Source organism: Oncorhynchus mykiss, chromosome 9, assembly GCF_013265735.2.
Source record: "Oncorhynchus mykiss isolate Arlee chromosome 9, USDA_OmykA_1.1, whole genome shotgun sequence".
Taxonomy (NCBI): domain Eukaryota; kingdom Metazoa; phylum Chordata; class Actinopteri; order Salmoniformes; family Salmonidae; genus Oncorhynchus; species Oncorhynchus mykiss.
The window spans coordinates 7,143,708-7,215,796 of NC_048573.1; the positions used below are offsets into that span (position 1 = coordinate 7,143,708).

The 72,089-nt window shown below is 42.4% G+C and overlaps 1 protein-coding gene across 3 annotated transcripts; it reads left to right on the forward strand.

Annotated features, from left to right (window-relative positions):
* Positions 1 to 6,100: 6,100 nt before the first annotated feature.
* On the forward strand, positions 6,101 to 44,925 carry LOC110532899 (E3 ubiquitin-protein ligase TRIM39). 3 transcript variants are annotated; one of them, XM_036987209.1, is made up of 15 exons: positions 6,101 to 6,295; positions 11,239 to 11,363; positions 11,539 to 11,638; positions 11,845 to 11,963; positions 15,601 to 15,777; positions 16,137 to 16,225; positions 16,876 to 16,971; positions 23,647 to 23,880; positions 33,034 to 33,181; positions 39,765 to 39,806; positions 40,097 to 40,123; positions 41,431 to 41,495; positions 41,631 to 41,741; positions 43,638 to 43,853; positions 44,564 to 44,925. In XM_036987209.1, exons 2-15 carry the CDS (start codon positions 11,306 to 11,308, stop codon positions 44,756 to 44,758), a joined length of 1,677 nt encoding a protein of 558 aa, XP_036843104.1. In that variant the 5' UTR covers positions 6,101 to 6,295; positions 11,239 to 11,305; the 3' UTR covers positions 44,759 to 44,925. The 3 variants fall into 3 exon arrangements, with proteins under 3 accessions (XP_036843104.1, XP_036843103.1, XP_036843105.1); XM_036987208.1 differs by having other exon boundaries at positions 11,491 to 11,638; positions 44,564 to 44,924; XM_036987210.1 differs by lacking the exon at positions 44,564 to 44,925 and adding an exon at positions 44,171 to 44,553 and having other exon boundaries at positions 11,491 to 11,638.
* The last annotated feature ends 27,164 nt before the right edge of the window (positions 44,926 to 72,089 follow it).

The following is a 72,089-nucleotide window of genomic DNA, read 5'->3' on the forward strand; positions in this document are numbered from 1 at the left end:
GTGGGGTATTGTGGGTGACATTTTTGATGTATTTAATCCCTTTTAAATTCAGCCTGTAACCCAACACAATGTGGAATAAGCCGAGAGGTATGAACACTTTCTGAAAGTACAACGACACAAAATAAAAAAATAAATAAATGCATCTGATGAATTTATGAGAATTACACACACACACACGCACGCACGCACGCACGCACACACACACACACACACACTACACATAACAAACAAAGTAAAACATTTAGTGTTGACTTTAGGGTTGACCTGTACTGTACGTAACAGATGAGCCTTGATGCACACACATAAACCCTCTCTATCCCTCCCTCCCTCCCTCCCTCCCTCCCTCCCTCCCTCCCTCCCTCCCTCCCTCCCTCCCTCCCTCCCTCCCTCTCTGTCTCTCTCTCTCTCTCTCTTGCTCCCTCCCTCCCTCCCTCCCTCTCTCTATCTATCTCTCTCTGTCTCTCTCTCTCTCTTCCTCCCTCTCTCTCTCTCTCTCTCTCTCTCTCTCTTCCTCCTTCCCTCCCTCCCTCTCTGTCTCTCTCTCTCTCTCTCTCTCTCTCTCTCTCTCTCTCTTCCTCTCTCTCTCTCTCTCTCTGTAAATAAAGCTGTGTGTCATTCTCATAGCAGTGAAACTGAATGTTAAGATTACGGATGATGTCACCTAGGGGAAGTATGTTCTGGGAAAAAAGGATGGGGCCAAGAATTGACCCCTGAGGGACCCCATAGTGAATAGGTGCTGGAGATGATACTGAAACATCCGTGCTCACAGAGAAACATCTGCCGCATAAATATGACCTTAACCATTCAAACGGGCGACGCCAGAGATTCCCATCCACCTCTCAAGCCGGTTGACAAGAATGTCATGATCTATCGTATCAAACGCGGTTGAACTGCTGTCACAGCTTGACTGTTCAGAAATAGTACTACTCTGGGTAGAACTGCTGTCACAGCTTGATTAATAGCTCTGTCTGTACAGAAATAGTACTACTCTGGGTAGAACTGCTTCAGCGACTACGTGACAGACGAGTCCTGATGTTGTTCCCTTCTCTCTCTCTCTCTCTCTCTCTCTCTCTCTCTTACCCTCTCTCTCTCTCTCTCTCCAGGGGCGGGAGGTAGGGATGACTGCAGCCTTGGTGTCATTTGCCATGGCGTCTCGGAGAGGACGGCCAGCAGAGAAAGGGTTGGAATGTGGATCTGGAGATGAGTGGGAGCAAAGTTGCTGAATCAGGGGTAAAAATAAATGAACAAATAATGAACAGATAATACTACATAAAGAAAATACACAATGCCTGAGGCTGATGCCACACACACACACACACACACACACACACACACACACACACACACACACACACACACACACACACACACACACACACACACACACACACACACACACACACACAAACTTGCTATTTTAATTATTTAGTTTTTTCTTTGTTCTCGTCTTTTTTTCTCTCTGTTCTTTCTTATTGGTCGTTGGTGGGTAAGTGTTTGGTTGGGTTGGACAGGGATGGTGGCTCGGAGGGGTGGAGATTTGGGGAGGGGGAGGACTGTGGCGGGGGTCATCAGATCTGAGCATTCCATGCAACAGCATGTGGGACAGTGGTGTCATCAGTCCATTGTTACAGCGGTGAGCTTAGATCTGTTATTTAGAGATACAAAATATGGAGTTCATTCAGTCTATTGTCATGGCTTAGATCTGTTATTTAGAGATACGAAATATGGAGTTCCAAAACGGAAGGCAATGCCCATATATGGAAGCTCCTGCTGTGGGTTAGATGTGTCATATGAATTTGTGAGAAGTAGGACACCATCAATCATGTGGCAAAATGCCAACATCTTCTTTGAACAAATCATGTGAAAAAAAATCTAGGGTTGACCTGCTTTGGTAAACACATCTTTGAACTCTATGTACGTGACAGAAGAGCCCTGATGCACACACAAACACACTCTCGCTCTCTCTTTATCTCTCTCTCTCTCTCTCTCTCTTTATCGTGTCAAATCAATTCAATTCAAGGGGCTTTATTGACATGGGAAACATATGTTAACATTGCCAAAGCAAGTGAAGTAGATAATAAACAAAAGTGAAATAAACAATAAAAATGAACAGTAAACATTACACTCACAGAAGTTCCAAAAGAATAAAGACATTACGAATGTCATATTACGTACATATAAAGTGTTGTAACGATGTGTAAATATTTAATGTGCAAAAGGGAAAATAAATAAACATAAATATGGGTTGTATTTACAATGGTGTTTGTTCAGGAGGTTAAGAACTGCAGCTCAGTTTCCACCTCATTTTGTGGGCAGTGACCACATAGCATGTCGTCTCTTGAGAGCCATGTCTGCCTACGGCTATGCTCACTGAGTCTGTACGTAGCCAAAGATTTCCTCAATTTTGGGTCAGTCACAGTGGTCAGGTATTCTGCCACTGTGTACTCTCTGTTTTTTTGTTAATTCTTTCCAATGTGTCAAGTAATTATCTTTTTTTTCTCGTGATTTGGTTGGGTGTAATTGTTTTGCTGTCCTGGAGCTCTGTGGGGTGTGTTTGTGTTTGTGAACAGAGCCCCAGGACCAGCTTGCTTAGGGGGCTCTTCTCCAGGTTCATCTCTCTGTAGGTGATGGCTTTGTTATGGAAGGTTTGGGAATCGCTTCCTTTTAGGTGGTTATAGAATTTAACGTCTCTTTTCTGGATTTTGACAATTAGTGGGTATCTGCCTAATTCTGCTCTGCATGCATTATTTGGTGTTCTACGTTGTACACTGAGGATATTTTTGCAGAAATCTGCATGCAGAGTCTCAATTCTGTTTGTCCCTTTTTGTGAATTCTTGGTTGGTGAGCGGACCCCAGACCTCCCAACCAAAAAGGGCAATGGGCTCGATAACTGATTCAAATATTTTTAGCCAGATCCTAATTGGTATGGCAAATTTTATGTTCCTTTTGATGGCATAGAAGGCCCTTCTTGCCTTGTCTCTCAGATCATTCACAGCTTTGTGGAAGTTACCTGTGGCGCTAATGTTTAGGCATGTATAGTTCCTCTCAAAATTTTTAGAAGGCTGTTGCGCAGCAACTCACTGCCTTCCTGAAGACAAACAATGTATACGAAATGCTTCAGTCTGGTTTTAGACCCCATCATAGCACTGAGACTGCACTTGTGAAGGTGGTAAATGACCTTTTAATGGCGTCAGACCGAGGCTCTGCATCTGTCCTCATCCTCCTAGACCTTAGTGCTGCTTTTGATACCATCGATCACCATGTTCTTTTGGAGAGATTGGAAACCCAAATTGGTCTACACGGACAAGTTCTGGCCTGGTTTAGATCTTATCTGTCGGAAAGATATCCGTTTGTCTCTGTGAATGGTTTGTCCTCTGACAAATCAACTGTACATTTTGGTGTTCCTCAAAGTTCCGTTTTAGGACCACTATTGTTTTCACTATATATTTTACCTCTTGGGGATGTCATTCGAAAACATAATGTTAACTTTCATTGCTATGCGAATGACACACAGCTGTACATTTCAATGAAACATGGTGAAGCCCCAAAATTGCCCTCGCTAGAAGCATGTGTTTCAGACACAAGTCTGAAATGTAAAATGAAATGGAAGTGGATGGTTGCAAAATTTCTACTTTTAAACTCGGACAAAACAGAGATGCTTGTTCTAGGTCCCAAGAAATAAAGAGATCTTCTGTTGAATGTGACAATTAATCTTAATGGTACAGTCGTCTCAAATAAAATTGTGAAGGACCTCTGCGTTACTCTGGACCCTGACCTCTCTGTTGAAGAACATATCAAGACCATTTCAAGGACAGCTTTTTTCCATCTACGTAATGTACATTTGCTCAGTACATTGTTTTCATTGAGGAAATGTACGAGTCTGCTGTTATTGATAATGCAGAGGATTTTCCCCAAGGTTACTGTTGACGCATATTCCACGGTAGTTACTGGGGTCAAATTTGTCTCCGTTTTTGTGGATTGGGGTGATCAGTCTTTGGTTCCAAATATTGGGGAAGATGCCAGAGCTAAGGATGATGTTAAAGACTTTTAGTATAGCCAATTGGAATTTGTTGTCTGTATGTTTGATCATTTCATTGAGGATACCATCAACCCCACAGGCCTTTTTGGGTTGGAGGGTTTTTATTTTGTCCTGTAACTCATTCAATGTAATTGGAGAATCCAGTGGGTTTTGGTAATCTTTAATAGTTGATTATAAGATTTGTATTTGATCATGTATATGTTTTTGCTCTTTGTTCTCTGTTATAGAGCCAAAAAGATTGGAGAAGTGGTTTACCCATACATCTCCATTTTGGATAGATAATTCTTCATGTTGTTGTTTGTTGAGTGTTTTCCAATTTTCCCAGAAGTGGTTAGAGTCTATGGATTCTTCAATTACATTGAGCTGATTTCTGAAGTGCTGTTCCTTCTTTTTCCGTAGTGTATTTCTGTATTGTTTTAGTGATTCACCATAGTGAAGGTGTAGACTCAGGTTTTCCGGGTCTCTACGTTTTTGGTTGAACAGGTTTCTCAATTTCTTTCTTAGATTTTTGCATTCTTCATCAAACCAAAAGTCATTGTTGTGCATTTTCTTCAGTTTTCTATTTGAGATTTTTTTAGATTTGATAGGGGAGCTGAGAGGTCAAATATACTGTTAAGTTTTTCTAGTGCCAAGTTTACACCTTCACTGTAACAGTGGAACGTTTTGTCCAGGAAGTTGTCTAGAAGGGATTGAATTTGTTGTTGCCTAATAGTTTTTTGGTAGGTCTCCTAACTACATTCATTCCATCTATAGAATTTCTTGGCTTTGATGCCTCATGATTGAGTATTGTTCTGTTCAGGTAGACTATGGTTTTGCTGTGGTCTGATAGGGGTGTCAGTGGGTATGTACATAGTCAAGCATACCATTGACTATGTACACACCCAGCATGCGACAGAGCTGCAGGAATTGTGACCCATTTTGTTGGTTATGTTGTCATAGTTGTGCCTAAGGGGGCATATGGGGGAGGGAATGCTGTCACCTCCAGGCAGGTGTTTGTCCCCCTGTGTGCTGAGGGTGTCAGGTTCTTGTCCGGTTCTGGCATTTAGGTTGCCACAGACTAGTACGTGTCCCTGGGCCTGGAAATTATTGGTTTCCCCTCCAGGATGGAAAAGTTGCCATCATTAAAGTATGGGGATTCTAGTGGGGGGATATAGGTAGCACACAGGAGGACATTTTTCTCTGTTGAGATCATTTCCTTATTAATTTCTAGCCAAATGTAAAATGTTCCTGTTTTGATTAATTTAATGGAGTGAGTTAGGCCTGCTCTATACCAAATTAGCGTACCCCCTAGTCTCTTCCCTGTTTCACACATGGTAGTTTGGTGGATGGCACTACCAGCTCTCTGCAACCTAGAGGGCAACCAGTGGGTCCATCTCTCTCTCTCTCTCTCTCTCTCTCTCTCTCTCTCTCTCTCTCTCTCTCTCTCTCTCTCTCTCTCTCTCTGTCTCTGTCTCTCTCTGTCTCTCTCTGTCTGTCTCTCTCTCTCTCTCTCTGTCTCTGTCTCTGTCTCTCTCTGTGTCTCTCTGTCTCTCTCTGTCTGTGTGTGTGTTAACTTCTGACATACCTCCCTACTAATGATCCAGCAGCTCAGAGAGAGAGATAAGTTTACCATCTGTTACGTAAAGGTAGACCCAGATAGAGAGCAGCTTCTCTGGGAACCAAGTCATTGACCCACCACTTGTTGATATGGGATTTATACTTGTCATATAATAAAAAATATTTAGTTTATTTCTTGTCTATAAGATATTCATATTAGCCATAATTGTTATATGGTTCCTTCAATTTAATTCCATTAATTTCCTTTAGGTCAAAGGTAAACCCCAGAGGACACACGCACACACACACGCACACACACACACGCACACACACACACGCACACAAACACACACACACATACACACATACACACGTGAACTTCAGCCCATGTCAAACAGGTTAGACCACATTTAAGGGGGCGGGGCTGGTAAGGGGGCGGGGCTGGCAAGGGAAGGGGCTGGTAAGTGGGTGGGGAGGTAAAGAAGAACAGTATGCAGCACACACACTCAGACGTCCATAAACCTGAACAGAGAGGTGAGAGAAAGACAGAGAAGAAGAGAAAGACAGAGAGAGGGAGACCAACTTACCAACAGCTGAAAAACCAACAGCTGAACAACCAACTTACCAACAACAGAACAACCAACTTACCAACAACAGAACAACCAACTTACCAACAACAGAACAACCAACTTACCAACAACAGAACAACTTAACTTGCAGGTAATCTAATTCCACAATTTGAGTTACAGAATTTTAAAAATTATCAATCAAAATTATTTTTTAAAGACCTTTTTACATCAGCCAATGTTACAAAGCGCTGTACAGAAACCCAGCCTAAAACCACAAACCGCAAGCAATGCAGATGTAGAAGCACGGTGGCTAGGAAAAACTCCCTGGAAAGGCAGGAACCAATAATAATCACAGTAGTTGTCGAGGGTGCAGCAAGTCAGCACCTCAGGAGTAAATGTCAGTTGGCTTTTCATAGCCAAGTATTCAGAGTTAGAGACAGCAGGTGCGGTAGAGAGAGAGAGACACAAAACAGCCGGTCCGGACAGGTAGCAATCATTAAAAGTATCTCTACCGCTCCTGCTGTCTCTAGAGAGTTGAAAACAGCAGGTCTGGGACAGGTAGCACGTCCAGTGAACAGGTCAGTGTTCCATAGCCGGAGGCAGAACAGTTGAAACTGGAGCAGCAGCACGACCAGGTGGACTGGGGACAGCAAGGAGTCATCATGCCAGGTGATCCTGAGGCATGGTCCCACAGCTCAAGTCCTCCGGGAGGGGGAGGGAGAGGGAGAGAGAATTAGAGAGAGCATACTTAAATTCACACAGGACACCGGATAAGACTGGAGAAACACTCCAGATATAACAGACTGACCCTAGCCCCCCGACACATGAACTACTGCAGCATAAATATATCATAATGTAGGTTCTTATACAGATGGGTAATGGTATAAGTTAGATAACACAGTTACAATGTGTACAATGTTCTACCTCTCCAAAGACGAGACTGTTTTCTATCCTGGGGGTGATTGGACTGGAGTTTTCAGAACTTACATTACCTGCACCAAATGAGTAGAGAGAGAGAGAGAGAGAGAGAGAGACAGATCTATCTATTTCACTTGCTTTGGCAATGTAAACATATATTTCCCATACCAATAAAACCCTTAAATTGAATTGAGAGAGAGCGAGAGAGACAGAAAGACATATAGAGAGAGAGAGAGAGAGAGAGGTAGACAGCGCAAGAGAGAGTTGCAAGGAGAGAGCGGTGGAGAGAGAGCAAGAGAGAGGTGAGGAAAGAGGTGAGGAAAGAGAGAGAGAGGTGAGGAAAGAGGTGAGGAAAGAGAGAGAGAGCGAGGGGGAGAGAGAGAGCATACCACTTTGAATGCTCTGAGAGACTCTGGGTTGAGGTAAGTGACACCCCTATCAGAGAAAATTGGGAAACACTAAACAAACAACAACACGAAGAATTATCTATCCAAAATGGAGATGTATGGATAACCCACTTCTCTAATCTTTTTGGCTCTATAACAAAGAACAAACAGCAAAAACATATACACGATCAAATACAAATCAAATGTTCAACTGCAGGACAAAATACAAACCCTCCAACCCCAAAAAAGCCTGTGGCGTTGATGGTATCCTCAATGAAATGATAAAATATGTAAACAATGCACTGAGCAAATGTAAAATTGGCTTTTTTCCAAATTACCGTACGACAGACCACGTATTCACCCTGCACACCCTAATTAACAAACAAACAAACCAAAACAAAGGCAAAGTCTTCCCATGCTCTGTTGACTAAATGTGGAATGAGGGTCTGCTATACAAATTGATGGAAAGTGGTGTTGGGGGCAAAAACATACAACATTATAAAATCCATGTACACAAACAACAAGTGTGCAGTTAAAATAGGCAAAATACACATTTCTTTCCACAGGGCCGTGGGGTGAGACAGGGATGCAGCTTAAGCCCCACACTCTTCAACATATATATCAACGAATTGGTGAAGACACTAGAACAGTCTGCAGCCTGCGGCCTCACCCTACTAGAATCTGAAGTCAAATGTCTACTGTTTGCTGATGATCTGGTGGTTCTGTCACCAACCAAAGAGGGCCTACAGCAGCACCTAGATCTTCTGCGCAGATTCTGCCAGACCTGGGCCCTGACAGTAAATCTCAGCAAGACAAAAATAATGGTGTTCCAGAAAAGGTCCAGTCGCCAGGACCACAAATACAAATTCCATCTAGACACTGTTTCCCTAGAGCACACAAAAAACTATACATACCTTGGCCTAAACATCAGCGCCACAGGTAACTTCCACAAAGCTGGAACGATCTGAGAGACAAGGCAAGAAGGGCCTTATATGCCATCAAAAGGAACATAACATTTGACACACCAATTAGGATCTGGCTAAAAATACTTGAATCAGTCACAGAACCCATTGCCCTTTATGGTTGTGAGGTCTGGGGTCTGCTCACCAACCAAGACTTCACAAAATGGGACAAACACCAAATTGAGACTGCATGCATAATTCTACAAAAATATCCTCCGTGTACAACGTAGAACACCAAATAATGCATGCAGAGCAGAATTAGGCCGATACCCACTAATTATCAAAATCCAGAAAAGAGACATTAAATTCTACAACCACAAAAAGGAAGCGATTCCCAAACCTTCAACAATATAACAAAGGCATCACCTACAGAGAGATGAACCTGGAGAAGAGTCCCCTAAGCAAGCTGGTCCAGGGGCTCTGTTCACAAACACAAACAGACCCCACAGAGCTCCAGGACAGCAACCCAATTTGACCCAACCAAATCATGAGAAAACAAGAAGATCATTACTTGACAGATTGGAAAGAAGTGACAAAAAAGCAGAGCAAACTGGAATGCTATTTGGCCCTAAACAGAGAGTACACAGTGGCAGAATATCTGACCACTGTGACTGACCCAAACTTAAGGAAAGCTTTGACTATGTACAGACTCAGTGAGCATTGCCTTGCTATTGAGAAAGGCTGCCGTAGGCAGACCTGGCTCTCAAGAGAAGACAGGCTATGTGTTCACTGCCCACAAAATGAGATGGAAACTGAGCTGCACTTCCTAACCTCCTGCCAAATGTATGACCATATTAGAGACACATATTTCCCTCAGATTAAACAGACACACAAAGAATTCAAAAACAAATCCAATTTTGATAAACTCCCATATCTATTGGGTGAAATATCACAGTGTGCCATCACAGCAGCTAGATTTGTGACCTGTTGCCACAAGAAAAGGTCGACCAGTGAAGAACAAACACCATTGTAAATACAACCCATATTTATATTTATTTATTTTCCATTTTGTACTTTAACTATCTGCACATCGTTACAACACTGTATATAGACATAATATGACATTTAAAATGTCTTTATTCTTTTGGAACTTCTGTGAGTGTAATGTTTACTGTTTATTTATATTGTTTATATCACTTTTGTTTATTATCTACTTCACTTGCTTTGGCAATGTTAACATATGTTTCCATGTCAATAAAGCCCCTTGAATTGAAATGAAATGGAATTTGAGAAAGAGAGAGAGAGAGAGAGAGAGAGAGAGAGAGAGAGAGAGAGAGAGAGAGAGAGAGAGAGAGAGAGACAGAGAGATGTTATTTCCTATTACATAAGATAAAAACATGATTGGTTGTGATTAAGTGTGGCACAGGTAAAGCTATTTTTCAAAATATTGATTATGGTCAAATATGATCATTGATTTTTAACGCTAATGCTTGTCAGTTAGTAATGCTAGTCAGCTATTAATGCTAGTTAGTTAGTAATGCTACTCACTTCGTAATGCTACTCACTTAGTAATGCTACTCACTTAGTAATGCTAGTTATTAATGTGAGTCAGTTAGTAATACTAGTCAGTTAGTAATGCTAGTCAGGTAGTAATTCTAGTTAGTTAGTAATGCTAGTTAGTTAGTAATGCTAGTCACTTAGTAATGCTAGTTAGTAATGCTAGTCAGTTAGTAATACTAGTCAGTTAGTAATGCTACTTAGTTAGTAATGCTAGTTAGTTAGTAATGCTACTTAGTAATGCTAGTTAGTTAGTAATGCTACTTAGTTAGTAATGCTAGTCTGTTAGTAATACTAGTCAGTTAGTAATGCTAGTCAGTTAGTAATGCTAGTTAGTTAGTAATGCTAGTCAGTTAGTAATTCTACTTAGTTAGTAATGCTAGTCAGCTAGTAATGCTAGTTAGTAATGCTAGTTAGTTAGTAATTCTACTTAGTATTGCTAGTTATTTAGTAATGCTAGTTAGTTAGTAATCCTACTTAGTAATGCTAGTTAGTTAGTAATTCTACTTAGTTAGTAATGCTAGTTCGTTAGTAATTCTACTTAGTATTGCTAGTTAGTTAGTAATGCTAGTTAGTTAGTAATCCTACTTAGTAATGCTAGTTAGTTAGTAATGCTACTTAGTTAGTAATGCTAGGTTAGTTAGTAATGCTACTTAGTCAGTAATGCTAGTTCATTAGTAATGCTAGTTCATTAGTAATGATAGTCAGTTAGTAATGCTTGTCAGTTAGTAATGCTAGATAGTTAGTAATGCTTGTCAGTTAGTAATGCTAGTCAGTTAGTAATGCTAGTCAGTTAGTAATGCTAGTCAGTTAGTAATGCTAGTTAGTATTGTCTCACGAAAGTACCTCTAACTTCCTTCATACTGCACGCAGAGGCATGAAAAAGTTATCAACGAATTCCTCTTGACTATATAGAAGTAAAATAAGAATCTGTCAGTCAGGTTAACAAGTTCATCTGACTATAGGGAAGTAGTGTGAGAATCTGTCAGCCAGGTTAACAAGTTCATCTGACTATAGGGTAGTAGAGTGAGAATCTGTCAGTCAGGTTAACATGTTCATCTGACTATACGGAAGTAGGGTGAGAATCTGTCAGTCAGGTTAACAAGTTCATCTGACTATAGGGAAGGTGAAAAATAGAGAGATGGTAGAGAAGATAAGTAAGCAGGAGGTTATTATGTGTGAGAAAGGTGTGTGTGTGTGTGTGTGTGTGTGTGTGTGTGTGTGTGTGTGTGTGTGTGCATTCTCTGTGCATGCTGTAAAACGCCACGTAGGTGTGATCTCTTTGATTTTACAGAGTGGTATTATATTGGGGTATGTATCTATTTATCTAGGAGGAGGAGGAGGAGCGTTTGACAAACAGGACGACCTGTAAGCCTACCTGGCGACCTCTTCACTGAGATGCGAAGACGGTTCTCGAAGTCGGGGGTAAAGACCCCAAAAACCTCTGAACCCCAGGGTTAGATATTATTATTTTTTTTTACCAAATATGTGTTTTAATTCATGTTTTAAGAGTTATCCTCTGAGATCCAATGCAGGCAATCTTGTTGTATAATTGTTTTTTACACAAATACATTTAATTCAAGGAGTGCCTATCCCGATGTCTGCTGAACGACCCCTAACTTCCTCTGTAGCCTCCTCGCTTCCCACCCCAAGCCTGGCTGCAGCGCTAGCCCGGCGAAGGTTCACCCTGAGTGGGGCAGCTGACAGCCAGAACCTGCCGGTCTACTGCAGGTGTGTTAAACTGGGTTTTGCCTGATCCATCAACACGTCACATGCAGAGTGGAGCCTTTTACACACAAACACTAACACACTTCACTCACACACACTCTCTCTTCTCTCCCCCTTCCTCTCTCTCTTCACCCTCCTCCATCCTCCCTTCTTTCCCTCCCTCTCCCTCTCTCTCTCTTCCTAACACTACCCCCCCCCCCCAATCCCAGAATGCCATTCTCTCGTAGCTTCCTGTCTGAAGACCAGTTCCAGTGTTCCATCTGTCTGGATATCTTCATAAACCCCGCCTCCACTCCATGTGGACACTCCTTCTGCATGGCCTGCATTGGTAGGTAGTTGTACTTCAAATCAAATGTTATTCGTCACATGCACCAAATACAACTTACAGTGAAATGCTGACTTACAAGCCTTTATTAAACAACAATGCAGTTTTAAGAAGAAAAAGTGTTAAGAAAGTGTTTACTAAATAAACAATAAATAAAAAATAAATAATTAAAGAGCAACAATTAAATAACAGTAGCTGAGATATATAACGAGGGTATCTGAGGAAACAGAGTAAATGTTTGGGGGCACCGGTGAGTCAAGGTAATTGAGGTAATACGTACATGTAGGGAGAGGTAACGTGACTATGCACAGATAAGAAACAGATAGAAGGTTAGTCGAGGTAATTGAGGTAATATGTGCATGTAGGTAGAGGTAACGTGACTATGCACAGATAATAAACAGATAGAAGGTGAGTCAAGGTAATTGAGGTAATATGTACATGTAGGGAGAGGTAACGTGACTATGCACAGATAAGAAACAGATAGAAGGTTAGTCGAGGTAATTGAGGTAATATGTGCATGTAGGTAGAGGTAACGTGACTATGCACAGATAATAAACAGATAGAAGCAGTGTCAAAATGAGGGAAGGGGTCAATGCAAATAGCCTGGGCAGCCATTTTGTTTAGCTGTTCAGGAGTCTTATTGCTTGGGGGTAGAAGCTGTTAAGAATCCTTTTGGACCTAGACTTGGCGCTCCGGTACCGCTTGCTGTGCGGTAGCAGAGAGAACAGTCTATGACTAGGGTGGCTGGAGTATTTGACCCTTTTTAGAGCCTTCCTCTGACACCGCCTGGTATAGAGGTCCTGGATGGCAGGTAGCTTGGCCCCGGTGATGTACTGGGCCGTACGCACTACCCTCTGTAGTGCCTTGTGGTCGGAGGCCGAGCAGTTGCCATACCAGGCAGTGATGCAACCCGTCAGGAGGCTCTCGATGGTGCAGCTGTAGAACCTTTTGAGAATCTCAGGACCCATGCCAAATATTTTAAGTCTCCTGCGGAGGATTAGGTTTTGTCGTACCCTCTTCACGAGGGTTGGTGACGTGGACACCAAGGAACTAGAAGCTCTCAACCTGCTCCACTACAGCCCTTCGATGAGAATGGGGACATGCTCAGTCCTCCTTTTCCTTGAGTCCACAATCATCTCCTTTGTCTTGATCACATTGAGAGAGAGGTTGTTATCCTGTCTCCACACGGCCAGGTCTCTGACCTCCTCCCTATAGGCTGTCTCATCGTTGTCGGTGATCAGGCCTACCACTGTTGTGTCATCAGCAAACTTAATGATGGGGTTGGAGTCGTGACTGGCCATGCAGTCATGAGTGAACAGGAAGTACAGGAGGGGACTGAGCACGCACTCCTGAGGATCCCCCGTGTTGAGGATCCGTGTGGCAGATGTGTTGTTACCTACCCTTACCACCTGGGGGCGGCCCGTCAGGAAGTCCAGGATCCAGTTCCAGTTGTAATCCATGGCTTCTGGTTGGGGTATGTACGTACGGTCACTGCGGGGAAGACGTCATCGATGCACTTACTGATGAAGCCAGTGACTGATGTGGTGTACTCCTCAATGCCATCGGAAGAATCCGTAAAACGTATTCCAGTCTGTGTTAGCAAAACAATCCTGTAGCTTAGCATCTGCATCATCTGACCACTTCCGTATTGAGCCAGTCACTGGTACTTCCTTCTTTAGTTTTTGCTTGTTAGTAGGAATCAGGAGGATAGAGTTATGGTCAGATTAGCCAAATGAAGGGTGAGGGAGAGCTTTGTACGTGTCGCTGTGTGTGGACTAAAGGTGGTCTAGAGTTTTATTTTCCTCTGGTTGCACATTTAACATGCTCGTAGAAATGAGGTAAAAACGGATTTAAGTTTCCCTGCGTTAAAGTTCCCGGCCACTAGGAGCGCCACCTATGGATGAGCGTTTTCCTGTTTGCGTATGGCCTTATACAGCTCCTTGAGTGGGGTCTTAGTGCCAGCATCGGTTTGTGGTGATAAATAGACAGCTATTAAAAATATAGACGAGAACTCTCTTGGTAAATAGTGTTGTCTACAGCTTATCATGAGATATTCTTCCTCAGGCGAGCAAAACCTTGAGACTTCCTCAATATTAGATTTCATGCACCAGCTGTTATTGACAAATAGACACAGACCACTACCCCTTGTCTTACCGGAGGCAGCTGTTCTGTCTTGACGATGCAGAGTAAACCCGCCAGCTGTATGTTATTCATGCCGTCTTTCAGCCACGACTCCGTGAAACATAAGAGATTACAGTTTCTAATGTCCCGTTGGTAGGACAGTCTTGGTCAGAGCTCATCCAGTTCATTATACAGTGATTGCACGTTGGCTAATAGTACAGACGGTAGAGGTGGGATTCTTACAAGGCATCCCGACCTACATCCGACCTATATCTCTGTCTCTTCTTCATGTGATTGGCTAATAGTACAGAAGGTAGAGGTGGGATTCTTACAAGTCATCCCGACCTACGTCCCCTATATCTCTGTCTCTTCTTCATGTGATTGGCTAATAGTACAGAAGGTAGAGGTGGGATTCTTACAAGGCATCCCGACCTACGCCCCCTATATCTCTGTCTCTTCTTCATGTGATTGGCTAATAGTACAGAAGGTAGAGGTGGGTTACCCACAAACCCAGCCAGCTGTATCTCTGTCTCTTCTTCATGTGATTGGTTAATAGTACAGAAGGTAGAGGTGGGTTACCCACAAACCCAGCCAGCTGTATCTCTGTCTCTTCTTCATGTGATTGGCTAATAGTACAGAAGGTAGAGGTGGGTTACCCACAAACCCAGCCGGCTGTATCTCCGTATCTTCTTCATGTGAATGGCTAATAGTACAGAAGGTAGAGGTGGGTTACCCACAAACCCAGCCGGCTGTATCACTGTATCTTCTTCATGTGATTGGCTAATAGTACAGAAGGTAGAGGTGGGTTACCCACAAACCCAGCCAGCTGTATCTCTGTCTCTTCTTCATGTGATTGGTTAATAGTACAGAAGGTAGAGGTGGGTTACCCACAAACCCAGCCGGCTGTATCTCTGTCTCTTCTTCATGTGATTGGCTACTAGTACAGAAGGTAGAGGTGGGTTACCCACAAACCCAGCCGGCTGTATCTCCGTATCTTCTTCATGTGAATGACAGGGATTTGGGCCTTGTCCGGTGTCTGAAGTAAATCCTTCGCATCCGACTCGTTAAAGAAATCTTTGTTCAGTACGAGGGGAGTAATCGCTTCTCTGATAACTAGAAGCTCTTTTTTGGTCATAAGAGACGGTGGCAGAAACATTGTGTACAAAATAAGTTACAAATAACGCAACAACAAAAAAAAAACACACACAATAGGTTAGGAGCCCGTAAATAGGCAACCATCTCCTTCGGCGACATTATCATTAGGGGAGCAATTAGGGACAGATTTTTCACGTAGTCGGCTCGGGGATTCGAACCAGCAGCCGCTAGGCTTCCTGCCGCACACACATCAGTGTGCCTTAGAGCAAGCAGGGACGTTACTGACCTGCCCAGGTACCTATGATCCTTACATGCCCCCTACGTTGAACCCAGTGGGCTCAACATGTGGTATGTTGTCATGGTGGTGATATTTACGTTCAGACGGGTGAATAAACGATCTGTTCTATTCTGTCCTCTGATCCAGGTCGGCACTGGGACGGTGCTCAGCTCTGCCAGTGTCCTCTCTGCAAAGAGACCTTTAAGAAGCGTCCAGACCTCCAGATTAACCGGACCCTCAGGGAGATCACAGAGCAGTTCAAGTCCATGTCCGGGGTGTCTCGGTTGGGCAGCGGGACGTGGAGAGGTGTCCTGGGGGCTGGAGGTGAGGTATCTTAAAAATATATAGATATTTTAGGGAATGTTCTAGTTTTAAAGACAGATTATTTTACGGTAGATACTGTAGACAGACAGACAGACAGACAGACAGACAGATAGATAGATAGATAGATAGATAGATAGATAGATAGATAGATAGATAGATAGATAGATAGATAGATAGATAGATAGATAGATAGATATTACATAGAAAGTGAGTGGGAGAATAGGGTATGGAACAGCTGCCTCTAGAGACATATGGACTACAGGCACTACCATTAGACCAGCCCCCGGCATGGAGGTGTGCTGTTCTTGTTAATACTGTACGTTATTGTATTTATGTACTGTATGTTTCTATTAATCTAGGAGGAGGAGGAGGAGGAGGAAGGGGAGGAGGAGAGGACAGAGACCATCAGGATCCCAGCACCATAGAGAGGGAGTGGATGGACACTAAGGTGGGTTGTAGGGAGGGAGGGAGGGAGGGAGGGAGGGAGGGAGGGAAGGAAGGAAGGAAGGATATAGAGGTGGAGAGGGAGAGAGATATATATAGAGGTAGAGAGGGAGAGAGATAGATATAGAGGTAGATCGGGAGAGAGAGATAGATATAGAGGTACATAGGGAGAGAGACAGATATAGAGGTAGATAGGGAGAGAGAGATAGATATAGAGGTAGATAGGGGGAGAGAGAGATAGATATAGAGGTACATAGGGAGAGAGAGAGAGATATAGAGGTAGATAGGGAGAGAGAGATGTTTCAAAGAGGTGAGGTTTTACCTGATCCATGTTCTGGTGTCTGTCTAATCAGAGGTAAGGTGTTATAGATGGTACCAGGTATCCAGGTGTCTGTCTAATCAGAGGTAAGGTGTTATAGATGGTACCTGGTCATGTAGAAGGTGTCTGCCTCAAAGACCCAGTACAGCATCAAGTGGTGAGGGGACTGCAGGATACGTTTTGGCAAGTATTGGATTCTTTTGTGTTTGTAGATGTATTCAAGCATTGTTTCTCCTCCTCTCGCCTCTATGCGTGTGTGTGTGTGTGTGTGTGTGTGTGTGTGTGTGTGTGTGTGTGTGTGTGTGTGTGTGTGTGTGTGTGTGTGTGTGTACCAGACCCAGCTACATATGTCTGAGGCAGAGATCCATCAGCTGATTCTACAGAGACAGAGGAAGATGGAGGAGATAAGGTCATCACTGGCTCAACTACAGGTGACCTTTAACCCCTGACCCTTAACCCTGGGGATGGACGTTGACCTTTAGCCCCTAACCCTTAACCCTGGGGATGGACGTTGACCTTTAGCCCCTGACCCTTAACCCTGGAGATGGGTTACTACAGCACATACCTTAAACGATGTAACTTAACCCTGAACGTTTACCCTCAACTCTCTCTAAGGGCTCTCTTTTCGGCGTTGAGGTGGCACTCTCTGTCAAACGACACTTTAGTTTTCCATTTTGTCACGTAAAAACAAACATTTTCCAGCCCAACGCACCATTCTAACATCAGCCCTGCGCTCAGATGGGAGGGCTGGAAATATTTGATACGCGTCCTTAAAATGTTTATCCAAAGTGCTAATTTCAGTCTGTTAGGGATATTTAAGATCAACCAAAGTGCTAATTTCAGTCTGTTAGGGATATTTAAGATCAACCAAAGTGCTAATTTCAGTCTGGTAGGGATATTTAAGATCAACCAAAGTGCTAATTTCAGTCTGTTAGGGATATTTAAGATCAACCAAAGTGCTAATTTCAGTCTGTTAGGGATATTTAAGATCAACCAGAAGCTGGTTTTAGCGGTAGCGGCCATGGTTTGACACCGCCCAAATGGAACAACAGTAATGTGCTTTTGTCGCATGTATACTTGAGAAACATTCATTTTATTTGACCTCAACAACAAGCCTCTTAAAGCTGTTTTTCAATGTAATCAAGTCGTCAAGACCGTTGATCAAGTGTTTGACTCGTGAGACCCGCTTGGAAAGCAATCTTATTCACCAAAGCTTCATTAAAATAGAGAGTTTGAGAGGGGCAAAACAGTGATCTATTTAATCTATTTATTGTAGACAGACCTACATTTTTGTAACCATGCTTTGGACGTGAATAAAACCCCTCCTCCATGATGTATAGTGCATTCGGGAAAGTATTCAGACCCCTTGACTTTTTACACATTTTGTTACATTACAGCCTTATTCTAAACTGGGTTAAATAGTTTTTTCCCTTCATCAATCTACACACAATGCCTCCATAATGACATCACAATGCCTCCATAATGACATCACAATACCCCATAATGACATCACAATACCCCATAATTTTTTATGTTATTTAACTAGGCAAGTCAGTTAAGAAAAAAAATCATATTTTCAATGACGGCCTAAGAACAGTGGGTTAACTGCCTTGTTCAGGGGCAGAACGACAGATTTGTACCTTGTCAGCTCAGGATTTGATCTAGCAACCTTTTGGTTACTAGTCATACGCTTTAACCACTAGGCTACATCACAATACCCCATAATGACAAAGCAAAAACTGTTTTTTAAACTGAAATATCACATTTACATTAGTATTCAGACCCTTTACTCAGTACTTTGTTGAAGCACCTTTGGCAGTGATTACAGCCTCGAGTCTTCTTGGGTATGACGCTACAAGCTTGGCACACCTGTATTTGGGGAGTTTCTCCCATTATTCTCTGCAGATCCACTCAAGCTCTGTCAGGTTGAATAGGGAGCGTCACTGCACAGCAATTTTTCAGGTCTCTCCAGAGATGTTCAATTGGGTTCAAGTCCGGGCTCTGGCTGGGCATCTCAAGGGCATTCAGAAACCTGTGTTGTCCTGGATGTGTGCTTAGGGTCGTTGTCCTGTTGGAAGGTGAACCTTCACCCCAGTGCTCTGGAGCAGGTTTACATCAAGGATCTCTCTGTTCATCTTTCCCTCGATCCTGACTAGTCTCCCAGTCCCTGCCGCAGAAAACCTCCCCACAGCATGATGCTGCCACCCCCATGCTTCACCGTAGGGATGGTGCCAGGTTTCCTCCAGACCTTGACGCTTGGCATTCAGGCCAAAGAGTTCAATCGTAGTTTCATCAGAACAGAGGACCTTGTTTCTCATGGTCTGAGAGTCCTTTCTGGCAAACTCTAAGCGGGCTGTCATGTGCCTTTTACTGAGGAGTGGCTTCCATCTGGCCACTCTACCATAAAGACCTGATTGGTGGAGTGCTGCAGAGTTGGTTGTCCTTCTGGAAGGTTCTCCCATCTCCACAGAGGAACTCGGGAGCTCTGTCAGAGTGACCATCGGGTTCTTCGTCGCCTCCCTGACCAAGGCCCTTCTTCCCTGATTGCTCAGTTTGGCCAGGCGGCCAGCTCTAGGAAGAGTGTTGGTGGTTCCAAACTTCTTCCATTTATTGTTCTTAACTGACTTGCCTAGTTAAATAAAGGTTAAATAAAAAATAAAAAAAGAATGATGGAGGCCACTTTGTTCTTTAGGATCTTCAATGCTGCAGAAATGTTTTGGTACCCTTTCCCAGATCTGTGCCTCGACACAGTCCTGTCTCTGAGCTCTACAGACGGTTCCTTCAACCTCATTGCTTCGTTTTTGCTTTGACATGCACTGTCAACAGTGGGACCTTATATAGACAGGTGTGTGCCTTTCCAAATCATATCCAATCAATTGAATTTACCACAGGTGAACTCCAGTCAAGTTGTAGAAACATCTCAAGGATGATCAATGGAAACAGGATGCACCTGAGCTCAATTTCGAGTCTCATAGCAAAGGGTCTGAATACTTTAAGTAAATAAGGTATTTGTGTTTAAAAATGTAACACATCTGTTTTCGCTTTGTCATTATTGGGTATTGTGATGTCATTATGGGGTATTGTGATGTCATTATGGGGTATTGTGATGTCATTATGGGGTATTGTGTGTAGATTGACAAGGAACAAAAATATAATTTAATAAATTTTTAGAATAAGGCTGTAACGTAACAAAATGTGGAAAAAGGGAAGGGGTCTGAATACTTCCCGAAGAATCTGTAGGCTGCAAGTGTCCATCAAAAAACAAGAGATGAGAACCTCGGTGAATACTGGTGAACCTCGTATTTAGAAGTAATTTTCCTGTAAAAAATAAAATAAAAAAAAGTTTTCTGTTTCATAAATAAATAAAAAAAAACACAACCTAGACTACCCTTACCCCAGGCTACCCTTACCCCAGGCTACCCTTACCCTAGACTACCCTTACCCCAGACTACCCTTACCCTAGGCTACCCTTACCCTAGGCTACCCTTACCCCAGGCTACCCTTACCCTAGACTACCCTTACCCTAGACTACCCTTACCCCAGGCTACCCTTACCCCAGGCTACCCTTACCCCAGACTACCCTTACCCCAGACTACCCTTACCCCAGGCTACCCTTACCCCAGACTACCCTTACCCCAGGCTACCCTTACCCCAGACTACCCTTACCCCAGGCTACCCTTACCCTAGGCTACCCTTACCCTAGGCTACCCTTACCCCAGGCTACCCTTACCCCAGGCTACCCTTACCCTAGACTACCCTTACCCTAGACTACCCTTACCCCAGGCTACCCTTACCCCAGGCTACCCTTACCCCAGGCTACCCTTACCCCAGACTACCCTTACCCCAGACTACCCTTACCCCAGACTACCCTTAACCCAGACTACCCTTACTCCAGACTACCCTTACCCTAGGCCACCCTTACCCCAGACTACCCTTACCCCAGACTACCCTTACCCCAGACTACCCTTACCCCAGACTACCCTTACCCCAGACTACCCTTACCCTAGGCCACCCTTACCGTGCGTCGTGTCTTTTTTTATCATGGAGATTTTATGATATCATTACATTTCCCATTTTACAGATCTACCCTTACCCTAGGCTACCCTTACCCTAGGCTACCCTTACCCTAGGCTACCCTTACCCGTGAAAAAAAAACCAAAACAGTCCTATCTGGTGCCACAAAGACAGGAACAATCACCCACAAAACCCAACACCAAACTGGCTACCTAAATATGGTTCCCAATCAGAGACAATGACTAACACCTTCCTCTGATTGAGAACCATATCAGGCCAAAACATAGAAATAGACAAACCAGACACACAACATAGAATGCCCACCCGGCTCACGTCCTGACCAACACTAAAACAAGGAAAACACACAAGAACGATGGTCAGAACGTGACAGGAGCAGCATAACAGTGAGTTGACGGTCTCTTCCTATCGGATCATTCTCCAGCTACTGGAAAAAGTGTGAATGTACGCTAAAAAAAAAAACTCTGTAGTCTACGTTGTTTTGATATTATATGCCCACGGGAAGAAAGCCTGTCATTTATTTATTATTTATTTATTAGTACGTATTTAGATATAACCATTTGCTTTGTTTTGTTTACAATATTATCCGGATTATTCCCTCTCTTCTCAGTGAATGTAATCTTGCTTATTGACAGCGTTTGGCGTGTCCACGATCAGCCATAATGCAGTTTACAGTAGTCCTAGACACCCTATATCAGTGAGACAGCTATAATGCAGTTTACAGTAGTCCTAGACACCCTATATCAGTGAGACAGCTATAATGCAGTTTACAGTAGTCCTAGCCCCTATATTAGTGAGACAGCTATAATGCAGTTTGCAGTAGTCCTAGCCCCTATATCAGTGAGACAGCTATAATGCAGTTTACAGTAGTCCTAGACCCTATATTAGTGAGACAGCCATGATGCAGTTTACAGTAGTCCTAGCCCCTATATCAGTGAGACAGCCATGATGCAGTTTACAGTAGTCCTAGCCCCTATATCAGTGATACAGCTATAATGCAGTTTACAGTAGTCCTAGCCCCTATATCAGTGAGACAGCCATGATGCAGTTTACAGTAGTCCTAGCCCCTATATCAGTGAGACAGCTATAATGCAGTTTACAGTAGTCCTAGACACCCTATATCAGTGAGACAGCTATAATGCAGTTTACAGTAGTCCTAGACCCTATATTAGTGAGACAGCCATGATGCAGTTTACAGTAGTCCTAGCCCCTATATCAGTGAGACAGCCATGATGCAGTTTACAGTAGTCCTAGCCCCTATATCAGTGATACAGCTATAATGCAGTTTACAGTAGTCCTAGCCCCTATATCAGTGAGACAGCCATGATGCAGTTTACAGTAGTCCTAGCCCCTATATCAGTGAGACAGCTATAATGCAGTTTACAGTAGTCCTAGACACCCTATATCAGTGAGACAGCCATAATGCAGTTTACAGTAGTCCTAGACACCCTATATCAGTGAGATAGCCATAATGCAGTTTACAGTAGTCCTAGACCCTATATCAGTGAGATAGCCATAATGCAGTTTACAGTAGTCCTAGACACCCTATATCAGTGAGATAGCCATAATGCAGTTTACAGTAGTCCTAGCCCCTATATCAGTGAGACAGCCATAATGCTTTCTACAGTAGTCCTAGACCCTATATCAGTGAGACAGCCATAATGCAGTTTACAGTAGTCCTAGACACCCTGTATCAGTGAGACAGCTATAATTCAGTTTACAGTAGTCCTAGACACCCTATATCAGTGAGACAGCTATAATGCAGTTTACAGTAGTCCTAGACCCTATATCAGTGAGATAGCCATAATGCAGTTTACAGTAGTCCTAGCCCCTATATCAGTGAGACAGCTATAATGCAGTTTACAGTAGTCCTAGACCCTATATCAGTGAGATAGCCATAATGCAGTTTACAGTAGTCCTAGCCCCTATATCAGTGAGATATCCATGATGCAGTTTACAGTAGTCCTAGCCCCTATATCAGTGAGACAGCCATGATGCAGTTTACAGTAGTCCTAGCCCCTATATCAGTGATACAGCTATAATGCAGTTTACAGTAGTCCTAGCCCCTATATCAGTGAGACAGCCATGATGCAGTTTACAGTAGTCCTAGCCCCTATATCAGTGAGACAGCTATAATGCAGTTTACAGTAGTCCTAGACACCCTATATCAGTGAGACAGCCATAATGCAGTTTACAGTAGTCCTAGACACCCTATATCAGTGAGATAGCCATAATGCAGTTTACAGTAGTCCTAGACCCTATATCAGTGAGATAGCCATAATGCAGTTTACAGTAGTCCTAGACACCCTATATCAGTGAGATAGCCATAATGCAGTTTACAGTAGTCCTAGCCCCTATATCAGTGAGACAGCCATAATGCTTTCTACAGTAGTCCTAGACCCTATATCAGTGAGACAGCCATAATGCAGTTTACAGTAGTCCTAGACACCCTGTATCAGTGAGACAGCTATAATTCAGTTTACAGTAGTCCTAGACACCCTATATCAGTGAGACAGCTATAATGCAGTTTACAGTAGTCCTAGACCCTATATCAGTGAGATAGCCATAATGCAGTTTACAGTAGTCCTAGCCCCTATATCAGTGAGACAGCTATAATGCAGTTTACAGTAGTCCTAGACCCTATATCAGTGAGATAGCCATAATGCAGTTTACAGTAGTCCTAGCCCCTATATCAGTGAGATATCCATAATGCAGTTTACAGTAGTCCTAGCCCCTATATCAGTGAGATAGCCATAATGCAGTTTACAGTAGTCCTAGCCCCTATATCAGTGAGACAGCTATAATGCAGTTTACAGTAGTCCTAGACCCTATATCAGTGAGATAGCCATAATGCAGTTTACAGTAGTCCTAGCCCCTATATCAGTGAGATAGCCATAATGCAGTTTACAGTAGTCCTAGACACCCAATATCAGTGAGACAGCTATGTTTATATTTCATCACGGAAGCCATACAATTACTGAGAACAATGTAGACTGCAAACAGGTTGAACAATGCGCTAGGTTTGTAAAAAATAGAGCCCTAAAACTAACACACGCTCTCACTCCCTTCCCCAGCTTTCAGTGGAACGTGAGACGGCAGGCGTGATGTGTGTGTTCAGTGCGTTGGTGTGCGCGGTTGAGAGGTCGCAGGCTGAGCTCATGGAGGTGATTGAGATGAGTAGGCGGTTGGCAGAGCACAAGGCGGACGATGTGATTCGTCAGCTAGAACAGGAAGTGAATGAGCTCAGGAAGAGAAGCCACGCCCTCTCCCAGCTGGCCCAATCAGACGACTACGTTCATTGTAAAAAGGTGAGAGGATGGAGGGGGGAGGGAAACGAATACATGTTTAATGAACAAGATGGTCGAATTCCAGACTACGTTGTGGATGTTGTATTACATCAATCAACAGTTGCACGCTATGTCATCTACTGCAGTATCATATAACACCTACTGCACTATCATATATCACCTACTGCAGTATCATATAATCACCATGTCATCTACTGCAGTATCATATAATCACCATGTCATCTACTGCAGTATCATATAATCACCATGTCATCTACTGGAGTATCATATAATCACCACGTCATCTACTGCAGTATCATATAATCACCACGTCATCTACTGCAGTATCATATAATCACCACGTCATCTACTGCAGTATCATATAATCACCACGTCATCTACTGCAGTATCATATAATCACCATGTCACCTACTGCAGTATCATATAATCACCACGTCATCTACTGCAGTATCATATAACACCTACTGCACTATCATATATCACCATGTCATCTACTGCAGTATCATATAACACCTACTGCACTATCATATAATCACCATGTCATCTACTGCAGTATCATATAATCACCACGTCATCTACTGCAGTATCATATAATCACCACGTAATCTACTGCAGTATCATATAATCACCACGTCATCTACTGCAGTATCATATAATCACCACGTCATCTACTGCAGTATCATATAATCACCATGTCACCTACTGCAGTATCATATAATCACCACGTCATCTACTGCAGTATCATATAACACCTACTGCACTATCATATATCACCATGTCATCTACTGCAGTATCATATAACACCTACTGCACTATCATATAATCACCTACTGCAGTATCATATAATCACCACGTCATCTACTGCAGTATCATATAATCACCATGTCACCTACTGCAGTATCATATAATCACCATGTCACCTACTGCAGTATCATATAATCACCACGTCATCTACTGCAGTATCATATAATCACCATGTCATCTACTGCAGTATCATATAACACCTACTGCACTATCATATATCACCTACTGCAGTATCATATAATCACCATGTCATCTACTGCAGTATCATATAACACCTACTGCACTATCATATATCACCTACTGCAGTATCATATAATCACCATGTCATCTACTGCAGTATCATATAATCACCACGTCATCTACTGCAGTATCATATAATCACCATGTCACCTACTGCAGTATCATATAATCACCATGTCACCTACTGCAGTATCATATAATCACCACGTAATCTACTGCAGTATCATATAATCACCACGTCACCTACTGCAGTATCATATAATCACCACGTCACCTACTGCAGTATCATATAATCACCACGTCATCTACTGCAGTATCATATAATCACCATGTCACCTACTGCAGTATCATATAATCACCACATCACCTACTGCAGTATCATATAATCACCATGTCATCTACTGCAGTATCATATAATCACCACGTCATCTACTGCAGTATCATATAATCACCATGTCATCTACTGCAGTATCATATAACACCTACTGCACTATCATATATCACCTACTGCAGTATCATATAATCACCATGTCATCTACTGCAGTATCATATAACACCTACTGCACTATCATATATCACCTACTGCAGTATCATATAATCACCATGTCATCTACTGCAGTATCATATAATCACCACGTCATCTACTGCAGTATCATATAATCACCATGTCACCTACTGCAGTATCATATAATCACCATGTCACCTACTGCAGTATCATATAATCACCACGTAATCTACTGCAGTATCATATAATCACCATGTCACCTACTGCAGTATCATATAATCACCACGTCACCTACTGCAGTATCATATAATCACCACGTCATCTACTGCAGTATCATATAATCACCATGTCACCTACTGCAGTATCATATAATCACCACGTCACCTACTGCAGTATCATATAATCACCACGTCATCTACTGCAGTATCATATAATCACCATGTCACCTACTGCAGTATCATATAATCACCACGTCACCTACTGCAGTATCATATAATCACCATGTCATCTACTGCAGTATCATATAATCACCACGTCATCTACTGCAGTATCATATAATCACCATGTCATCTACTGCAGTATCATATAACACCTACTGCACTATCAAATATCACCTACTGCAGTATCATATAATCACCATGTCATCTACTGCAGTATCATATAACACCTACTGCACTATCATATATCACCTACTGCAGTATCATATAATCACCATGTCATCTACTGCAGTATCATATAATCACCATGTCACCTACTGCAGTATCATATAATCACCACGTCACCTACTGCAGTATCATATAATCACCACGTAATCTACTGCAGTATCATATAATCACCACGTCATCTACTGCAGTATCATATAATCACCACGTCACCTACTGCAGTATCATATAATCACCACGTCATCTACTGCAGTATCATATAATCACCATGTCATCTACTGCAGTATCATATAATCACCATGTCACCTACTGCAGTATCATATAATCACCATGTCATCTACTGCAGTATCATATAATCACCATGTCACCTACTGCAGTATCATATAATCACCACGTCATCTACTGCAGTATCATATAATCACCATGTCATCTACTGCAGTATCATATAACACCTACTGCACTATCATATATCACCTACTGCAGTATCATATAATCACCATGTCATCTACTGCAGTATCATATAACACCTACTGCACTATCATATATCACCTACTGCAGTATCATATAATCACCATGTCATCTACTGCAGTATCATATAATCACCACGTCATCTACTGCAGTATCATATAATCACCATGTCACCTACTGCAGTATCATATAATCACCACGTCACCTACTGCAGTATCATATAATCACCACGTAATCTACTGCAGTATCATATAATCACCACGTCACCTACTGCAGTATCATATAATCACCATGTCATCTACTGCAGTATCATATAACACCTACTGCACTATCATATATCACCTACTGCAGTATCATATAATCACCATGTCATCTACTGCAGTATCATATAATCACCACGTCATCTACTGCAGTATCATATAATCACCATGTCACCTACTGCAGTATCATATAATCACCACGTCACCTACTGCAGTATCATATAATCACCACGTAATCTACTGCAGTATCATATAATCACCACGTCACCTACTGCAGTATCATATAATCACCACGTCACCTACTGCAGTATCATATAATCACCACGTCATCTACTGCAGTATCATATAATCACCATGTCACCTACTGCAGTATCATATAATCACCACGTCACCTACTGCAGTATCATATAATCACCATGTCATCTACTGCAGTATCATATAATCACCACGTCATCTACTGCAGTATCATATAATCACCATGTCATCTACTGCAGTATCATATAACACCTACTGCACTATCATATATCACCTACTGCAGTATCATATAATCACCATGTCATCTACTGCAGTATCATATAACACCTACTGCACTATCATATATCACCTACTGCAGTATCATATAATCACCATGTCATCTACTGCAGTATCATATAATCACCACGTCATCTACTGCAGTATCATATAATCACCATGTCACCTACTGCAGTATCATATAATCACCACGTCACCTACTGCAGTATCATATAATCACCACGTAATCTACTGCAGTATCATATAATCACCATGTCATCTACTGCAGTATCATATAACACCTACTGCACTATCATATATCACCTACTGCAGTATCATATAATCACCATGTCATCTACTGCAGTATCATATAACACCTACTGCACTATCATATATCACCTACTGCAGTATCATATAATCACCATGTCATCTACTGCAGTATCATATAATCACCACGTCATCTACTGCAGTATCATATAATCACCATGTCACCTACTGCAGTATCATATAATCACCACGTCACCTACTGCAGTATCATATAATCACCACGTAATCTACTGCAGTATCATATAATCACCATGTCACCTACTGCAGTATCATATAATCACCACGTCACCTACTGCAGTATCATATAATCACCACGTCATCTACTGCAGTATCATATAATCACCATGTCACCTACTGCAGTATCATATAATCACCACGTCACCTACTGCAGTATCATATAATCACCACGTCATCTACTGCAGTATCATATAATCACCATGTCACCTACTGCAGTATCATATAATCACCACGTCACCTACTGCAGTATCATATAATCACCATGTCATCTACTGCAGTATCATATAATCACCACGTCATCTACTGCAGTATCATATAATCACCATGTCATCTACTGCAGTATCATATAACACCTACTGCACTATCAAATATCACCTACTGCAGTATCATATAATCACCATGTCATCTACTGCAGTATCATATAACACCTACTGCACTATCATATATCACCTACTGCAGTATCATATAATCACCATGTCATCTACTGCAGTATCATATAATCACCATGTCACCTACTGCAGTATCATATAATCACCACGTCACCTACTGCAGTATCATATAATCACCACGTAATCTACTGCAGTATCATATAATCACCACGTCATCTACTGCAGTATCATATAATCACCACGTCACCTACTGCAGTATCATATAATCACCACGTCATCTACTGCAGTATCATATAATCACCATGTCATCTACTGCAGTATCATATAATCACCATGTCACCTACTGCAGTATCATATAATCACCATGTCATCTACTGCAGTATCATATAATCACCATGTCACCTACTGCAGTATCATATAATCACCACGTCATCTACTGCAGTATCATATAATCACCATGTCATCTACTGCAGTATCATATAACACCTACTGCACTATCATATATCACCTACTGCAGTATCATATAATCACCATGTCATCTACTGCAGTATCATATAACACCTACTGCACTATCATATATCACCTACTGCAGTATCATATAATCACCATGTCATCTACTGCAGTATCATATAATCACCACGTCATCTACTGCAGTATCATATAATCACCATGTCACCTACTGCAGTATCATATAATCACCACGTCACCTACTGCAGTATCATATAATCACCACGTAATCTACTGCAGTATCATATAATCACCACGTCACCTACTGCAGTATCATATAATCACCATGTCATCTACTGCAGTATCATATAACACCTACTGCACTATCATATATCACCTACTGCAGTATCATATAATCACCATGTCATCTACTGCAGTATCATATAATCACCACGTCATCTACTGCAGTATCATATAATCACCATGTCACCTACTGCAGTATCATATAATCACCACGTCACCTACTGCAGTATCATATAATCACCACGTAATCTACTGCAGTATCATATAATCACCACGTCACCTACTGCAGTATCATATAATCACCACGTCACCTACTGCAGTATCATATAATCACCACGTCATCTACTGCAGTATCATATAATCACCATGTCACCTACTGCAGTATCATATAATCACCACGTCACCTACTGCAGTATCATATAATCACCATGTCATCTACTGCAGTATCATATAATCACCACGTCATCTACTGCAGTATCATATAATCACCATGTCATCTACTGCAGTATCATATAACACCTACTGCACTATCATATATCACCTACTGCAGTATCATATAATCACCATGTCATCTACTGCAGTATCATATAACACCTACTGCACTATCATATATCACCTACTGCAGTATCATATAATCACCATGTCATCTACTGCAGTATCATATAATCACCACGTCATCTACTGCAGTATCATATAATCACCATGTCACCTACTGCAGTATCATATAATCACCACGTCACCTACTGCAGTATCATATAATCACCACGTAATCTACTGCAGTATCATATAATCACCACGTCACCTACTGCAGTATCATATAATCACCACGTCACCTACTGCAGTATCATATAATCACCACGTCATCTACTGCAGTATCATATAATCACCATGTCACCTACTGCAGTATCATATAATCACCACGTCACCTACTGCAGTATCATATAATCACCATGTCATCTACTGCAGTATCATATAATCACCACGTCATCTACTGCAGTATCATATAATCACCATGTCATCTACTGCAGTATCATATAACACCTACTGCACTATCATATATCACCTACTGCAGTATCATATAATCACCATGTCATCTACTGCAGTATCATATAACACCTACTGCACTATCATATATCACCTACTGCAGTATCATATAATCACCATGTCATCTACTGCAGTATCATATAATCACCATGTCACCTACTGCAGTATCATATAATCACCACGTCACCTACTGCAGTATCATATAATCACCACGTAATCTACTGCAGTATCATATAATCACCACGTCATCTACTGCAGTATCATATAATCACCATGTCACCTACTGCAGTATCATATAATCACCACGTCATCTACTGCAGTATCATATAATCACCATGTCATCTACTGCAGTATCATATAATCACCATGTCATCTACTGCAGTATCATATAATCACCATGTCATCTACTGCAGTATCATATAATCACCATGTCACCTACTGCAGTATCATATAATCACCACGTCACCTACTGCAGTATCATATAATCACCACGTAATCTACTGCAGTATCATATAATCACCACGTCATCTACTGCAGTATCATATAATCACCATGTCATCTACTGCAGTATCATATAATCACCATGTCATCTACTGCAGTATCATATAATCATCTACTGCAGTATCATATAATCACCATGTCATCTACTGCAGTATCATATAACACCTACTGCACTATCATATATCACCTACTGCAGTATCATATAATCACCATGTCATCTACTGCAGTATCATATAACACCTACTGCACTATCATATATCACCTACTGCAGTATCATATAATCACCATGTCATCTACTGCAGTATCATATAACACCTACTGCACTATCATATATCACCTACTGCAGTATCATATAATCACCATGTCATCTACTGCAGTATCATATAACACCTACTGCACTATCATATATCACCTACTGCAGTATCATATAATCACCATGTCATCTACTGCAGTATCATATAATCACCACGTCATCTACTGCAGTATCATATAATCACCATGTCATCTACTGCAGTATCATATAATCACCATGTCATCTACTGCAGTATCATATAATCACCACGTCATCTACTGCAGTATCATATAATCACCACGTCATCTACTGCAGTATCATATAATCACCATGTCATCTACTGCAGTATCATATAATCACCATGTCATCTACTGCAGTATCCTACAGTGCCTTGCGAAAGTATTTGGCCCCCTTGAACTTTGCGACCTTTTGCCACATTTCAGCCTTCAAACATAAAGATATAAAACTGTATTTTTTTGTGAAGAATCAACAACAAGTGGGACACAATCGTGAAGTGGAACGACATTTATTGGATATTTCAAACTTTTTTAACAAATCAAAAACTGGAAAATTGGGCGTGCAAAATTATTCAGCCCCTTTACTTTCAGTGCAGCAAACTCTCTCCAGAAGTTCAGTGAGGATCTCTGAATGATCCAATGTTGACCTAAATGACTAATGATGATAAATACAATCCACCTGTGTGTAATCAAGTCTCCGTATAAATGCACCTGCACTGTGATAGTCTCAGAGGTCCGTTAAAAGCGCAGAGAGCATCATGAAGAACAAGGAACACACCAGGCAGGTCCGAGATACTGTTGTGAAGAAGTTTAAAGCCGGATTTGGATACAAAAAAGATTTCTCAAGCTTTAAACATCCCAAGGAGCACTGTGCAAGCGATAATATTGAAATGGAAGGAGTATCAGACCACTGCAAATCTACCAAGACCTGGCCGTCCCTCTAAACTTTCAGCTCATACAAGGAGAAGACTGATCAGAGATGCAGCCAAGAGGCCCATGATCACTCTGGATGAACTGCAGAGATCTACAGCTGAGGTGGGAGACTCTGTCCATAGGACAACAATCAGTCGTATATTGCACAAATCTGGCCTTTATGGAAGAGTGGTAAGAAGAAAGCCATTTCTTAAAGATATCCATAAAAAGTGTAGTTTAAAGTTTGCCACAAGCCACCTGGGAGACACACCAAACATGTGGAAGAAGGTGCTCTGGTCAGATGAAACCAAAATGGAACTTTTTGGCAACAATGCAAAACGTTATGTTTGGCGTAAAAGCAACACAGCACATCACCCTGAACACACCATCCCCACTGTCAAACATGGTGGTGGCAGCATCATGGTTTGGGCCTGCTTTTCTTCAGCAGGGACAGGGAAGATGGTTAAAATTGATGGGAAGGTGGATGGAGCCAAATACAGGACCATTCTGGAAGAAAACCTGATGGAGTCTGCAAAAGACCTGAGACTGGGACGGAGATTTGTCTTCCAACAAGACAATGATCCAAAACATAAAGCAAAATCTACAATGGAATGGTTCAAAAATAAACATATCCAGGTGTTAGAATGGCCAAGTCAAAGTCCAGACCTGAATCCAATCGAGAATCTGTGGAAAGAACTGAAAACTGCTGTTCACAAATGCTCTCCATCCAACCTCACTGAGCTCGAGCTGTTTTGCAAGGAGGAATGGGAAAAAATGTCAGTCTCTCGATGTGCAAAACTGATAGAGACATACCCCAAGCGACTTACAGCTGTAATCGCAGCAAAAGGTGGCGCTACAAAGTATTAACTTAAGGGGGCTGAATAATTTTGCACGCCCAATTTTTCAGTTTTTGATTTGTTAAAAAAGTTTGAAATATCCAATAAATGTCGTTCCACTTCATGATTGTGTCCCACTTGTTGTTGATTCTTCACAAAAAAATACAGTTTTATATCTTTATGTTTGAAGCCTGAAATGTGGCAAAAGGTCGCAAAGTTCAAGGGGGCCGAATACTTTCGCAAGGCACTGTATAATCACCACGTCATCTACTGCAGTATCATATGATGTGGTTTGATTATATGATTAACACCTGGCATGAATCTGCAATGTAGTCAGCCTGGAACAGCTATTTCCACTCAATGAAAAACTTACACTCTTTGCTCCGCCCCCACCCTCAGACCTACCCTGCACTCTGCACCCCTCCACCAATCAGAGACTGGTCTGGGGTGTCGGTGAACTCTGACCTGGGAACGGGGCCCATCTATACATCGCTGTCTGTCCTGGTCCAACGTTTCCAGGAAGAGATCAGCAGGATGGTTCAATTTGGTGAGTACTGCTCCTCTCTCATCTCTCTCATTTCTCTCTCTTTCTCTCATCTCTCTCCCTCTTTCTCTCCTCTCTCACATCTCCATCTCCCTCTTTCTCTCCTCTCTCTCTCTTTCTCTCCTCCCTCCTTTCTCTCTTTCTCTCCTCTCTCTCCCTCTTTCTCTCCTCTCTCATCTCTCCTCTCTCATATCTCATCTCTTCTTTCTTTCTCTCTTCTCTTTCTCTTGTCGTGTCTTTGGCATCATTAAAGTGAAGACTTATTTTATCAAATCAATTCTCTGTAATTATTATTACGTGATTAAACTAATCATGTAAATGCAATTAACCAGGGGGTCGGGGCACCAAGGACAATCGTCAGATTACAAAGTTATAATTTTCCTAATATAACTTTTCAGATATTTTAATATCTGACCAATTAGTCTTCTAATTAATGAAAAATTCTTTACCTCGCGTTAGTCTCATTCCAAACGTCGAAAGATGTTGGTTATCTGCACGAACCCAGTCTTTGCCATGAATCATCCATATATCAGTTGTCTTAATCATTTATTTACGAACTAACTAAATAATCACAGAAATGTAATAAACAAACAACAATGTATATGGTTACAAGGAAATGATAAGGGAAGTGGGTGTGGACTGAGAAGGGGGTGTGGACTGGGAAGGGGGTGTGGACTGGGAAGGGGGTGTGGACTGAGAAGGGGGTGTGGACTGGGAAGGGGGTGTGGACTGAGAAGGGGGTGTGGACTGGGAAGGGGGTGTGGACTGGGAAGGGGGTGTGGACTGAGAAGGGGGTGTGGACTGAGAAGGGGGTGTGGACTGAGAAGGGGGTGTGGACTGAGAAGGCAGGGAAAGACAAGAGTCACTACACAGTTGATAATTATACTGATTGAAATGCTAATCCTTTGCACATGAACGCTCACTCATTCGGGAACAATTGCAATAAATATATATATTTACGCTCAGTGTGTCGTTATGATCTCTGTTGGAATCGTCCGTCTTTCTGTTGGAAAGTTCATCTGAACTTCTCTTTGTGTCCCTGGAGTCTTTCGTGGTTAGAATGGATACTTCAGAGTCCCATCCAGAAATGTTCTTATAGAATAGATGTTTCGGCGGTTGTCGGTCTTCGCATTCCAGGTCGACATATATTCTTGCTGCAGACCAGTAATTAGGATCGAAGATTCGCTCTTATTCTGTCGGTATCGAAAGTCTCACAGTTGAACCATTTCCACCAGTGTAGCCAATGGTTAGGAATTCAACTCTTCTCTCTTTCTCTCCTCTCTTTCTCCTCTCTTTTTCCCCTCTCCTCTTTCTCTCCTCTCCTTCTCTTTCTATCCTCTCTTTCTCTCCTCTCTTTCTCCTCTCTTTTTCTCCTCTCCTCTCCTCTTTCTATCCTCTCTTTCTCTCCTCTTTCTTTCTCTCTTTCTCTCCTCTCCTCTCCTTCTCTTTCTCTCCTCTCCTTCTCTTTGTATCCTCTCCTTCTCTTTCTCCCCTCTCTTTGTCTTTCTCTCCTCTCCTCTTTCTATCCTCTCTTTCTCTTTCTCTCCTCTCCTATTTCTCTCCTCTCTTTCTCTCCTCTTTCTCCTCTTTCTTTCTCTCTTTCTCTCCTCGAATTTCAAATTAGGGAGGTATTTAATTAATTTACCTGCAGAGAAGCAGAGAACCATTCACGCAGACCTGATACCTGTAGAGAACCATTCATACAGACCTGATACCCGTAGAGAACCATTCACACAGACCTGATACCCGTAGAGAACCATTCACGCAGACCTGATACCTGTAGAGAACCATTCACACAGACCTGATACCCGTAGAGAACCATTCACACAGACCTGATACCTGTAGAGAACCATTCACACAGACCTGATACCTGTAGAGAACCATTCACACAGACCTGATACCTATAGAGAACCATTCACACAGACCTGATACCTGTAGAGAACCATTCACGCAGACCTGATACCTGTAGAGAAGCAGAGAACCATTCACACAGACCTGATACCTGTAGAGAACCATTCACACAGACCTGATACCTGTAGAGAACCATTCACACAGACCTGATACCTGTAGAGAACCATTCACACAGACCTGATACCCGTAGAGAACCATTCACACAGACCTGATACCTGTAGAGAACCATTCACACAGACCTGATACCTGTAGAGAACCATTCACGCAGACCTGATACCTGTAGAGAACCATTCACACAGACCTGATACCTGTAGAGAAGCAGAGAACAATTCACACAGACCTGATACCCGTAGAGAACCATTCACGCAGACCTGATACCTGTAGAGAACCATTCACACAGACCTGATACCTGTAGAGAACCATTCACACAGACCTGATACCTGTAGAGAACCATTCATACAGACCTGATACCTGTAGAGAACCATTCATACAGACCTGATACCTGTAGAGAACCATTCACACAGACCTGATACCTGTAGAGAACCATTCACACAGACCTGCTACCTGTAGAGAACCATTCATACAGACCTGATACCCGTAGAGAACCATTCACACAGACCTGATACCTGTAGAGAACCATTCACGCAGACCTGATACCCGTAGAGAACCATTCACACAGACCTGATACCTGTAGAGAACCATTCACGCAGACCTGATACCCGTAGATAACCATTCACACAGACCTGATACCTGTAGATAACCATTCACACAGACCTGTAGATAACCATTCACACAGACCTGATACCTGTAGATAACCATTCACACAGACCTGATACCTGTAGATAACCATTCACACAGACCTGATACCTGTAGAGAACCATTCATACAGACCTGATACCTGTAGAGAACCATTCATACAGACCTGATACCTGTAGATAACCATTCACACAGACCTGATACCTGTAGAGAACCATTCATACAGACCTGATACCTGTAGAGAACCATTATACAGACCTGATACCTGTAGAGAACCATTCACACAGACCTGATACCTGTAGAGAACCATTCATACAGACCTGATACCTGTAGAGAACCATTCACACAGACCTGATACCTGTAGAGAACCATTCACACAGACCTGATACCTGTAGAGAACCATTCACACAGACCTGATACCTGTAGAGAACCATTCACACAGACCTGATACCTGTAGAGAACCATTCACACAGACCTGATACCTGTAGAGAACCATTCACACAGACCTGATACCTGTAGAGAACCATTCACACAGACCTGATACCTGTAGAGAACCATTCACACAGACCTGATACCTGTAGAGAACCATTCATACAGACCTGATACCTGTAGAGAACCATTCACACAGACCTGATACCTGTAGAGAACCATTCATACAGACCTGATACCTGTAGAGAACCATTCACACAGACCTGATACCTGTAGAGAACCATTCATACAGACCTGATACCTGTAGAGAACCATTCACACAGACCTGATACCTGTAGAGAACCATTCACACAGACCTGATACCTGTAGAGAACCATTCACACAGACCTGATACCTGTAGAGAACCATTCACACAGACCTGATACCTGTAGAGAACCATTCACACAGACCTGATACCTGTAGAGAACCATTCATACAGACCTGATACCTGTAGAGAACCATTATACAGACCTGATACCTGTAGAGAACCATTCACACAGACCTGATACCTGTAGAGAACCATTCATACAGACCTGATACCTGTAGAGAACCATTCACACAGACCTGATACCTGTAGAGAACCATTCACACAGACCTGATACCTGTAGAGAACCATTCACACAGACCTGATACCTGTAGAGAACCATTATACAGACCTGATACCTGTAGAGAACCATTCACACAGACCTGATACCTGTAGAGAACCATTCACACAGACCTGTAGATAACCATTCACACAGACCTGATACCTGTAGAGAACCATTCACACAGACCTGATACCTGTAGAGAACCATTCACACAGACCTGTAGATAACCATTCACACAGACCTGATACCTGTAGAGAACCATTCATACAGACGTGATACCTGTAGAGAACCATTCACACAGACCTGATACCTGTAGAGAACCATTCACACAGACCTGATACCTGTAGAGAACCATTCACACAGACCTGATACCTGTAGAGAACCATTCACACAGACCTGATACCTGTAGAGAACCATTCACACAGACCTGATACCTGTAGAGAACCATTCACACAGACCTGATACCTGTAGAGAACCATTCACACAGACCTGATACCTGTAGAGAACCATTCACACAGACCTGCTACCTGTAGAGAACCATTCACACAGACCTGATACCTGTAGAGAACCATTCATACAGACCTGATACCTGTAGAGAACCATTCACACAGACCTGATACCTGTAGAGAACCATTCACACAGACGTGATACCTGTAGAGAACCATTCATACAGACCTGATACCTGTAGAGAACCATTCACACAGACCTGATACCTGTAGAGAACCATTCACACAGACGTGATACCTGTAGAGAACCATTCACACAGACGTGATACCTGTAGAGAACCATTCACACAGACGTGATACCTGTAGAGAACCATTCACACAGACCTGATACCTGTAGAGAACCATTCACGCAGACCTGATACCTGTAGAGAAGCAGAGAACCATTCATACAGACCTGATACCTGTAGAGAAGCAGAGAACCATTCATACAGACCTGATACCTGTAGAGAAGCAGAGAACCATTCACACAGACCTGATACCTGTAGAGAACCATTCACACAGACCTGATACCTGTAGAGAACCATTCACACAGACCTGCTACCTGTAGAGAACCATTCACACAGACCTGATACCTGTAGAGAACCATTCATACAGACCTGATACCTGTAGAGAACCATTCACACAGACCTGATACCTGTAGAGAACCATTCACACAGACGTGATACCTGTAGAGAACCATTCATACAGACCTGATACCTGTAGAGAACCATTCACACAGACCTGATACCTGTAGAGAACCATTCACACAGACGTGATACCTGTAGAGAACCATTCACACAGACGTGATACCTGTAGAGAACCATTCACACAGACGTGATACCTGTAGAGAACCATTCACACAGACCTGATACCTGTAGAGAACCATTCACGCAGACCTGATACCTGTAGAGAAGCAGAGAACCATTCATACAGACCTGATACCTGTAGAGAAGCAGAGAACCATTCACACAGACCTGATACCTGTAGATAACCATTCATACAGACCTGATACCTGTAGAGAACCATTCATACAGACCTGATACCTGTAGAGAACCATTCACACAGACCTGATACCTGTAGAGAACCATTCATACAGACGTGATACCTGTAGAGAACCATTCACACAGACGTGATACCTGTAGAGAACCATTCACACAGACCTGATACCTGTAGAGAACCATTCACACAGACCTGATACCTGTAGAGAACCATTCACACAGACCTGATACCCGTAGAGAACCATTCACACAGACCTGATACCTGTAGATAACCATTCATACAGACCTGATACCTGTAGAGAACCATTCATACAGACCTGATACCTGTAGAGAACCATTCACACAGACCTGATACCTGTAGAGAACCATTCATACAGACGTGATACCTGTAGAGAACCATTCACACAGACGTGATACCTGTAGAGAACCATTCACACAGACCTGATACCTGTAGAGAACCATTCACACAGACCTGATACCTGTAGAGAACCATTCACACAGACCTGATACCCGTAGAGAACCATTCACACAGACCTGATACCTGTAGATAACCATTCATACAGACCTGATACCTGTAGAGAACCATTCATACAGACCTGATACCTGTAGAGAACCATTCACACAGACCTGATACCTGTAGAGAACTATTCATACAGACGTGATACCTGTAGAGAACCATTCACACAGACCTGATACCTGTAGAGAACCATTCACACAGACCTGTAGATAACCATTCACACAGACCTGATACCTGTAGAGAACCATTCACACAGACCTGATACCTGTAGAGAACCATTCACACAGACCTGTAGATAACCATTCATACAGACCTGATACCTGTAGAGAACCATTCACACAGACCTGTAGAGAACCATTCACACAGACCTGATACCTGTAGAGAACTATTCATACAGACGTGATACCTGTAGAGAACCATTCACACAGACCTGATACCTGTAGAGAACCATTCACACAGACCTGCTACCTGTAGAGAACCATTCACACAGACCTGATACCTGTAGAGAACCATTCACACAGACCTGATACCTGTAGAGAACCATTCACACAGACCTGATACCTGTAGAGAACCATTCATACAGACCTGATACCTGTAGAGAACCATTCACACAGACCTGATACCTGTAGAGAACCATTCACACAGACCTGATACCTGTAGAGAACCATTCATACAGACCTGACACCTGTAGAGAACCATTCACGCAGACCTGCTACCTGTAGAGAACCATTCATACAGACCTGATACCTGTAGAGAACCATTCATACAGACCTGATACCTGTAGAGAACCATTCACACAGACCTGATACCTGTAGATATATTACTCACCTGTTTGAGCTGTGTTTCCCTTTGTTATCTCTACAGGCGAACAAGTTCCACTAGAATCCTCTCCAATACCACAGCCCAGTGAGTATCTACACATCAGATCCTATTTGTCACATGCACCGAATACAACAGGTGTAGGTAGGTAGACCTTACCGTGAAATGCTTACTTACAAGCCCTTAACCAACAATGCAGTTTTAAGAAAATACTTGTTTTTTTTTTAAGTATGAGGTAAGAATAACAAATAATCAAAGAGCAGCAGTAAATAACATTTGCATAGATTATAAGTATATGAGATAAAGATTACAATTGAATAATGTAATTATAATATTGATGTTTTTTTAAATTTGGTTTCTTGGTTTCTTTATTCAAGAGGTGAAGCGGGTACAGGAGTATGCAGGTATGTAGAGATACATAGGTCATCACTGTGTTATACTTTAAAAAATTACTCATCAATTAATTTCCATTTATCTCTCCTCCCCTCTCTCAATCCTTCCATCTCCATAGCCTTTGTTCCCCCTATTGTGTTATTGACTGTATGTTTGTTTTACTCCATGTGTAACTCTGTTGTTGTTGTTTGTGTCGCACTGCATTGCGTTATCTTGGCCAGGTTGCAGTTGTAAATGAGAACTTGTTCTCAACTAGGCTACCTGGTTAAATAAAGGTGAAATAAAAATAAATAAAAAATCTCTTCTCCTCTCTGTCCTCCCTCTCACCACCCCTCTCTCAATCCCTCCACCTCTTCTCCTCTCTGTCCTCCCTCTCACCACCCCTCTCTCAATCCCTCCACCTCTTCTCCTCTCTGTCCTCCCTCTCACCACCCCTCTCTCAATCCCTCCACCTCTTCTCCTCCCTCTCACCACCCCTCTCTCAATCCCTCCATCTCTTCTCCTCTCTGTCCTCCCTCTCTCAATCCCTCCACCTCTTCTCCTCTCTTTCCTCTCTCTCTCCACCCCTCTCTCAATCCCCCCACCTCTTCTCCTCTCTGTCCTCCCTCTCTCCATCAATCTCTCAATCCCCCACCTCTTCTCCTCTCTGTCCTCCCTCTCTCCACCCCTCTCAATCGCTCCACCTCTTCTCCTCTCTGTCCTCCCTCTCACCACCCTTCTCTCCACCCCTCCACCTATTCTCCTCTCTTTCCTCCATCTCTCCACCTCTTCTCCTCTCTCCACCCCTCTCTCAATACCTCCACCTCTTCTCCTCTCTGTCCTCCCTCTCTCCACTCCTCTCTCAATCTCTCCACCTCTTCTCCTCTCTCACCACCCCTATCTCAATCTCTCCACCTCTCCTCATCTCCTCCTCTCTTTCCTCCATCTCTCCACCCCTCTCTCAATCCCTCCACCTCTCCTCCTCTCCTCCTCTCTTTCCTCCCTCTCTCCACCCCTCTCTCAATCCCTCCACCTCTCCTCCACCTCTTCTCCTCTCTTTCCTCCATCTCTCCACCCTCTCTCAATCCCTCCACCTCTCCTCCTCTCCTCCTCTCTTTCCTCCCTCTCTCCACCCCTCTCTCAATCCCTCCACCTCTCCTCCACCTCTCCTCCTCTCTTTCCTCCATCTCTCCACCCCTCTCTCAATCCCTCCACCTCTCCTCCTCTTCTCCTCTCTTTCCTCCCTCTCTCCACCCCTCTCTCCATCCCTCCACCTCTCCTCCACCTCTTCTCCTCTCTTTCCTCCATTTCTATTCCCCACTTCCCCTTCCTCCTTCAGTGGACGTGACTATGGACTCAAGCACCGCCCACCCCAGGCTCATCCTATCAGGAGACGGGAAAATGGTTAGTTATATGGGGTGGGTACTCCTACACCTTGATCAAACTGCCCTAACGATCAAGGTGTAGGATTAACCTCATGATAATTATAATGACCCCCTCAAATAATGTGAAAAGCACTGACCTGCTCTCTGTCTATAGGTAAAATGTGGGGATCGTCACCAGCCGGTACCTAATAACTCTGAGAGGTTTGACCGTGTCGTGTGTGTTCTGGGTCGAGAAGGGTTCTCCTCAGGTCAACACTATTGGGAGGTAGGGTTAAACATTTTCTTAAACATTGTGTTGATCCTGGATCCTCATTTAGCTGTGTTGATCCTGGATACTCATTTAGCCTTGTTGATCCTGGATCCTCATTTAGCTGTGTTGATCCTGGATCCTCATTTAGCCTTGTTGATCCTGGATCCTCATTTACCTGGGTTGATCCTGGATCCTTATTTAACTGTGTTGATCCTGGATCATCATGTAGCCGTGTTGATCCTGGATCCTCATTTAGCTGTGTTGATCCTGGATCCTCATTTAGCCTTGTTGATCCTGGATCCTCATGTAGCTGTGTTGATCCTGGATTCTCATTTAGCTGTGTTGATCCTGGATCCTCATTTAGCCTTGTTGATCCTGGATCCTCATTTAGCTGTGTTGATCCTGGATTCTCATTTAGCCGTGTTGATCCTGGATCCTCATTTAGCTGTGTTGATCCTGGATTCTCATTTAGCTGTGTTGATCCTGGATCATCATGTAGCCGTGTTGATCCTGGATCCTCATTTAGCTGTTAATCCTGGATCATCATTTAGCCTTGTTGATCCTGGATCTTACATTTTTCTATTTGACCTTTTAGTTTGTCCATTTATGTCTATTTCTTGTTCTATTTGGGATAGAATAGAATAGGGTAGGATTATATTTGTAAAGCTTTTGTAAATAATTATCTTAAATGTCAATTGGCCGATTCTGGAGAGTTTCATTATAATTTGTTTAATCAAGGTAATTTGCTTATAAATCACCTTCTGTTAAGCCAATTCAATTCACAACAGTTTTGTCTGAGAGCCCTGCTTGCCAGCTCGCATTGAATCTGTCTCGAGAAGACTCTGCAGTATTGAGTTACATATTCACAGCCATTGGCTCTACACTTTCATTCTCTGGTCAGACTGTCAATTTGTGACGCAAGGACACGTCACAGTCTCACAAGCAGTACGAGTTCAGGAAGCTAGGCTAGAGCCCTGTCCTGTACGAGTTCAGGAAGCCAGGCTAGAGCCCTGTCCTGTACAAGTTCAGGAAGCCAGGCTATAGCCCTGTCCTGTACGAGTTCAGGAAGCTGGGCTAGAGCCCTGTCCTGTACGAGTTCAGGAAGCCAGGCTAGAGCCCTGTCCTGTACAAGTTCAGGAAGCCAGGCTATAGCCCTGTCCTGTACGAGTTCAGGAAGCTGGGCTAGAGCCCTGTCCTGTACGAGTTCAGGAAGCTGGGCTTGAGCCCTGTCCTGTACGAGTTCAGGAAGCTGGGCTAGAGCCCTGTCCTGTACGAGTTCAGGAAGCCGTGCAAGAGTCCTGTCCTGTACGAGTTCAGGAAGCCAGGCTAGAGCCCTGTCCTGTACGAGTTCAGGAAGCCAGGCTAGATCCCTGTCCTGTACGAGTTCAGGAAGCCAGGCTAAAGCACTGTCCTGTATGAGTTCAGGAAACCGGGCTAGAGCCCTGTCCTGTACGAGTTCAGGAAGCCAGGCTAGAGCCCTGTCCTGTACGAGTTCAGGAAGCCAGGCTAGATCCCTGTCCTGTACAAGTTCAGGAAGCCAGGCTAGAGCCCTGTCCTGTACGAGTTCAGGAAGCCAGGCTAAAGCACTGTCCTGTATGAGTTCAGGAAGCTGGGCTAGAGCCCTGTCAGATGATCAGAAGGGTGAGGGCAGAAGCTTTAGAAAAGAGATCCCTTTGCTCTTTTCTCTCATACAAGTATGTGTTTTACAGTTATAAGGAAGGTAAAATCTTATGGTTAGTCATTTTATAATTTGATTGTTACTATATTTCGAAAGCATATAAATTCTATCAAGCCCTGTTGATCCACTTTTGTTGAATAGGAACTACATCGTATATAATATTACATATTTTCATCAGATTTATACTATGGACTTGGGCTTGTATCCTCAAAAGTGAGCACACCTTTTCACAGGTGGAGGTGGGCGGGAAGACTGACTGGGATCTGGGCGTGGCCAGCCGCTCCATCAACAGGAAGGGGAAGATAACGGTATCTCCTAGCAACGGCTACTGGTTCCTCAGCCTCAGAGATAAACACAACTATGTGTTCCGGACAGATCCCTCCACTGAGCTGCTTCTCGACCTCAGACCCCAGAAGATCGGGGTGTATGTGGATTATGAGAAAGGGCAGGTAGGATGTCACACATTCGTACTCGTCAGTTTTTTTTGTGTGTGTGCAACATTTCCAGGGTTTTACAGAAATCCCAGTTGAATCCCGGAATCCCGGAATCAAGAGAGAATGAGGAGGAAATCCAGAATCCTTCAACAAGGATTTCTGAAATACTTGGACATTTTGCAACCCTCCTTCACCACACACACACACACACACACACACACACACACACACACACACACACACACACACACACACACACACACAGCTTTCTTCTCTCCCTGTCTATCTTACAATATAACGTTGACTAACTTCCCTTCTTCTCCCCTGTTCAGGTATCGTTCTACAACGTGGACTAACTTCTCCTTCATCTCCCCTGTTCAGGTATCGTTCTACAACGTGGACTAACTTCCTCTTCCTCTCCCCTGTTCAGGTATCGTTCTACAACGTGGACTAACTTCTCCTTCATCTCCCCTGTTCAGGTATCGTTCTACAACGTGGACTAACTTCCTCTTCTTCTCCCCTGTTCAGGTATCGTTCTACAACGTGGACTAACTTCCCCTTCATCTCCCCTGTTCAGGTATCGTTCTACAACGTGGACTAACTTCCCCTTCATCTCCCCTGTTCAGGTATCGTTCTACAACGTGGACTAACTTCCCCTCCCTCTCCCCTGTTCAGGTATCGTTCTACAACGTGGTACTAACGTCCTCTTCCTCTCCCGTGTTCAGGTATCGTTCTACAACGTGGACGCTAAGCTACACATCTACACCTTCCTGGCCTCCTTCTGTGAGTCCGTGTTCCCGTTCTTCAGTCCCTGCACCAACAAGTCAGGCAAGAACGACGGAGCCCTCGTCATCACTCCAGTACTGCTCATGGACACCCATCCACTACAACCCAATGATTGTGATGAAGTGAACATCTGAGGCCCCTGACTCTAACCCACTAATATAGAAAAATGTGCTTTGGGCTACAGATAGGGGGAACAAATTGTTTTTGACTATATTTTTGTTGTTGTTGTTGTTGTTGTTGTTGTTGTTGTTGTTGTTGTTGTTGCCTGATTTAGATATGTTTCTGTTTAGAATTTTCCGACATTAGATACAGTGCCTTGCGAAAGTATTTGGCCCCCTTGAACTTTGCGACCTTTTGCCACATTTCTGCCTTCAAACATAAAGATATAAAACTGTATTTTTTTGTGAAGAATCAACAACAAGTGGGACACAATCGTGAAGTGGAACGACATTTATTGGATATTTCAAACTTTTTTAACAAATCAAAAACTGGAAAATTGGGCGTGCAAAATTATTCAGCCCCTTTACTTTCAGTGCAGCAAACTCTCTCCAGAAGTTCAGTGAGGATCTCTGAATGATCCAATGTTGACCTAAATGACTAATGATGATAAATACAATCCACCTGTGTGTAATCAAGTCTCCATACAAATGCACCTGCACTGTGATAGTCTCAGAGGTCCGTTAAAAGCGCAGAGAGCATCATGAAGAACAAGGAACACACCAGGCAGGTCCGAGATACTGTTGTGAAGAAGTTTAAAGCCGGATTTGGATACAAAAACGATTTCCCAAGCTTTAAACATCCCAAGGAGCACTGTGCAAGCGATAATATTGAAATGGAAGGAGTATCAGACCACTGCAAATCTACCAAGACCTGGCCGTCCCTCTAAACTTTCAGCTCATACAAGGAGAAGACTGATCAGAGATGCAGCCAAGAGGCCCATGATCACTCTGGATGAACTGCAGAGATCTACAGCTGAGGTGGGAGACTCTGTCCATAGGACAACAATCAGTCGTATATTGCACAAATCTGGCCTTTATGGAAGAGTGGCAAGAAGAAAGCCATTTCTTAAAGATATCCATAAAAAGTGTAGTTTAAAGTTTGCCACAAGCCACCTGGGAGACACACCAAACATGTGGAAGAAGGTGCTCTGGTCAGATGAAACCAAAATGGAACTTTTTGGCAACAATGCAAAACGTTATGTTTGGCGTAAAAGCAAAACAGCACATCACCCTGAACACACCATCCCCACTGTCAAACATGGTGGTGGCAGCATCATGGTTTGGGCCTGCTTTTCTTCAGCAGGGACAGGGAAGATGGTTAAAATTGATGGGAAGGTGGATGGAGCCAAATACAGGACCATTCTGGAAGAAAACCTGATGGAGTCTGCAAAAGACCTGAGACTGGGACGGAGATTTGTCGTCCAACAAGACAATGATCCAAAACATAAAGCAAAATCTACAATGGAATGGTTCAAAAATAAACATATCCAGGTGTTAGAATGGCCAAGTCAAAGTCCAGACCTGAATCCAATCGAGAATCTGTGGAAAGAACTGAAAACTGCTGTTCACAAATGCTCTCCATCCAACCTCACTGAGCTCGAGCTGTTTTGCAAGGAGGAATGGGAAAAAATGTCAGTCTCTCGATGTGCAAAACTGATAGAGACATACCCCAAGCGACTTACAGCTGTAATCGCAGCAAAAGGTGGCGCTACAAAGTATTAACTTAAGGGGGCTGAATAATTTTGCACGCCCAATTTTTCAGTTTTTGATTTGTTAAAAAAGTTTGAAATATCCAATAAATGTCGTTCCACTTCATGATTGTGTCCCACTTGTTGTTGATTCTTCACAAAAAAAATACAGTTTTATATCTTTATGTTTGAAGCCTGAAATGTGGCAAAAGGTCGCAAAGTTCAAGGGGGCCGAATACTTTCGCAAGGCACTGTACATGCAGCTTATCTTCTGTTGTTATGTTTCCCCTTAGAAGACTAAATCTATCGTTTGCTCACCAGAATAATGTCATAATTCGATAGAATGAATGATTAAGATTTCAGTTTGTCTTTGGATCCATATTTTATGTGGTTGAAATACTATCCCCTTTTTATGGCGCTAATTTAAGCATCTCTATAGAACGTATCTAACTAAACTCTCAAGATGCGGAAATAAATTAATCTTATTTCTCCACTCCTGTTCCCGAGTCAACATTTAGCCTAAATTTGGTCTATCATTTTACTGCAAGAAATGATTAATTCTGCAAGAGTTTTTATTAAGGCGATGTGAGAGGTTATAGACCTACAGTCAATGTCCAGATTTCAGTTTCCATTTAACTCATCTGAAAAAGTAGGCTACTACATTTCCCTTGACGTGCAAACAGGAAGTCCCCTTTTTGTGACTGTTGAATTTCTACAGTTCCTCACAATCGTCACACAACACACTGCTATCATCCTGTTTTACCACTTCAATAAATCTTTCCCAAACATTACTTTTCTGGGCCTCCCTTCTCTTTATGTTCAATTCTCATTATTCTCATTTCACAGCTTTTTCTCTTATATGAATAAAACTTATTGATTGAAATGTTGGGCATAAAGGAAAAACTCAGCTCCATCATTCATTGAATCAAATGACTCAGATTGTGGGAGCTTTTTTTTGTTAGGCTTCAGTGCAGCTTTTGACATTATCGATCATAGCTTGCTGCTGGAAAAACGTATGTGTTATGGCTTTATGCCTTCTGCTCTATTGTGGATAAAGAGTTACTTGTCTAACAGAACACAGAGGGTGTTCTTTAATGGAAGCCTCTCCAACATAATCCAGGTAGAATCAGGAATTCCCCAGGGCAACTGTCTAGGCCCATTACTTTTTTTCAAACGACATGCCACTGGCTTTGAGTAAAACTAGTCTGTCTATGTATGTGGATGACTCAACACAATACACGTCAGCTACTACAGCGAGTAAAATCACTGCAACACTTAACAAAAAGTTGCAGTTAGTTTAAAAATGGGTGGCAAGGAATAAGTTAGTTCTAAATATTTCTAAAAATAAAAGCATTTTATTTTGGGACAAATCATTCACTAAACCTCAACTAAATCTTGTTATAAATAATGTGGAAATTGAGCAAGTTGACTAAACTGCTTGGAGTAACCCTGGATTGTAAACTGACATGGTCAAAACATGTTGATACAACAGTAGCAAAGATGGGGAGAAGTCTGTCCATAATAAAGTGTTGCTCTACCTTCAAATCAAATCAAATTGTATTTGTCATATACACATGGTTAGCAGATGTTAATGCGAGTGTAGCGAAATGCTTGTGCTTCTAGTTCCGACAATGCAGTAATAACCAACGAGTAATCTAACCTAACAATTTCACAACAACTACCTTATACACACAAGTGTAAAGGGATGAAGAATATGTACATAAAAATATATGAATGAGTGATGGTACAGAACGGCATAGGCAAGATGCAGTAGATGGTATAGAGTACAGCATATGAGATGAGTAAGGTAGGGTATGTAAACATATTAAGTGGCATTGTTTAAAGTGGCTAGTGATACACTTTTACATACATTTTTCCATTATTAAAGTGGCTGGAGTTGAGTCAGTATGTTGGCAGCAGCCACTCAATGTTAGTGGTGGCTGTTTAACAGTCTGATGGCCTTGAGATAGAAGCTGTTTTTCAGTCTCTCGGTCCCTGCATTGATGCACCTGTACTGACCTCGCCTTCTGGATGATAGCGGGGTGAACAGGCAGTGGCTCGGGTGGTTGTTGTCCTTGATGATCTTTTTGGCCTTCCTGTGACATCGGATGGTGTAGATGTCCTGGAGGGCAGGTAGTTTGCCCCCGGTGATGCGTTGTGCAGACTACTCTCTGGAGAGCCTTACGGTTGTGGGCGGAGCAGTTGCCGTACCAGGCGGTGATACAGCCCGACAGGATGCTCTCGATTGTGCATGTAAAAGTTTGTGAGTGCTTTTGGTGACAAGCCAAATTTCTTCAGCCTCCTGAGGTTGAAGAGGCGCTGCTGAACTTAAAACTTACTACCCTCTCCACTACTGTCCTGTCGATGTGGATAGGGGGGTGCTCCCTCTGCTGTTTCCTGAAGTACACGATCATCTCCTTTGTTTTGTTGACGTATAGTGTGAGGCTATTTTCCTGACACCACACTCCGAGGGCCCTCACCTCCTCCCTGTAGGCCATCTCGTCATTGTTGGTAATCAAGTCTACCACTATAGTGTCGTCTGCAAACTTGATGATTGAGTTGGAGGCGTGCATGGCCACGCAGTCGTGGGTGAACAGGGAGTACAGGAGAGGGCTCAGAACGCACCCTTGTGGGGCCCCAGTGTTGAGGATCAGCGGGGTGGAGATGTTTTTACCTACCCTCACCACCTGGGGGTGGACCGTCAGGAAGTCCATGACCCAGTTGCACAGGGCGGGGTCGAGACCCAGGGTGTCGAGCTTGATGACAAGTTTGGAGGGTACTATGGTGTTAAATGCAGAGCTGTAGTTGATGAACAGCATTCTCACATAGGTATTCCTCTTGTCCAGATGGGTTAGGGCAGTGTGCAGTGTGGTTGCGATTGCGTCGTCTGTGGACCTAGTGGGTCTAGGGTGTCAGGTAGGGTGGAGGTGATATGGTCCTTGACTAGTCTCTCAAAGCACTTCATGATGACGGAAGTGAGGGATAGTCGTTTAGCTCAGTTACCTTCGCTTTCTTGGGAACAGGAACAATGGTGGCCCTCTTGAAGCATGTGGGGACAGCAGACTGGGATAAGGATTGATTGAATATGTCCGTAAACACACCAGCCAGCTGGTCTGCACATGCTCTGAGGATGCGGCTAGGGATGCCGGCAGCCCTGCGATGGTTAACACGTATAAATGTTTTACTCACGTCGGCTGCAGTGAAGGAGAGTCCAGAGGTTTTGTCATGTACTGTCATGTTGTCTTGTCTCTGTCCTTTCCCTTCACCCTGTCTCCCTCTGCTGGTCGTGTTAGGTTACCTTTTCTCCCCCGCTTTCCCCCAGCTGTCCCTTGTCTCCTCTAACTACCCATTCACCCCGTTCCCCACCTGTTCCCTTTTTTCCCTCTGATTAGGTCCCTATATCTCTCTCTGTTTCTGTTCCTGTCCTTGTCGGATTCTTGTTTGTGTTTCATGCCTGAGCCAGACTATCGTCATGTTTGCTGTAACCTTGTCCTGTCCTGTCGGAATCTGCCGGTCTATCTGAGCCTACCTATGTTTGGTTATTAAAGAAGCTCTGTTTAAGTTAGTTCGCTTTTGGGTCCTCATTCACTCACCATAACAGAAGAATCCGACCAAGAATGGACCCAGCGACTTCGGATCCTCTCCACTCAGCCGTCGGGATCCAGGGAGCGATGCTAGGCAGACACGAGCAGGAAGTGTCTGCTGCTCGACATGCCGTTGAGACCCTGGCCACCCAAGTCTCCAACCTCACAGAACAGGTTCACCATCTCCGCCTCGATCCACCGGCCACTTCCAGGGCTTTCGAATCTCCGGAGCCCAGAATCAATAACCCGCCGTGTTACTCTGGGGAGCCCACTGAATGCCGCTCGTTCCTCACCCAGTGTGATATTGTGTTTTCTCTCCAGCCCAACACTTACTCCAGGAGCACTGCTCGTGTCGCCTACGTCATATCTCTCCTTATTGGACGGGCTCGTGAGTGGGGCACGGCAATCTGGGAGGCAAGGGCTGAGTGTACTAACCAGTATCAAGACTTTAAGGAGGAGATGATACGGGTTTTTGATCGATCTGTTTTTGGGGAGGAGGCTTCCAGGGCCCTGTCTTCCCTATGTCAAGGCAATCGATCCATAACAGACTACTCTATTGAGTTTCGCACTCTTGCTGTCTCCAGTGGCTGGAACGAGCCGGCCTTGCTCGCTCGTCTTCTGGAGGGTTTCCGCGCAGAGGTAAAGGATGAGATTCTCTCCCGGGAGGTTCCTTCCAGCGTGGATTCCTTGATTGAACTCGCTATTCGCATTGAGCGACGGGTTGATCTTCGTCACCGAGCTCGTGGAAAGGAGCTCGCGCTCTCCGTCGCCTCCCTCTCCGCATCACTACCATCTTCCTCTGCCGGCTCGGGTGCTGAGTCCATGCAGCTGGGAGGTATCCGCATCTCGACTGAGGAGAGGGAACGGAGAATCACCAACCGCCTCTGTCTCTATTGCGGTTCCGCTGGTCATTTTGTCACTTCATGTCCAGTAAAAGGCCAGAGCTCGTCAGTAAGCGGAGGGCTACTGGTGAGCGCTACTACTCCTGTCTCTCCTTCAAGATCCTGCACTACCTTGTCGGTCCATCTACGCTGGACCGGTTCGTCAGCTTCCTGCAGTGCCTTAATAGACTCTGGGGCGGAGGGCTGTTTTATGGACGAGACCTGGGCTCGGGAACATGACATTCCTCTCAGACAGTTAAAGGAGCCCACGGCCTTGTTCGCCCTGGATGGTAGTCCTCTCCCCAGGATTCAGCGTGAGACGCTACCTTTAACCCTCACTGTTTCTGGTAATCATAGTGAAACCATTTCTTTTTTAATTTTTCGTTCACCTTTTACACCTGTTGTTTTGGGCCATCCCTGGCTAGTTTGTCATAATCCTTCCATTAATTGGTCTAGTAATTCTATCCTCTCCTGGAACGTCTCTTGTCATGTGAAATGTTTAATGTCTGCTATCCCTCCTGTTTCCTCTGTCTCTTCTTCACAGGAGGAGCCTGGTGATTTGACAGGGGTGCCGGAGGAATATCACGATCTGCGCACGGTGTTCAGTCGGTCCAGGGCCACCTCTCTTCCTCCACACCGGTCGTATGATTGTAGTATTGATCTCCTTCCGGGAACCACCCCCCCCCGGGGTAGACTATACTCTCTGTCGGCTCCCGAACGTAAGGCTCTCGAAGATTATTTGTCTGTAGCTCTTGACGCCGGTACCATAGTCCCCTCCTCCTCTCCCGCCGGAGCGGGGTTTTTTTTTGTCAAGAAGAAGGACGGGTCTCTGCGCCCCTGCATAGATTATCGAGGGCTGAATGACATAACAGTGAAGAATCGTTATCCGCTTCCTCTTATGTCTTCAGCCTTCGAGATCCTGCAGGGAGCCAGGTTTTTCACTAAGTTGGACCTTCGTAACGCTTACCATCTCGTGCGCATCAGGGAGGGGGACGAGTGGAAGACGGCGTTTAACACTCCGTTAGGGCACTTTGAATACCGGGTTCTTCCTTTCGGCCTCGCTAACGCTCCAGCTGTCTTTCAGGCATTAGTCAATGATGTCCTGAGAGACATGCTGAACATCTTTGTTTTCGTTTACCTTGACGATATCCTGATTTTTTCACCGTCACTCCAGATTCATGTTCAGCACGTTCGACGTGTCCTCCAGCGCCTTTTAGAGAATTGTCTTTTTGTGAAGGCTGAGAAGTGCACTTTTCATGCCTCCTCCGTCACATTTCTCGGTTCTGTTATTTCCGCTGAAGGCATTAAGATGGATCCCGCTAAGGTCCAAGCTGTCATTGATTGGCCCGTCCCTAAGTCACGCGTCGAGCTGCAGCGCTTTCTCGGCTTCGCGAACTTCTATCGTCGTTTCATCCGTAATTTCGGTCAGGTGGCAGCTCCTCTCACAGCCCTTACTTCTGTCAAGACGTGCTTTAGGTGGTCCGTTTCCGCCCAGGGAGCTTTTGATCTCCTCAAGAATCGTTTTACATCCGCTCCTATCCTTGTTACACCTGACGTCTCTAGACAGTTCGTTGTCGAGGTTGACGCGTCAGAGGTGGGAGTGGGAGCCATCCTTTCTCAGCGCTCCCTCTCTGACGACAAGGTCCACCCATGCGCGTATTTTTCTCATCGCCTGTCGCCGTCGGAACGTAACTATGATGTGGGTAACCGCGAACTGCTCGCCATCCGGTTAGCCCTAGGCGAATGGCGACAGTGGTTGGAGGGGGCGACCGTTCCTTTTGTCGTTTGGACTGACCATAGGAACCTTGAGTACATCCGTTCTGCCAAACGACTTAATGCGCGTCAGGCGCGTTGGGCGCTGTTTTTCGCTCGTTTCGAGTTCGTGATTTCTTATCGTCCGGGCTCTAAGAACACCAAGCCTGATGCTTTGTCTCGTCTCTTCAGTTCTTCAGTAGCCTCCACTGACCCCGAGGGGATTCTCCCTGAGGGGCGTGTTGTCGGGTTGACTGTCTGGGGAATTGAGAGGCAGGTAAAGCAAGCGCTCACTCAAACTCCGTCGCCGCGCGCTTGTCCTAGGAACCTTCTTTTCGTTCCCGTTCCTACTCGTCTGGCCGTTCTTCAGTGGGCTCACTCTGCCAAGTTAGCCGGCCACCCTGGCGTTCGGGGTACGCTTGCTTCCATTCGCCAGCGTTTCTGGTGGCCCACCCGGGAGCATGACACGCGTCGTTTCGTGGCTGCTTGTTCGGTCTGCGCGCAGACTAAGTCCGGTAACTCTCCTCCTGCCGGCCGTCTCAGGCCGCTTCCTATTCCCTCTCGACCGTGGTCTCACATCGCCTTAGATTTTGTCACCGGACTGCCTTCGTCAGCGGGGAAGACTGTTATTCTTACGGTTGTCGATAGGTTCTCTAAGGCGGCTCATTTCATTCCCCTTGCTAAGCTTCCTTCTGCTAAAGAGACGGCACAAATCATCATCGAGAATGTTTTCAGAATTCATGGCCTTCCGTCAGACGTCGTTTCGGACAGAGGTCCGCAATTCACGTCTCAATTTTGGAGAGAGTTTTGCCGTTTGATTGGGGCTTCCGTCAGTCTCTCTTCCGGCTTTCACCCCCAGTCTAACGGTCAAGCAGAACGGGCCAATCAGACTATTGGTCGCATCTTACGCAGTCTTTCTTTTCGCAACCCTGCGTCTTGGTCAGAACAGCTCCCCTGGGCAGAATACGCCCACAACTCGCTTCCTTCGTCTGCGACCGGGCTATCTCCTTTTCAGAGTAGCCTCGGGTACCAGCCTCCGTTGTTCTCATCTCAGTTCGCCGAGTCCAGCGTCCCCTCCGCTCAGGCTTTTGTCCAACGTTGCGAGCGCACCTGGAAGAGGGTCAGGTCTGCACTTTGCCGTTATAGGGCGCAGACTGTGAGAGCTGCTAATAAGCGTAGAACTAAGAGCCCTAGATATTGTCGCGGTCAGAGAGTTTGGCTCTCCACTCAGAACCTTCCCCTTAAGACGGCTTCTCGCAAGTTGACCCCGCGGTTCATTGGTCCATTCCGTATCTCTCAGGTCATTAATCCTGTCGCAGTGCGACTTCTTCTTCCGCGATATCTTCGTCGCGTCCACCCGGTCTTCCATGTCTCCTGTGTTAAGCCCGTTCTTCGCGCCCCCGCTCGTCTCCCCCCCCCCCCCCCCCATCCTTGTCGAGGGCGCACCTATCTACAGGGTCCGTAAAATCTTGGACATGCGTCCTCGGGGCCGTGGTCATCAGTACCTAGTTGACTGGGAGGGGTACGGTCCTGAGGAGAGGAGTTGGGTTCCCTCTCGGGACGTGCTGGACCGTGCGCTGATTGATGATTTCCTCCGTTGCCGCCAGGTTTCCTCCTCGAGTGCGCCAGGAGGCGCTCGGTGAGTGGGGGGGTACTGTCATGTACTGTCATGTTGTCTTGTCTCTGTCCTTTCCCTTCACCCTGTCTCCCTCTGCTGGTCGTGTTAGGTTACCTTTTCTCCCCCGCTTTCCCCCAGCTGTCCCTTGTCTCCTCTAACTACCCATTCACCCCGTTCCCCACCTGTTCCCTTTTTTCCCTCTGATTAGGTCCCTATATCTCTCTCTGTTTCTGTTCCTGTCCTTGTCGGATTCTTGTTTGTGTTTCATGCCTGAGCCAGACTATCGTCATGTTTGCTGTAACCTTGTCCTGTCCTGTCGGAATCTGCCGGTCTATCTGAGCCTACCTATGTTTGGTTATTAAAGAAGCTCTGTTTAAGTTAGTTCGCTTTTGGGTCCTCATTCACTCACCATAACAGGTTTTGGTAGCAGGTCATGTCAGTGGCACTGTATTGTCCTCAAAGTGTCTGAGCCGTTGAATTGCCACTTTACTTTGTCTCCATACTGACGCTTAGCTTGTTTGATTGCCTTGCGGATGGAATAGCCACACTGTTTGTATTCGGTCATGTTTCCGGTCACCTTGCCCAGGTTAAAAGTAGTGGTTTGTGCTTTCAGTTTCACGCGAATGCTGCCATCAATCCACGGTTTCTGGTTTGGGAATGTTTTAATAGTTGCTGTGGGAACGACATCGCCGATGCACTTGCTAATAAACTCGCTCACCGAATCAGCGTATTCGTCAATGTTGTTTGACGCAGTGCGGAACATATCCCAATCCACATCGAAGCAATCTTGAAGCGTGGAATCAGATTGGTCGGACCAGCGTTGAACAGACCTGAGTGCGGGAGCTTCCTGTTTTAGTCTCTGTCTATAGGCTGGGAGCAACAAAATGGAGTCGTGGTCAGCTTTTTCAAAAGGAGGGTGGGGGAGGGCCTTATATTCGTTGCGGAAGTTAGAATAACAATGATCCAGGGTTTTACCAGCCCTGGTAGCACAATCGAAATGCTGATAGAATTTAGGGAGTCTTGTTTTCAGATTAGCCTTGTTAAAATCCCCAGCTACAATGAATGCAGCCTCAGGATATGTGGTTTCCAGTTTACATAGAGTCAAATAAAGTTTGTTCAGAGCCATCGATGTGTCTGCTTGGGGGGGAATATATACGGCTGTGATTATAATCGAAGAGAATTCTCTTGGTAGATAATGCGGTCGACATTTGATTGTGAGGAATTCTAAATCAGGTGAACAGAAGGACTTGAGTACCTGTATGTTGTTATGATCACACCACGTCACGTTAACCATGAAGCATACGCCCCCGCCCCCGCCCCTCTTCTTACCAGAAAGATGTTTGTTTCTGTCTGAGCGATGCGTGGAGAAACCAGCTGGCTGCACCGACTCCGATAGCGTCTCTCCAGTGAGCCATGTTTCCGTGAAGCAAAGAACGTTACAGTCTCTGATGTCCCTCTGGAATGCTACCCTTGCTCGGATTTCATCAACCTTGTTGTCAAGAGACTGGACATTGGCAAGAAGAATGCTAGGGAGTGGTGCACGATGTGCCCGTCTCCGGAGTCTGACCAGAAGACCGCTCCGTTTCCCTCTTTTACAAAGTCGTTGTTTTGGGTCGCCGGCTGGGATCCATTCCGTTGTCCTGGGTGAAAGGCAGAACACAGGATCCGCGTCGCGAAAGTCATATTCTTGGTCGTACTGATGGTGAGTTGACGTTGCTCTTATATTCAGTAGTTCTTCTCGACTGTATGTAATGAAACCCACGATGACCTGGGGTACCAATGTAAGAAATAACACATAAAAAATAAAAAAACTGCATAGTTTCCTAGGAACGCAAAGCGAGGCGGCCATCTCTGTCGGCGCTGGAAGAACACCCCACAGAGGTGGGCTTTACGAATGAGTGTCCAGAAAAAATCCATTGCTTAAAGAAAGAAATAAGCAAACACATTTGGTGTTTGCCAAAAGGCATGTGGGAGACTCCCCAAACATATGGAAAAGGTACTCTGCTTCAGAGATTTGAGACTGGGACTGAGGTTCACCTTCCAGCAGGACAATGACCCTAAGCATACTGCTAAAGCAACACTTGAGTGGTTTAAGGTTGCTGTACACCAGCGGAACCCATCCAACTTGAAGGAACTGGAGCAGTTTTGCCTTGAAGAATATGCAAAAATCCCACTGGCTAGATATGCCAAGCTAATAGAGACATACCCCAAGAGACTTGTAGCTGTAATTGCCGGAAAAGGTGTTTCTACAAAGTATTGACTTTGGGGGGTGAATAATTATGTACGCTCAAGTTTTCTTATTTTTTTTGTCTTATTTCTTGCTTGTTTCACAATAAAAAATATTTTGCATCTTGTGTAAATTAAATGTGTAAATTCAATGATACAAACCCCCCCAAAAAATATATTTTAATTCCAGGTTGTATGATAACAAATTAGGAAAAATGTTAATATTTTCACAAGCCACTGTACACATGACAGGACACCCACTGTACACATGACAGGACACCCACTCTACACATGACAGGACACCCACTCTACACATGACAGGACACCCACTCTACACATGACAAGACACCCACTCTACACATGACAGGACACCCACTCTACACATGACAGGACACCCACTCTACACATGACAGGACACCCACTCTACACATGACAGGACACCCACTGTACACATGACAGGACACCCACTCTACACATGACAGGACACCCACTCTACACATGACAAGACACCCACTCTACACATGACAGGACACCCACTCTACACATGACAGGACACCCACTCTACACATGACAGGACACCCACTCTACACACGACAGGACACCCACTCTACACATGACAGGACACCCACTCTACACATGACAAGACACCCACTCTACACATGACAAGACACCCACTCTACACATGACAGGACACCCACTCTACACATGACAAGACACCCACTCTACACATGACAGGACACCCACTCTACACATGACAGGACACCCACTCTACACACATGTACACATGGATGTTGTTGTGTAGATATGTGGTAGTAGAGTCGTGGCCTGAGGGAACACACTTAATGTGTTGTGAAAAGTGTTGAATGAAATGTAATGTCATGTAATATTTAGTATTTTATATAACTGCCTTAATGTTGCTGGACCCCAGGAAGAATAGTTGTGATCGTTACTAAACACAAATACAAACTCAGATTGATTTTTTTTGGCCTCTGTGGTTTGACATGAACTTGGTTTTGGGGTGATTGGCGTGTAGGCTACTTGGTACAGTTAGGCCTTAAATAAAATCAAGTCAAATGTTATTTGTCACATGCGCTGAATACCGTGCTTCTACGTCTGTGTTGCCGTTTGTGGTTTTAGGTTGGGTTTCTGTATTAGCACTCTGTGACATCGGCTGATGTAAGAAGGGCTTTATAAATACATTTGATTGATTGATTGATTGATTGATTGATTGATTGATTGATTGATTGAATACAACTGGTACCGTGACGTTATGGCTTATGAGCCATTCCCAACAAGCTTAGGCTTTATGCACTAATGCCAGAAAGACTCAAATAAATGAAATAAAAACCTCAAATAGATATAAATCACACCATTTCGTTTGAAGGTATTGTTTTCTCTTTATTCAACACTATTTTATGACCCTAAATGCGTCCGCCCACCCGCGGTTATGCTGCATTCACGTCCTAGTGGGAACTAGGAAACTCTTAACATTTCCCACTTGCTAACTGGACGTGTATAACTACAGCCAGTTAGCAAGTCAAGACATTTCCGAGTTTCCTAGTTTCCAACTAGGACGTGAACGCAGCACAATGCACTTCATGCCAATGGAAAGTGAGGAGAATTCTGCTATACTTCACGTTATTGAACACTAGATGTCAGGCTCCCCCACCACAGATAAGAAGTTGTTGGCCATCGAGACAAACACTAAACATACAAATAGATGTATGTTTTTCTATACAGATCAGACATCAATCGGTCACTATAGAGGATACGTTTACCATTAGCTTAACAGTCAATGTGTGCATGCCGCAATATACACACCTACATGTGTCCTCCATTGATTTAGAAAGGAAAGGAAACAACAATTCCTCTCTCTCCCCTCTCTCTCAAATTCAAATTCAAGCTGCTTTATTGGCATGAAAAACATTGTGTCAATATTGCCAAAGCAACAATGTATACAATATACATTGTAACAAAATTATAAATGATAGCAAATAATAATATAAAATGGTAGTAAATAATAATACAAAATTAAATACAAAAATAATAACAATAAAATGGTAACAGTCTACAGTAAACATTAATAATTATAGTAATAACAATAATAGTAATAATAAGTAAGTTACTGTTTACTATGCAGATGTTATTATTCAGTGTCCCTCAGGCTATGGCAGGAAAATACATATTTGGCTGCAAGAGGAGCCATTGCTCCTTCGCCCATGAGTATTCTTAGTTTTTCCTCTGGGTTCAATTTGTAAAAATGTGGAATATATGTAGTCATTTCTGTGAATAATGAATCTCTTTGTGAGGAATATTTATCACAGTAAAGGAGAAAGTGCATCTCTGTCTCTACCTCCCCTGTCATGCAGTGACCACATACACGCTCCTCTTTGGGTAGCCATGTCTTTTTATGTCTGCCGGTTTCTATTGCCAATCGGTGGTCACTCAGCCTGTACTTGGTAAGGATCTGTCTCTGCTTCGTATCTCTGACAGAGTAGAGATAATCAGCCAATTCATATTCTCTGTTTAGGGTCAGATAGCAATTTAGTCGGCTTTGGGATTTTGTTTCGTTTTTCCAGTATTGTAAATATGATTCCTTTGATTGGTTCATGATTTTGCTTATTGGAATTCTTTCTTTTGAAGCAGTGCTGGTGTCAGCTTGGTTGGTGAGGTCCAACACCAGCTGACTGAGAGGGCTCGTTTCTGGGCTCAGCTCTTGGGCTTGAAGTGCTTTAAATCGCAGACTCGAATTTGGACTTGAATTTAGATGTAGCCAAAATTTTAATGATCTTTTCTGTATTTTCATTATTACTGGAAAACGGCCCAATTCTGCCCTACAAGCATTAGTAGGTGTATTTCTCTGGACTTGTAGAATTTTCCGACAGAATTCTGCATGTATCTCTCTCTCTCTCTCTCTCTCTCTCTGTCTCTCTCTTTCTCTCTGTCTCTCTCTCTCTCTCTCTCTCTTTATCCCTCTCTCTCTCTCTTTATCCCTCTCTCTCTCTCTTTATCCCTCTCTCTCTCTCTCTCTCTTTATCCCTCTCTCTCTCTCTTTCTCTCTGTCTCTCTCTCTCTCTGTCTCTCTCTCTGTCTCTCTCTCTATCTCCGTCTCTCTCTCTCTGTCTCTCTCTCTCTGTCTCTCTCTCTCTCTGTCTCTCTCTCTCTGTCTCTCTGTCTCTCTCTCTCTCTGTCTCTCTCTCTCTGTCTCTCTGTCTCTCTCTCTCTCTTTATCCCTCTCTCTCTCTCCCTCTCTCTCTCTGTGTCTCTCTCTTTATCCCTCTCTCTCTCTCTGTCTCTCTCTCTTTATCCCTCTCTCTCTTTATCCCTCTCTCTCTCTCTCTCTTTATCCCTCTCTCTCTCTCTCTGTCTCTCTCTATCTCTCTCTCTCTCTCTCTTTCTCTCTCTCTCTCTCTCACTCTGTCTTTATCCCTCTCCACCCATCTCTCTCTCTGTCTCTCCCTCTCTGATTTTTGTTCTGTATGGGGAGTCTCTCCCTCTCTGATTTCTGTTCTGTGTGGGGAGTCTCTCCCTCTCTTTCTCTCTCCCTCTCTGATTTCTGTTCTGTATGGGGAGTCTCTCCCTCTCTGATTTCTGAAAGGTATTTCTGTTTGATCCTACAGCCTGTCTGGACACGTTCTGAATAACAGTTAAAGCAGGGAGGGACACAGACAAGAAGAACAATAATCCTATCGGGTAGAAACGTGCAGTACTGATACCTGACCACTAGAGGGGGTGCTATACTTTTATAAATAGATCTGATGAAATGGAGCACGGATGCAGGTGGCTTCCACTGACGGATGAAAAGCCAGGCACTTTTATATAACCTTTATATAACTAGGCAAGACAGTTAAGAACAAATTCTTATTTTACAATATAACGGCCTACCCCCGGGTGCGCTGCCCTATGGGACTCACAATCACGGCTGGTTGTGATACAGCCCGGAATCGTGTCTATAGTGACGCCCCCCTAGCACTGAGATGCAGTGCCTTAGACCACTGCGCCACTCGGCAGCCTTAGATAGAGGTCTGCCTGTGCTGGAGGCCCCTTTGCAGCTCCCACTTGGCAAGTGTTCTTTCGAGGGGTATAGTTTATTCAAATATTTATACCGTTTTTGTCGTTACTTTTCTGAACCCACTGCCCCCTCAAGTCGTCGTGATTGTTGTTAAGTTTTCCACCCACTTCCCTCTCCATTGGTTTGCCCTGTACAGAGTTCGCACACACCCGGTTGTTGCCTTTTTTCCCCTTGACCGGAGAATGCGCGTGCCCGGTTTGGTGATATTATTTGAGACGCTGAAACAATAAGTTACGAGCGCATGTTGGACAGAGCGCTCGATAAACCACGGCCCAGTAGATGGAGCTAGGCATGTTGCTCTTGCACTCGTAGCGCTTTCAAGACAATAGAGAACTCCGGGGGGGAACGAGGACAAATCATGACGTCAGTGATCTTCAGGTCGGAGCTCTAGAAAGATGCCCGAGTTTCCGACTTGGAATTCCGAGTTGTACGACCGTTCAAAACGATTTTTCCCATTCGGAGCCAATTTGTTTTCTGAGTTATCAGTTGTCTTGAACACATTGAAGTCGGAAGTCGGAGATTTCCGAGTTCCTGGTTGTTTTTCCATGGGACACATTATGGTCGCGTTCCCCTGCTCGGACGTCGAACGTATCAACCAATGGTTTGCGTTGGTACGTCATTAATTGTGTCATCGACTGACAGATTGCTATAACATATGATGTGGTTAGCTGATAGCTAAAATACCCATCCAGGCGTTGTGAGATCTGTCAGGCGTCAGCAATGCAACCATTATTACGCAGAGACAGGCCTCTCGTTTTACACTGTGTCCATGATGGTTCTGTATAGTTATAATGATCACAGGAGGTTGGTGACACCTTAATTGGGGAGGACGGGCTCGTGGTAACAGCTGGAGCGGAATCAGTGGAATGGTATCAAATACATCAAACTCGTGGTTTCCATGGTTTCCAGGTGTCTGATGCCATTTCATTCGCGCCGTTCCAGACATTATTATGAGCCGTCCTCCCCTCAGCAGCCCCCACTGATGATCATGTATTTGATATCGCAGTGAATTTGGTCTATGACTTAATAAGTACAATTAATGTATCTTTCAGTGGCAAACAGGGAAACGACAACGAGTTCCAGCCGGTTGTCAACAGAACACACGTTTCCTTGGAAACGTGGCTGAGGATAGAATAGAAACCGTCTGCCGCTGAATTTGGCCCTTGTTTATCTGACTTCTTTGGTTATCCTCTGTCCAAAAAACACTATTTATTTTGCTCAACTAGAGCTTGAAATCAGTTGAAAAGGTTGGTTTGACTGACGTGAGAATTTACACCAAAGGGGGAAAGGATCCACGGACACAGAGGATGGTTATCTTTCTACACATCTATGTGTAATGCTGGCTGTCGTGGTTCACAAAAAAGATCAGGACATTGAAATGCTACCTGAATTGACTAAAAACACACACAGCGTCACAGCCAGTGTGTTGTGTATCAGTGTCTGTCTCTCACACTCTCTCTCTCTCTCTCTCTCTCTCTCTCTCTCTCTCTCTCTCTCTCTGCTAGAGAACAGGTTTGAATAGAGAGGAGAGACTGTTTTGTACAGTCTAATTTGGAAACTTTGCTCAATCACAAGACGTGAGACATTATTGTCAATTGAACATTGTCGTCCCACTAAGCATTTACCAACGGCTTCTGGACGTCTTTTTTTTGGTGTCGTCTGAACCGGCCTTGATTTCAACGTCTAAGAAACGTTTGTTTGTTTGTTTGTTTCAGATTTGATCCAGTCCAGCCTTTATTTGGCCCAAACATGTTTAATTCAGATTTGGTCCAGTCTGGACCTGCCTTGATTTCAACATCCACAAACATCTGGTCTGGACTTGTCTATATTTGGCCCAAACATAGACATCTATAATTGGTTGAGTCTGGACTGGACCAAATCTGAACCAATTATAGACATCTATGTTTCACATGTTTGGACAGCACAGTACAGTACAGCAGAATACTGTACATTACAGCAGAGTAGGGTACAGTACAGCTCAGTAGAGTACAGTATATTAAAGTAAAGTGTACTGTATTGTACCCTACTTCACTCTAATATACTCTACTATACTGTACTTCATTTTACTAAATCAAACACTACTGTACTGTACTGAATTAAACTGTCCTGTACTCTACTGTATTAAACTGTACTGTATTAAACTGTACTGTATTAAACTGTACTGTATTAAACTGTACTGTACTCTAATGTATTAAACTGAACTGTACTCTAATGTATTAAACTGTCCTCTACTGTATTAAACTGTACTGTACTGTATTAAACTGTACTGTATTAAACTGTACTGTATTAAACTGTACTGTACTCTACTGTATTAATCTGTCCTGTACTCTACTGTATTAAACTGTACTGTATTAAACTGTACTGTATTAAACTGTACTGTACTCTACTGTATTAAACTGTCCTGTACTCTACTGTATTAATCTGTCCTGTACTCTACTGTATAAAACTGTCCTGTACTCTACTGTATTAAACTGTCCTGTACCCTACTGTATTAAACTGTACTGTACTAAACTGTACTGTACTCTACTGTATTAAACTGTACTCTACTGTATTAAACTGTCCTGTACTCTACTGTATTAAACTGTCCTGTACTCTACTGTATTAAACTGTACTCTACTGTATTAAACTGTACTCTACTGTATTAAATTGTACTCTACTGTATTAAACTGTACTGTATTAAACTGTACTGTATTAAACTGTCCTGTACTCTACTGTATTAAACTGTACTGTAGTGTGATTGTGAAACATAGCCTAGAGGTCTATGATTCATTCAGATATGGATCATGTGAGCACCGACCAAATGTGCACTTGTTTAGTTTTCAAAACTGTGTCAGGGCCAGGCTGTTGCAATGGAGAATATGGCTGACATGATGTAGTTGTTTTGACTCGGTGTGAATAAACATCCTTTATTCTGTTGTGTGACGGAGGGAGCAACGATGTTATATTGCAAATAATTATTGTACTGTACGCTACTGTATTAAACTGTACTCTACTGTATTAAACTGTACTCTACTGTATTAAACTGTACTGTACTCTACTGTATTAAACTGTACTGTACTCTACTGTATTAAACTGTACTGTATTAAACTGTACTGTACTGTATTAAACTGTACTCTACTGTATTAAACTGTACTGTACTGTATTAAACTGTACGCTACTGTATTAAACTGTACTCTACTGTATTAAACTGTACGCTACTGTATTACACTGTACTGTACTGTATTAAACTGTACTCTACTGTATTAAACTGTACTGTACTCTACTGTATTAAACTGTACTCTACTGTATTAAACTGTACTCTACTGTATTAAACTGTACGCTACTGTATTAAACTGTACACTACTGTATTAAACTGTACACTACTGTATTAAACTGTACACTACTGTATTAAACTGTACTCTACTGTATTAAACTGTACTGTACTCTACTGTATTAAACTGTACTGTACTGTATTAAACTGTACTCTACTGTATTAAACTGTACTCTACTGTATTAAACTGTACGCTACTGTATTAAACTGTACGCTACTGTATTAAACTGTACACTACTGTATTAAACTGTACTCTACTGTATTACACTGTACTGTACTGTATTAAACTGTACTGTACTGTATTAAACTGTACTCTACTTTATTAAACTGTACTCTACTGTATTACACTGTACTGTACTGTATTAAACTGTACTGTACCCTACTGTATTAAACTGTACTGTACCCTACTGTATTAAACTGTACTCTACTTTATTAAACTGTACTCTACTTTATTAAACTGTACTCTACTGTATTAAACTGTACTCTACTTTATTAAACTGTACTCTACTGTATTACACTGTACTCTACTGTATTAAACTGTACTGTACCCTACTGTATTAAACTGTACTGTACCCTACTGTATTAAACTGTACTCTACTTTATTAAACTGTACTCTACTGTATTACACTGTACTGTACTGTATTAAACTGTACTGTACTCTACTGTATTACACTGTACTGTACTGTATTACACTGTACTGTACTGTATTAAACTGTACTGTACTCTACTGTATTACACTGTACTGTACTGTATTACACTGTACTGTACTCTACTGTATTACACTGTACTGTACTGTATTACACTGTACTGTACTGTATTAAACTGTACTGTACTCTACTGTATTACACTGTACTGTACTGTATTACACTGTACTGTACTCTACTGTATTACACTGTACTGTACTGTATTACACTGTACTGTACTGTATTAAACTGTACTGTACTCTACTGTATTACACTGTACTGTACTGTATTACACTGTACTGTACTCTACTGTATTACACTGTACTGTACTGTATTACACTGTACTGTACTGTATTAAACTGTACTCTACTTTATTAAACTGTACCCTACTGTATTACACTGTACTGTACTGTATTAAACTGTACTGTACTCTACTGTATTACACTGTACTGTACTGTATTACACTGTACTGTACTGTATTAAACTGTACTGTACTCTACTGTATTAAACTGTACTGTACTGTATTAAACTGTACTCTACTGTATTAAACTGTACGCTACTGTATTAAACTGTACGCTACTGTATTAAACTGTACACTACTGTATTAAACTGTACACTACTGTATTAAACTGTACTCTACTGTATTAAACTGTACTGTACTCTACTGTATTAAACTGTACTGTACTGTATTAAACTGTACTCTACTGTATTAAACTGTACTCTACTGTATTAAACTGTACGCTACTGTATTAAACTGTACGCTACTGTATTAAACTGTACACTACTGTATTAAACTGTACTCTACTGTATTACACTGTACTGTACTGTATTAAACTGTACTGTACTGTATTAAACTGTACTCTACTTTATTAAACTGTACTCTACTGTATTACACTGTACTGTACTGTATTAAACTGTACTGTACCCTACTGTATTAAACTGTACTGTACCCTACTGTATTAAACTGTACTCTACTTTATTAAACTGTACTCTACTGTATTACACTGTACTGTACTGTATTAAACTGTACTGAACTCTACTGTATTACACTGTACTGTACTGTATTACACTGTACTGTACTGTATTAAACTGTACTGTACTCTACTGTATTACACTGTACTGTACTGTATTACACTGTACTGTACTGTATTACACTGTACTGTACTGTATTAAACTGTACTGTACTCTACTGTATTACACTGTACTGTACTGTATTACACTGTACTGTACTCTACTGTATTACACTGTACTGTACTGTATTACACTGTACTGTACTGTATTAAACTGTACTGTACTCTACTGTATTACACTGTACTGTACTGTATTACACTGTACTGTACTCTACTGTATTACACTGTACTGTACTGTATTACACTGTACTGTACTGTATTAAACTGTACTCTACTTTATTAAACTGTACCCTACTGTATTACACTGTACTGTACTGTATTAAACTGTACTGTACTCTACTGTATTACACTGTACTGTACTGTATTACACTGTACTGTACTGTATTAAACTGTACTCTACTTTATTAAACTGTACTCTACTGTATTACACTGTACTGTACTGTATTAAACTGTACTGTACTCTACTGTATTAAACTGTACTGTACTGTATTAAACTGTACTGTACTCTACTGTATTACACTGTACTGTACTGTATTAAACTGTACTGTACTCTACTGTATTAAACTGTACTGTACCCTACTGTATTAAACTGTACTGTACCCTACTGTATTAAACTGTACTGTACCCTACTGTATTAAACTGTACTGTACTGTATTAAACTGTACTGTACTCTACTGTATTACACTGTACTGTACTGTATTAAACTGTACTGTACCCTACTGTATTAAACTGTACTGTACTCTACTGTATTAAACTGTACTGTACTGTATTAAACTGTACTGTACTCTACTGTATTACACTGTACTGTACTGTATTAAACTGTACTGTACTCTACTGTATTAAACTGTACTGTACCCTACTGTATTAAACTGTACTGTACCCTACTGTATTAAACTGTCCTGTACCCTACTGTATTAAACTGTACTGTACTTTATTAAACTGTACTCTACTTTATTAAACTGTACTCTACTGTATTAAACTGTATTGTACCCTACTGTATTAAACTGTACTGTACTCTACTGTATTACACTGTACTGTACTGTATTACACTGTACTGTACTCTACTGTATTACACTGTACTGTACTGTATTACACTGTACTGTACTGTATTAAACTGTACTGTACTCTACTGTATTACACTGTACTGTACTGTATTACACTGTACTGTACTCTACTGTATTACACTGTACTGTACTGTATTACACTGTACTGTACTGTATTAAACTGTACTGTACTCTACTGTATTACACTGTACTGTACTGTATTACACTGTACTGTACTCTACTGTATTACACTGTACTGTACTGTATTACACTGTACTGTACTGTATTAAACTGTACTCTACTTTATTAAACTGTACCCTACTGTATTACACTGTACTGTACTGTATTAAACTGTACTGTACTCTACTGTATTACACTGTACTGTACTGTATTACACTGTACTGTACTGTATTAAACTGTACTGTACTCTACTGTATTAAACTGTACTGTACTGTATTAAACTGTACTCTACTGTATTAAACTGTACGCTACTGTATTAAACTGTACGCTACTGTATTAAACTGTACACTACTGTATTAAACTGTACACTACTGTATTAAACTGTACTCTACTGTATTAAACTGTACTGTACTCTACTGTATTAAACTGTACTGTACTGTATTAAACTGTACTCTACTGTATTAAACTGTACTCTACTGTATTAAACTGTACGCTACTGTATTAAACTGTACGCTACTGTATTAAACTGTACACTACTGTATTAAACTGTACTCTACTGTATTACACTGTACTGTACTGTATTAAACTGTACTGTACTGTATTAAACTGTACTCTACTTTATTAAACTGTACTCTACTGTATTACACTGTACTGTACTGTATTAAACTGTACTGTACCCTACTGTATTAAACTGTACTGTACCCTACTGTATTAAACTGTACTCTACTTTATTAAACTGTACTCTACTGTATTACACTGTACTGTACTGTATTAAACTGTACTGAACTCTACTGTATTACACTGTACTGTACTGTATTACACTGTACTGTACTGTATTAAACTGTACTGTACTCTACTGTATTACACTGTACTGTACTGTATTACACTGTACTGTACTGTATTACACTGTACTGTACTGTATTAAACTGTACTGTACTCTACTGTATTACACTGTACTGTACTGTATTACACTGTACTGTACTCTACTGTATTACACTGTACTGTACTGTATTACACTGTACTGTACTGTATTAAACTGTACTGTACTCTACTGTATTACACTGTACTGTACTGTATTACACTGTACTGTACTCTACTGTATTACACTGTACTGTACTGTATTACACTGTACTGTACTGTATTAAACTGTACTCTACTTTATTAAACTGTACCCTACTGTATTACACTGTACTGTACTGTATTAAACTGTACTGTACTCTACTGTATTACACTGTACTGTACTGTATTACACTGTACTGTACTGTATTAAACTGTACTCTACTTTATTAAACTGTACTCTACTGTATTACACTGTACTGTACTGTATTAAACTGTACTGTACTCTACTGTATTAAACTGTACTGTACTGTATTAAACTGTACTGTACTCTACTGTATTACACTGTACTGTACTGTATTAAACTGTACTGTACTCTACTGTATTAAACTGTACTGTACCCTACTGTATTAAACTGTACTGTACCCTACTGTATTAAACTGTACTGTACCCTACTGTATTAAACTGTACTGTACTGTATTAAACTGTACTGTACTCTACTGTATTACACTGTACTGTACTGTATTAAACTGTACTGTACCCTACTGTATTAAACTGTACTGTACTCTACTGTATTAAACTGTACTGTACTGTATTAAACTGTACTGTACTCTACTGTATTACACTGTACTGTACTGTATTAAACTGTACTGTACTCTACTGTATTAAACTGTACTGTACCCTACTGTATTAAACTGTACTGTACCCTACTGTATTAAACTGTCCTGTACCCTACTGTATTAAACTGTACTGTACTTTATTAAACTGTACTCTACTTTATTAAACTGTACTCTACTGTATTAAACTGTATTGTACCCTACTGTATTAAACTGTACTGTACTCTACTGTATTACACTGTACTGTACTGTATTACACTGTACTGTACTCTACTGTATTACACTGTACTGTACTGTATTACACTGTACTGTACTGTATTAAACTGTACTGTACTCTACTGTATTACACTGTACTGTACTGTATTACACTGTACTGTACTGTATTACACTGTACTGTACTGTATTAAACTGTACTCTACTTTATTAAACTGTACCCTACTGTATTACACTGTACTGTACTGTATTAAACTGTACTGTACTCTACTGTATTACACTGTACTGTACTGTATTACACTGTACTGTACTGTATTAAACTGTACTCTACTTTATTAAACTGTACTCTACTGTATTACACTGTACTGTACTGTATTAAACTGTACTGTACTCTACTGTATTAAACTGTACTGTACTGTATTAAACTGTACTGTACTCTACTGTATTACACTGTACTGTACTGTATTAAACTGTACTGTACCCTACTGTATTAAACTGTACTGTACCCTACTGTATTAAACTGTACTGTACCCTACTGTATTAAACTGTACTGTACTGTATTAAACTGTACTGTACTCTACTGTATTACACTGTACTGTACTGTATTAAACTGTACTGTACCCTACTGTATTAAACTGTACTGTACCCTACTGTATTAAACTGTACTGTACCCTACTGTATTAAACTGTACTGTACTGTACTAAACTGTACTGTACTCTACTGTATTACACTGTACTGTACTGTATTAAACTGTACTGTACCCTACTGTATTAAACTGTACTCTACTTTATTAAACTGTACTCTACTGTATTACACTGTACTGTACTGTATTAAACTGTACTGTACTCTACTGTATTACACTGTACTGTACTGTATTACACTGTACTGTACTCTACTGTATTACACTGTACTGTACTGTATTACACTGTACTGTACTGTATTAAACTGTACTCTACTTTATTAAACTGTACCCTACTGTATTACACTGTACTGTACTGTATTAAACTGTACTGTACTCTACTGTATTACACTGTACTGTACTGTATTACACTGTACTGTACTGTATTAAACTGTACTCTACTTTATTAAACTGTACTCTACTGTATTACACTGTACTGTACTGTATTAAACTGTACTGTACTCTACTGTATTAAACTGTACTGTACTGTATTAAACTGTACTGTACTCTACTGTATTACACTGTACTGTACTGTATTAAACTGTACTGTACTCTACTGTATTAAACTGTACTGTACCCTACTGTATTAAACTGTACTGTACCCTACTGTATTAAACTGTACTGTACCCTACTGTATTAAACTGTACTGTACTGTATTAAACTGTACTGTACTCTACTGTATTACACTGTACTGTACTGTATTAAACTGTACTGTACCCTACTGTATTAAACTGTACTGTACTCTACTGTATTAAACTGTACTGTACTGTATTAAACTGTACTGTACTCTACTGTATTACACTGTACTGTACTGTATTAAACTGTACTGTACTCTACTGTATTAAACTGTACTGTACCCTACTGTATTAAACTGTACTGTACCCTACTGTATTAAACTGTCCTGTACCCTACTGTATTAAACTGTACTGTACTTTATTAAACTGTACTCTACTTTATTAAACTGTACTCTACTGTATTAAACTGTATTGTACCCTACTGTATTAAACTGTACTGTACTCTACTGTATTACACTGTACTGTACTGTATTACACTGTACTGTACTCTACTGTATTACACTGTACTGTACTGTATTACACTGTACTGTACTGTATTAAACTGTACTGTACTCTACTGTATTACACTGTACTGTACTGTATTACACTGTACTGTACTCTACTGTATTACACTGTACTGTACTGTATTACACTGTACTGTACTGTATTAAACTGTACTCTACTTTATTAAACTGTACCCTACTGTATTACACTGTACTGTACTGTATTAAACTGTACTGTACTCTACTGTATTACACTGTACTGTACTGTATTACACTGTACTGTACTGTATTAAACTGTACTCTACTTTATTAAACTGTACTCTACTGTATTACACTGTACTGTACTGTATTAAACTGTACTGTACTCTACTGTATTAAACTGTACTGTACTGTATTAAACTGTACTGTACTCTACTGTATTACACTGTACTGTACTGTATTAAACTGTACTGTACCCTACTGTATTAAACTGTACTGTACCCTACTGTATTAAACTGTACTGTACCCTACTGTATTAAACTGTACTGTACTGTATTAAACTGTACTGTACTCTACTGTATTACACTGTACTGTACTGTATTAAACTGTACTGTACCCTACTGTATTAAACTGTACTGTACCCTACTGTATTAAACTGTACTGTACCCTACTGTATTAAACTGTACTGTACTGTACTAAACTGTACTGTACTCTACTGTATTACACTGTACTGTACTGTATTAAACTGTACTGTACCCTACTGTATTAAACTGTACTCTACTTTATTAAACTGTACTCTACTGTATTACACTGTACTGTACTGTATTAAACTGTACCCTACTGTATTACACTGTACTGTACTGTATTAAACTGTACTGTACTCTACTGTATTAAACTGTACTGTACCCTACTGTATTAAACTGTCCTGTACCCTACTGTATTAAACTGTACTGTACCCTACTGTATTAAACTGTACTGTACTGTATTAAACTGTACTGTACCCTACTGTATTAAACTGTACTGTACCCTACTGTACTAAACTGTCCTGTACGCTACTGTACTAAACTGTCCTGTACGCTACTGTACTAAACTGTCCTGTACCCTACTGTACTAAACTGTCCTGTACGCTACTGTATTAAACTGTACTGTATTAAACTGTACTGTACTCTACTGTATTAAACTGTCCTGTACACTACTGTATTAAACTGCACTGTACTGTACTGTATTAAACTGTACTCTACTGTACTGTACAATACTGTACTAAACTGTACTGTACGCTACTGTATTAAACTGTACTCTACTGTATTAAAATGTACTCTACTGTACTGTACAATACTGTACTAAACTGTACTGTACTCTACTGTATTAAACTGTACTCCACTGTATTAAACTGTACTCTACTGTATTAAACTGTACTGTATTAAACTGTACTGTACTCTACTGTATTAAACTGTACTGTACTAAACTGTCCTGTACTCTACTGTATTAAACTGTACTGTATTAAACTGTACTGTACTCTACTGTATTAAACTGTACTCTACTGTACTGTACTAAACTGTACTGTACTCTACTGTATTAAACTGTACTCTACTGTACTGTACTAAACTGTACTGTACTCTACTGTATTAAACTGTACTCCACTGTATTAAACTGTACTCTACTGTATTAAACTGTACTGTATTAAACTGTACTGTACTC

Excerpts from the sequence above, each read along its gene's own strand:
- LOC110532899 (XM_036987208.1), top strand. The coding sequence starts at position 11,306 with ATGCGAAGACGGTTCTCGAAGTCGGGGGTAAAGACCCCAAAAACCTCT. Across the intron at positions 15,778-16,136 it reads AGGTGTCCTGGGGGCTGGAG|GAGGAGGAGGAGGAGGAGGA; the intron begins GTGAGGTATCTT and ends CTATTAATCTAG. Across the intron at positions 40,124-41,430 it reads GCGGGTACAGGAGTATGCAG|TGGACGTGACTATGGACTCA; the intron begins GTATGTAGAGAT and ends TTCCTCCTTCAG.